This window comes from Mirounga leonina, unplaced genomic scaffold (genome assembly GCF_011800145.1).
Source record: "Mirounga leonina isolate KUSES-001 unplaced genomic scaffold, KU_Mleo_1.0 Mir_201, whole genome shotgun sequence".
NCBI classification, from domain to species: Eukaryota; Metazoa; Chordata; class Mammalia; order Carnivora; family Phocidae; genus Mirounga; species Mirounga leonina.
This window is the reverse complement of record NW_023270504.1, coordinates 26,702,165-26,774,253: the sequence shown is the minus strand read 5'-3', so window position 1 is coordinate 26,774,253 and position 72,089 is coordinate 26,702,165. Positions and strand designations below refer to the sequence as shown.

Sequence of the window (72,089 nt, the reverse complement as noted above, 5' to 3'; positions counted from 1 at the left end):
AGTTCTAGCAGTTTTGGGGTGGAGTCTTTTGGGTTTTCCACATAAAGTATCATATCACCTGCAAAGAGTGAGAGTTTGACTTCTTCTTTGCCGATTTGGATGCCTTTGATTTCTTTTTGTTGTCTGATTGCTGTGGCTAGGACTTCTAATACTATGTTGAATAGCAGTGGTGATAGTGGACATCCCTGCCGCGTTCCTGACCTTAGGGGGAAAGCTGTCAGTTTTTCCCCATTGAGAATGATATTCACTGTAGGTTTTTCATAGATGGCTTTTATGATATTGAGGTATGTACCCTCTATCAGCATGGGTCTCTTTGAGTTCATCTTTGTTGGAGTTTGTTGAACTTCTTGGATATTTATATTCATGACTTTCATCGAATTTGCAAAGCTTAAGCCTTTATTTCTTCAAATATCCTCTCTGCCTTTTCTCTTTCTCTTTTCCTACTGAGGTTCCCACAATGTGTTATGTTTGCCTAATGGTGTCCCACACGTCCCTTTGGCTCTGTTCACTTTTCTTCAATCTTTTTTCTTTCTGTTCCTTAGAAATAATCATTTTCATTGTCCTCTTCAAGTTTGCTGATTCCTTCTTCTGCCTGCTCATATATGCTTTCAAATTCCTTTAGTGAAATTTTCATTTCAGTTATTATACTTCTCATCTGCATAGTTTCTTCTAGGTTATCTCTAGGTTTTCTCTTTATTGATATTTGCATTTTGTTCATACATTGTTTTCTCGGCTTTCTCCACGTTTCATTTAGTTCTTTGAACATCTTTAAGACAGTTGTTTTTTGTCTGTTTGGTTTTTTAAGATTTTATTTTTATTTTCTTTATTTGAGAGGGAGAGGGAACATGAGAGAGAGCATGAGTGGGGGAGAGGAACAGAGGGAGAGGGAGAAGCAGGCTCCCTGTTGTGTGGGGAGCCTGACATGGGGCTTGATCCGAGGACTCTGGGACCATGACCTGAGCTGAAGGCTGATGCTTAACTGACTGAGCCACCCAGGTGCCCCAAGTTTTTATAGTCTTTGTCTAGTGGATCTGCCATCAGGTCTTTTTCAGACACAATTTCTGTTGATCTACATTTTTCCTTTGAGTTACACTTTCCTGTTTCTTTGTATGCCTTGTGATTGTTGTTGAAAACTGGACATTTGAATCCAATGGCTGAAAGTTTAGAATTGAGGCTATAAGCTATTAGTATTTGTCATTCATAAAAGCATTAAGTGTAAGCAGTAATATCTTCCTACTCCCACATGATACCAAATCAGATTATAAAGTCCCTTAAATTAAAGGATCTCTATTCTGATTGGAAAAAGTATTCTTTTTTTTTTTTTAAGATTTTATCACTTATTTGTCAGAGAGAGAGAGAGAGAGCACAAGCAGGGGGAGTGGCAGGCAGAAGGAGAAGCTGGCTCCCCACTGAGCAAGGAGCCTGATGCTGGACTTGATTCCAGAACCCCAGGATCATGACCTGAGCCGAAGGCAGAGGCTTAACCAACTGAACCACCCAGGTGTCCCTGGAGAATTCTTAAAGAACCTAACCCAGAAAGATTTTAGGAGCTTAAGTTCACATAAGTTAGGGTAATCTTTGGCAAACAAGATGAATTTAATAATTTTGATTTAATAAAAACAGCTATGTCTTTTATGATTTATCAGTATTACACATATAATGCAAGTATACATTTTTATTTTACTTTGATATGCTCTTCATAAACTTATACAAATCCAGCAAGCTAGTATTACTTCTACTTAATGTTTAACATCATAAAAAATATAAATTTGTGTTAATCAAATTGAATATTATTCTGACAAACCTTATTTTAACAGTTATTATATTTTATAGTATTGTTGGCTTGATGGTAAATTTCCAGCATGTTTATGTAACTTAAAACACAGGTATTGAGTTATTTAATGGATATTCATTGGATACTTTGATCATTTCTAAGTAAGATAGAATACTGAAATACTAATGGTTAAAAATAGTTTATATGCTTTTGCTTATTATTTTTTATTATGATAGAGAAGCTATATCTTTGGGTCTGTTAATAAATATGTCCATTTCTGCCACTTGGTTATAAAGGGATGTATATGGCTGTAGGAAGTTGTTTTATGTGTGTTCGTGCGTTCTGCTAGTATGCACCTTAGTTAGTGTATAACAGTTTACAGTTATATACTTCCCCTCCCCCACATATTTTTTATGAAATAGAAAAAATGGAAAGCACTTTGCCTAAAAGTTTTTATTAGTATAACTTAACTATATTTAGGAACAATGGTTTCAGGGAAATCCAGTGGTGTACATTCTTGTTTTTATAGGAACTAAAGGTGAAACCTGGTAGAAAAAATTTCTTATTCTTGACTTCCTACTCTCAGGATAGCAAGGAATGGAGGCCTTTAAAAGTTCAATTTGAGCTTCCTTATGAAGACTTCTGGTAAAGCAAACTTAAGGCCCATCTGATTGCTATATCTATATAAATAATCAACCAAATCTGATGAAATTAGCCTTATTTTGTGATCAAAATTACTTTATTTTGAGATTTATCAAAATGGAGGCAACTGTAGGGGGAAAATTGTGCTCCAACAGAAAACGATACATTGTCTATCGTCTACAGATTAAACATTGTTTACAGCCTTTCACATAATCTGATTCTGATTCTGTGGGGGCTATTTTACAATTGTAAACTGTAGATAATTGACAACAATGCAGAATAAGTCTACATGTCTGTAGACATGTAAATTCTGCCTACTGGAGGTTCAGCTGACTTCCCTTCTCCACTGTGGAAGAGGCCACTTTGGCCTCTCTTTGCGCATTCATTTCAATATTCCTGGTCTATAATCCATCTCTTTCTTTATTCTCCTTTGAACTGGTTGTAACACCTCACTAATTACCTCATTAATGAGTTAAATAAAATCTTTAACATGTGTTCCTTTTCATATCTGGTTGAGAGTCCGGATTTTACCCCCCCTTTTTTTTTTTGAAAATTATCCCTTATATTACCTACATATTTAAAGATAGGCTCATTCTCTGCAAATAGGCATGTTTCATAATTGGGCTGTAACCTGTACAAGAAAGTCTTATGATGCATATGTGGGGCTTTTTCTTTTATCTTTTTTCAATTCTTTTCACAGATAATTAAAAAAATATAGTGTAGAATGAAGGGGGGGAAATCAGAGGGGGAGATGAACCATGAGAGACTATGGACTCTGAAAAACAAACTGAGGGTTCTAGAGGGGAGGGGGGTGGGGGGATGGGTTAGCCTGGTGATGGGCATTAGAAGGGCACATTCTGCATGGAGCACTGGGTGTTATACGCAAACAATGAATCATGGAACACTACATCAAAAACTAATGATGTGATGTATGGTAATTAACATAACATAATAATAAAAAAATATATAGCATAGTATGCAGCTTTATGATGGAGTATAAAGAATTGTGTTAGCTTGCTGTGTTTATAGGTTTTATTGTCCATTTACATTTTTTAAACCTAAGAAGTGTGTACCCTAAGTCCATTATTCTACTTGATCCAGGAGAATTTTGCAAAAGTGGTTGATGAAGCCATAGTGACTGACTGAAAGACTAACCACCTGTGTTTTTCTATCAATGCAGTCTATAATCAAATATCCATCTCTTCCAAACCCCATTGCCCCTTTGCAATCTTTAACTCTTTCTCTCTTTATACGGTAGTATCATGAGCAGCTGGAGAAGGTGGATGCCAAATTACTTCTGAGTTTTTCTTATTTAAGGCCAGGGAAAATTTTCACATCCATGAAGGAGACTATAAAAAGGGTTAAGGGGTTTAATTTTCTCTCCTCAGCCATCTTCTGTTCCAGTACCTTAGTTTGAAGTCAACATATATACCTACCATCTTATTCTTCTTCACCTCTAGCTCTGTTAAATATACTTTATGAAATTTTCCCTGACCACTTCCCACTTTGATCTGTTCTTTAAACAGCTATAGCGATTATTGCTAGAAAATCCATTTGGCAAATTATCATGAACTTCTTATATTTAGGGTCTACTGGTTATTTAGAACTTTTTGATTATTTTTATATTTTCACATGTATATTTTTTATTTTCCCAAATTAATAGTAAGGTCTATGAGGGCAGAAATTTTTTTCTTTCTTTTTTTTAAGATTTTGTTTATTTATTTGAGAATGAGAGAACGAGCAGTGGGGAGGGCTAGAGGGAGAGCGAGCGAGAGAGAGAAGCAGACTCCCGCTGAGCCCCAACGTGGGGCTCGATCCCAGGACCCTGAGATCATGACCTGAGCCTAAGGCAGACGCTCAACCGACTGAGCCACCCAGGCGCCCCTCTTTCTTTTTTTTTTTTTGCCTCCCCCAGAGTCCTCCTCCCTTAATGAAAAATCATGACTTTTTCTGTTTATTTGATTTAGTATTGAAATCTATCTATCTTTTGTTTTTCTACATGAAAGAGCAGAGGTAAATAAAAGATCTGATAGAAGCAGTTTTGGTTGGCACTTACTCTATAGTAATTGGCTATTTATTATCTATATGTTTAATGTCTTAGATTTGTTAGTGTTTTCTCTCTCAGGCTACATAAGATAGACCAAATAGATTTTGAATAAACAGAAGATGGGTCATGTAACATTACATGCAAATAGGTGTTTGAGAAATATTAATACTAAGGATGAGAATTGCCATAGTGATTCCATTAGATTATGAGATCCTTAAAGAAAAAGAATTCTGTCTAATCTGTTTTTATATCTCTGACCCTAGGACTCAGCACAGAGTCTATGCCAGTGATCCATGTCTGTCCCTCAACTCCAAGTCTACCCTTCTTTGCCTTGTTCTGTGACACTGGAACTGGACCCCTCTAAACATTTCTTCTTTGGCAGCTGGCTTTGTTAGTAGAGGGCACTGGAAAGACGCTGCACTTCTGGCCCACTTGAACCCTCTGGGAAGTGTCTTCGGCCCCAGCAGGCTAGTGCTCCTGTGGCAGCCACACTCTCTCCAAAGAGATCTCAAGCCACCTTGGCTGAAGAAGAGGGAGCTTCTGTTAGTTCTTAGTCTTTTCCTGTTCACTCTCTTGCAGCCTAGGGGTAGTGGCTGCTCTCTACACTTGCTACTTCTGGAATTCTCAGAGTCTCCTTTTACAGCTTTTAGTAGTTAACTATCTTTCACTAAATTTTTTAATATCACATTATTTGCTATGGTTTCCATCTTCTGACTGGACCCTGACTTACAGTGCCTGATACTAAGTACTTAATAAATGTTTGTTGAATGATGACGGCAGAATGATAATGTTACTTAGATGAGACCTTATAGTTCTGAGAATTTTGAGGCATCCTACATTTCAGAAAATAGTTTCTATGAACTTTGTAGACATTTGTTTGAAATCCAATCCCCTTCTGTTTGAAAATTAAAGAAAATTTTACAGCTGTAATATATAGGTTTTGCATTAATTATACTATATTTCTTCTATGAAATTACCATATATGGGATTTTCCCCCCAAAGCAATAGGGATAAGAATTTTTTATTCTAGGGCGCCTGGGTGGCTCAGTTGGTTAAGCGACTGCCTCCGGCTCAGGTCATGATCTTGGAGTCCCGGGATCGAGTCCCGCATCAGGCTCCCTGCTTGGCAGGGAGTCTGCTTCTCCCTCTGACCCTCCTCCCTCTCATGCTCTCTGTCTCTCATTCTCTCTCTCTCTAATAAATAAATAAAAAAAAAATCTTAAAAAAAAAAAAAAAAAAAAAAGAATTTTTTATTCTAGAGGAGTTCATGTTGTTCCCCAAGAATTTCAAGTAAGTAGTGAGTAAGTAAGAGTAGTGAGTAAGAGAGGTGAGGAGTGGTCGTGGAGTTCATAAGTCTATTCTTAATGGTATTCCACATTATTCCTAAATTAGTATTTATAAAGAAGTCGACCCTTACCATTTTCCAGTCCTGGGGTTGGCTGTCTCCAGGTGAAAAGACACCAACTTTGCATACTCCATTTTGGCTTTGTAACCAGTCAACCCTATCCGACATCTGGAAGTAGAAAAAAAATGAGAAAGGGTCATCAAAGGACAAGTTACATGAAATTAATGAGAAATAAACAAATGGCTGAGGTGTGGAAAATAGGAGCAATGCTTTCAATAGAGACCTGTCCCAAGAGCTTCTTCAACCCACAGGACTCTAGATCTCTTCATTCTCAGTTCTCAGTTGCATTAAGATTTCTTAAATACATGTATCTCTAGTACTGAGACCAGTGTCTGCTATGTGCTAGAGGTGCTTAATATGGATTTGTTCGTGAATGAACCTATGTAACCATGTCCTGCTCTATGTGTCCTTGCTTGACAACCTTTCCACATCCTGGATTTTCACTAAACACTCAAAACTCAATGCGATCAAGATAGAATTAATTTCTCTTTTCTCTGCCTGTTCTTGTCCCACTAACTTATTATTTTTTGCCCCAACTTACTTTTAAGTAATATATGCTTCATTTTCATTAATTTCCAGAGCACTAACTTAACTTATATTAGCAGTAGTAAGTCTAGTAGCTCCTCCTTAAGACCAATCCCTCCCTCCAAATAGCCAAAGGTGGGGAAATTCTTAGTCTCCATGGTTCAGCCAAACTTCTGGATGCCAAGAGAAAGATGCCACGTACACCATCCAATGGACCTTTGCGTGGATGCCCTTGCTGATGTTGATTGTTCCATAACCCTCCCAATACTTTGCTCTACTCCCTAATCTCAGTAATGGCACTGCCATCTAGCCAGTTTTCCAAACCAGAAAACTGATAATCGTTTTAGCTGTCTTCTCCCATCCCAAGCCTCCCTCTAACTGCTACCACTCTCTTCTTTCATTTGTTGCCACTTTTCATGAAAGAATTGCTTATACTTGCTTTTTGCTAACCTCAAAATTTAGCATAACAGCCCCTATTCCTTTGGTCTTAGTCTTGTCCACTTTCCTTAGCATCGCATCTTATTGAAAACATGGCTAATTATCATATTTGTCCGCTGATAATCTACAAGTATGAGAGGCTTCTCTTTGACATCTTTTTCCATGCCAGACTTCCATTACCAGGCTTCCACACTGAAGTTCCCTTCTTTCATTATAAACTTTGCTTACATCTCTACTTCTCAACAAGGTGGAATAAGATGGTCAATTTTTTCCTCTCTAATGTAAATATCTTTAAGAAATATATATATATATTCATATTTGGTTAGAATAAAATAAAACATTTATTTAAAATTGTTAGAGGGGCACCTGAGTGGCTCAGTCAGTTAAGTGGTTAAGCTTCTGCCTTCAGCTCAGGTCATGATCCTGAGGTCCTGGGATCCAGCTCCTGCTCAGTGGGGAGTCTGCTTCTCCCTCTGCCCCTCCCCCTGGCTCCTGTGTGCGTGCGCTCTCTCTCTCTCTCTCTCTCTCAAATAAATAAAATCTTAAAAAAATAAAATTGTTATAAGTTGTTTTAAACTGTCACAATAAAGTCCAAAAGCTTATCCTATTTTTTTTACAGTGAAATTTAATTTTATAAAAAATTGCTTGAAATAAGCATTATTAAGAGTTGAATATCTGGTTAATTGGAAATGTTTATTTTAAAGGACTTTGGGCAGTGGTGGGGGTTGACATCTCCCTCAAAATAAAACCAACACAAATCAAATACAGATTACACATGATTTAAGCTTATTTATAAATGGATTTATTATTTTTCTTATATAGACTATTATAAGTAATTATTTAAAAAAATAGAAGACCTTTTGAGAGCTACTTGTCCTTTGCTCCCACAAGGATTTGTACCTGTTTTCACACCCTAATCACTAACTCAGATTAGGAACACTTTTTCTCTTACTCTTCCTGACACTGTAATACAATAGTTTCCTTCGGTACACAGTGGGTTTTCCTCCCTGATTAGATGTTAGAATCACCCAGAGAACTGTTTAAAGATACTGAATCTGAGATACTACCTCCCAAGGAATCCATTTCAGTGGTTTTGGGGTGGGGAAACTTAGGCATTCAATTTCTTAAAAGCATCCTGGGTGATTCTAAGGTACATCAACATAAGAATGAGAATCCCTGGAGATTCTGAGAAAAACTGGCCAGCTCCAGATTTATTTTTATTTATTCTTTTCTTTAAAAATTTTCTAAGATTTCCTAACATTCTTCAGTATCTTAATTTTTTTTTTTACAACCATAACAAGGGAGTTCTTAATGTCTATGAAGTTAAGCCTTGTATTGTCTCTCAGCAACTATTATATGCTAATATTCTTATGCTTGAGTAAGCATATTGCCATGAATAAAGGAATGGATGTTACTATTACTTGGACAGAGAATGAGAAGACTTGGAAACAGGTTGCTCTGAACTGTTGATAGACCAAGTGAGAGCCAGAAACTTACCTTTCAATCTCCAGTTGATATTTTATCTTAATGAATTACTTCTAATAGAAAATGACAAAATCAATAGGGGCTCCTGACTTATTTAAGCTATATATTGCAATTTAAAAGCAAGAATGAAAATCAAGTACAAAAGTAAGGAAATTATGTGATCACTTACTCTTACTGAGGACAGGTTCTGAGATATGAGGAAAGTTCGTGATTAATTTGTTGTTGTCTTCACTATCCCTAAATTTATCCAACCCTCCTGCCATGAAATATAAGGGATCTGCAATGGAAAGACACAAATAAAAATGACTAATTTTACCTATGAGCCCTATTGCTCTTATTACCAAATAATGATTTTGACTTACTCATTATTTTTCACATGTAGTACACAAGTCATGAGTACAAAAATGACATTCAGATTTATAGTCCAGATCTTAATCAGGGTGTAGTCTGATGTTCCCAGATGACCAAAAAAAAAAAAGGTTAAAAGGTTCCACCTTCTGGCCAACACTTTCTGAAATAACTATTGTTATTCTCCACTCTCAAATCAGTAATAATCATAAAGGCTTATTTAACAATGACAAAACTAAAAGTTTTTAGCTTAGTCTCAAACTTCTTGATTAGGAGGTCAGAAAGTAAGTAGCTAGAATGAAGAATAAGTGTCCTGAATTCATGGATCTCAAAGCACTTTGTAAATATTCTTTTGAGGACTTGGGAGAAATACACATCTTCATGTTGTAAAGGGAATTTATAGTTAATGTTAGATCTAGCTTCCAGATCAAAGATCTTCCTTGTACTTCCTCTTCTAAGACATTTAAATAGAAGACATTAGGGCATTGTACTCTCATATTGGAATATCCATGCACCTCCTCCTCCCCCCTGTGATGTCTTTCTAAATCCCACCCTTGCTTGATAGCTCAGGACAAGCTTACCACATCTGTGAAATATTTTCTAAGTACCTAACTGAATGTGATTGCTCCTCTATCAAAGTTTCCATCATATTTTGCTTCAACCTTTACATCCCATCTAGCACTTTAATTGCTCACATATATTTCATCTCTTTTATTAGCTGGCTTTCTGAGGACAGATGCATTTTCTTACTCATGCTGGTATCCCTCACAGTAACTAGTGTCTTAAGTTGGTGCTTAATAATCACCTGCTGAAAGAATGAATATAGGAATACTGCCTATTTCAAATTCCAGATAGTATAATCTTTTCTTTCTTTCTTAAATAGGAGAATCTGAGAACAACAAAAAAATGGTTTGCTCAAGTTTGCTATGGTGGTAAGCCATTTCTTGAAGCTTGATTCCTTTTGGGGATACATTCACCCTAGAGACATATCCAAGGTATATTTATCCAATGATTTATTAATCATTTATCCAATGATTTATTAAGCCACACATTCAGGCTTTCTTGAAGCTTGATTGCTTTTGGGGATACATTCACCCTAGAGATATATCCAAGGTATATTTATCCAATGATTTATTAACAGAACTTCCTATCCCAATAATACAAATAAATCAACAACCTTTTAGTCATATATATCCAGCAAACACTTAACACTTATATGTACTAATGTTTTTATTCTATTTTCTTTGTCTTCTGCATTTTTATCTGCATCCATGAAGCTTCTTTTAGACTTTAAACTCCCTAAATTGTCCTGGCTAATTGTATTTATATGAAGTACTTAAATATCTTTTGATGATAATGATATTCAGACTTCTAAATCTGTATACATTTCCCATAATGAAATGAAAAAGAGGGAAGGAAAATCTAGACTTTAGTGGAGCCAATAAACAGATTGATAAATATCTTAAGTTCAAAGCTGGTGAATAATATCCTGGAGTTAGGGTAGAAAATAAAAGAGAAAAAAGATGATTTGTATTACCTATTAAATTTGATGAGGAAAGAAAGCTAACTCTATACAATGTATAGATAAATGGATCCTAGAAACCATTTATTCTAACACCCTCATTTTACACATTAAGAAACTGAGGCCTAGAAAGGGAATGTTAAAAACACTGGATATATTCCTTTAAGTATTAGAGCTCTGCAGGTTAACATCCCAGAAGCTATGAAATTTTTCTATGCCAACAGAGGGATCCTGCGGCCCATAGAAGGATACCCCTTAAAAATGCCAATGTGGTTACTACCTCAGTAATAATTGAGGAGGAGTGCAAATCGTGAATGTCAGCCAGAGAGGGCATAGCACAGGGATTTGGTTATGGGTTATGGTTCCTGTACTTCAGACCGTAGCTCTATCTCAAGACATTTTTCTCCTACATCCATCATAAGCAAGAGGCTCCTGTTTATTCAAGGTTCTTAAAGTCACAGAAAAGCCCAAATTACAGGCAACATAAATGGAGATTTTGCAGGGTGATACATACCTGATCAGGTTTTAAAGTTTATTCAACCAAGTTTTATTACTAGTTTTAAAAAGGAAGAATATATTCATTTATATCCATTCTCTTTTTCTCTCTCATTCCCTTCTTCTAAGTGCCTGGCACATTGTACACAGTCAATAAATTTGGTTATTGCTGACATCAGTTACAATTGATTTTGTTTAAATAAGGATTAGAAGTGTGTGTGTGTCTTTTCCCTTGGTGATACCATTCACTATTAAACTTCTCTGTGGATCTCCTCCGTTTTCACTTTCCCTTAGCTTCTTCCTCTGGTGTACGATAAATACAGACACTTTCTCCACATGGCTATATATATATCCTGTCTTTTCCAATTCTCTGTTGTCTAGCCAAGACTTCAGAAATAAGAGTAAAGAGGATGAAAGTAAATGAGAATCAGGACTCAGAGCTACACCAGTCTGATTTTGCTACTCGAGCACTAGGAGAAAAACAACAACTTTTGGAATAGCTACACAATGAAAAGAAGTCAGCAGTTAGTTAAGCTTCCAGTCAAACTGGGAAGTGAGGAGTAAGACACCCTCATGATCCCAAAAGGATGGCTGAGGAGATCTGGTTAAATCTGCAACAAAATTAAAATTTCAGCAGCAAAGATGATAGGTTTAGCTGTAATGCTACTGAGGGAGAGGCTCATTTATTTCCAGAAAACTCTGATGTAAAATTAAAATTGACTGTGCAAAGAGGGAAGCTGGGTTGAACATTAAGTTAACCATCACTTGTCACTGAATTCTCCTTTTTAACTACAGAGGCTCAGAAAATGGGCTGTTTTATCAGTCCAGTGGAATTTCCTACCTCTGTAGCACTGGAATAGTGAACCACAGAAGACTCCAGACTATACTTTAAAAGTCAGTGAAGATGCTGGGATGTTCTTACTCAGCTCAAGATCTTGTTTCCTCCCCCAGACTTCCATGCACCTCCCCCTTGTTGGGACTGAAGAGTGACATCAGAATTGCAACTGGTGATATCACTGTCTCTATAGCAACAGTAGTGAGGCTATCAGAAACTGAGTTGTCAAAGGACAAGGGGGATAGGTTAAGATATACTCCATGTCTCTGACGCTTAGTTTGGAAGGACTGGGCTTGCTTTCCCCTAATTAATTTTCTTCTTGAAGTATCTAATTTAGGCAGGGAATGTGGGAGGGGAAAATTTTGCCAATGGATTGCACTTAAAACAACAGAGTATTTCGTATGTATGAACAAATTCAGAGGGTACAGAGAGGAAGAAATAAAAATTGAGCATCTACTAAGTTTTTTTTATGCAAAGCCCACAGAATCACTTCATTTTGTGGACCCAGCCTTGACTCTGCATTATAAGCATCTTAGCTTTTGTAAAAATAAATAAACAAACAAGTAAATTTGCAGATATTTTGCCCAGACTGACCATTTCTGGGTTATAATTTATCTTCAATGGTCGGATACAGTCGCACTAATCCATTCTCTACAGTGCCTCAATCTGAGGAAAGGTAGTGGGATAAATCAGACTTAGAGGCATTTGGTTGACAATTTCTATCCTTGAGGAGGACTTTATTCTTAGTACATCCTCTTTGGAAATATTACCCTATGTACTCTTAATTAATGATTGAGTATAGGACTAGTACATAGTTTCCATGAAACAAAAAGAATCTTGATCAAGGCCACAAGATAAAGGTTAAAATTGTTAACAGATTCAAAAGTGACTGATTGGTTTGTTACAGGCTTTCTTCAACAAGGTTATTTATCTATTGATGATCTTTTATACTGTCTCAGTTTCTTCATCTTTAAAATAAAGAAATTGGGCTTACTCATCTCTTAAGATCCCTTCCAGCTCTAACAGTCTAGAACTTTGATACTTCGGTGGTATTTAAATAGAACTTCACATACCTGCATATAGTACTTTGCAGTTGACAAAGCACCTTCACACCCATTATGTCATCTTATCCTCACAATAATCTTTTGAGGTAACAGGGCAGGTATTACTTTCCCTGTTTGATAGGTGTAGAAATCTGCCCAGATTACAACTATTAACTGGTAGAGCTGGGACTGGGATCTAGTATTCTGAGTTTTAAGTCAGTGCTCTTTCAACAATATGCAATCTTGAAATTAGTATTGAGAACATGAGTCAGTGTTTGACTTCAAGTGTAAAATAGCAGACTTGCCATGTTTCACAGGTGTTAGGAGGCTGCTGATGATAACAGGGTCTGACAGTTTATCAGAACCAATTAAGTATTTTATATTCATATTGACCTCAGAAGCAAATATTAGAGAATTTTAAGTGCTGGGTGAACACCGGATGAGGCCAAGAAATATGACTGTGTAGCATTATTAAACCTCTCTGATAAAATTTCTTCAAGAAATTTTCTTTTTTTTCAGGAGTTTCTTTTCTCTTCCAATTCAATTTGGTACAGGACACTTCAGGAAATAGTGGGGGCGGGGATGGAGTGGGAAACAACCAATCTTACAAGCCCAATAACAGGCAACCTCTACTCATTAGGGGACTTTTGTCCATCCAAGCAACTCACACTGCTTTCTTCCTGACAAAAACAAAGCACTGAAAGAATTACCAAATCTAGAAAGTTCCCCCAAACTAGTTTGTTTTCTGATAAGCCCAAGGCAGATGTCTCAGGACAGGTTGCTGGTTGCTGTCTCCCACTCAGAAATAGTGAGCGACCAGAATAAACTATTTAAAAATCCAAGTGTTTAATCTTTCTGCAATCTCCTCAGGCTCTAGAAACCTCTTTCTAGAACAGTGCAGATTCTCAAAGAGGTCCACTATTGTTCTAGAATCACCTTGAGTTTCTTTCTAGAAAAATGTGCAGTGGCATACATACCCACTAAATTTTACTTAACATTTCAGGAGGTTCACAGATTTCCTTGAGCCCACTCATGAATCACACCCCAGGTTAAGAATCCCTGGAGTCATATGTCAGGTGGTGGTAAGTGCTTTCATATTAAGTAAAAACAACATAGACGATGGAATGATGACCACCTTGGGTGTCAGAGAAGTTTTCTTTGAGCAGAAACTTGAGCTGGTGTAGGCATCTGAGCAAGCATGCCAGGTAAAGGGTACAGCAAGAGCTATGGCTCCGAGGAGAGAATGTGCTTGGTGAGTTCGAGGTGCACATCCTCATTTCTATTTCTCTTCCTTTATTTCGCTACGCCCCGCCTCACTCCTTTCTTGTCCAACCTCTCCTCTGGACCCTGGTTCTCTCCTTTGAGAACTTCCCGAGTGCTGGGGCCACGCCTCCATTTTCCCCTAGTCTCACCAGAGCTGCTGACATTTTCAGGGAATAACAAACTGAACTGAGTCAGGGAAGTTGGGCTCTCTGCAGCTCGGGTTCTGCCATTTTGCAAGTCCTTCAGTCAGTCACTGGTTGACTCTTAACTTCACGTTCCTTGGCAGTAAGATTATAGTCCACTCCAGATCTGAGATTCTAACCCCAGGATTCTTCTCTATTTCCTTTCTTTGCCCTCTCCTTCACGTTTCCTCCCTTGCGCCCCGCTCTCTTTCTCTAGCTCTCTTCTCTCCACACTCTACCCCAATCTCTGACCCACCCCGTCTCTTCCCGGTTAGCGCCTGCGCAGACAGGCGTGGACGATCACTTTGGCCCAGCTCAGTAGCCGTAGTGGGTTGGCGCGCCGGCCGTGGGGTATTGTGGGAGAAGATGGCGGCTGCCGTTCGCCCCCGGGTTGTCCGGGCCCTGCCAATGTCACGTAAGTGTCACCGGGAACAGCGGCCGCCGATCGGGATTCCGAAGTGTTGAGAGTGGCGCCATCCTGCAGCGGTCACGCCGACTCCCCGAGCACCTTGGTCTTTCTAGGTCCGGGACTGCCTGTAGTTTCTGCTTTCCTTTTCCCCTCCTTGGCTCACATTAAATTGTACACTTGGGAAGGGGTCTGTGCTGAGCGAACGTGAGCAACGGGAAGGGAAAAGGAGAAAGTGGGGAGCACGTAAAGGATCGAAAGAATCAGTTCTCCTAGGGTTGTAAGGGTTCGAGGTTAGGAAAAATTAGTGTGTGTGGCCGGCGGCGGGACGTTCGGGGGTTTGTGGGGAGGAATCTGAAAAGGATGGGGGAAAAAAAGGATAGTGAGAAAAGTTTCTTAACTTGTGCAAGCCCTTAGTCTATCTCAATTTCAGATTCTTCGTGTTACAGTGGGGATGATAATACCACAACGTCAGGGAGTTTCTGAAACGATTAAATAAAGTAATATTTATAAAGCACTTTCTAAGTCAAAAGCATCCCTGCATATGTAGAGTGTGTTAGGTCGAGGCACTGGGGGCTGGGGGAGCGAGGGATGCTGGAGAGAACAATGAGGAGCTTGGTGGAAAGGAAAGTGAAGAGGAAAGGATATCTTAAGGTTTGTCTAAGCGTTGTTCATTTTTCCTTCTATTCTGATTGGATTTGCTGTCATGTTCCTCAATTTGAAAATATAAATTTACCCTTACACTCACAAAACGAGTCAAGAAAAGCAAGGAAATTGGGAATACAGTTACACTTCATTATCATTCTTCCCCCTCCACCCTTTCACAAATTTGCCTCAATCGACCTCCAAAAGTTGTATATTTCCATAGTGTATTCAAGTCATTATTAAATATCATTTGCTCTCACAGTTAGTTTCATGTCAGAATCATTTTTAGTGCTTTAGAAAAAAATAGAAATGGGGACTCATTGCAGAGCTATTGAATCAGAATTTTTGAGGTTGGGTCCTTGCACCTTGGGTTTTAAAAAAGCTCCACAAGTCGTTCTGATGTTTAGGTTGAGGAGCAAGTCAGGAGTATTTGGAGGATACTTTTCTATTTTCCATCTTGGATAGAGCTCCTACATACCAGGTGTATTGGTTCACATCGATTTTGTGGATGGTTTTGTAGCCATGACTTCTTTGCAAAGACATTTGTTGGTTCTTTTTTTTTTTTTTAATTTTTTTTATTCTTATGTTAATCCCCATACATTACATCATTAGTTTTAGATGAAGTGTTCCATGATTCATTGTTTGTGCATAACACCCAGTGCTCCATGCAGAATGTGTCCTCCTCAATACCCACTACCAGGCTAACCCATCCTCCCACCCCCCTCCCCTCTAGAACATTTGTTGGTTCTTGTGAAAGTATTACGTTGGTGTGACATAATGTAGATCATGAATGATAATAACTACCATTTATTGTGTATTGGCTATTTGCTAACCACAGTCCTAAATAGTTTTGTAAATATTTTCACTTTAACTTCTTTTTAGTTGAAGCCATAGCTTGTGCTCTTAACCTCTATGCTTTATTGTCTCTGGTAAAGTAAGCTTTTGCATAAACTCTAGAGAGGCAAGTCTAGTGTGTAACATAATCAAAAAACTATAGAACAGAACCGTGTAAAACAATTATATATGGTGAGATATGGAGAGACTATTAAGTACCGTAGGAAATCAGAAAAGGGAAAGATTAGTATCATTTGAAGTAGTGAGGGAAGATTGGAAGACCAGTGGAGAATTTTAGTGCTTCCACTGATTTTTTTTTTTTTTTTTAGGGTTGTTTTGATTTGGAAAGTCAGAGAAACTACACCTTTTCGTGGCGTGGGCAAGGACAAGGTGGTGAGAATGGAATCACAAAGTACTTAGGAGGCAGTGAAATGACTACCTGTAGATATGGAATAGTAGGAAAGAAAGTTGACTATGTTAGATGAGATCAAAAATTGGAGGACTTTGAAAGTCAAGCAGTTTAGTTCAGTGGTCTTGAAAGTGGGTTTTGCAAGAGGAATCAGTGGGGTACAAAAATACAGTATTAGAACTGAAAAAACATTTTCAGTAATAAAACAGCAACAATAGCTAACACTTACGTAGTTTAAACTATATACCAGACACTATTCTAAGTGCTTTAATGTTTTTTAGTGTATATGACGTATTGGTACTACACAGTATGTATATGTGATTTATAAATGTTTAAAACTAATGCAGGGGCGCCTGGGTGGCTCAGTTGTTAAGCGTCTGCCTTCAGCTCAGGTCATGATCCCAGGGTCCTGGGATCGAGCCCCGCATCGGGCTCCCTGCTCGGCCAGGAGCCTGCTTCTCCCTCTCCCACTCCCCCTGCTTGTGTTCCCTCTCTAGCTGTCTCTCTCTCTCTCTGTGTCAAATAAATAAATAAATAAAATCTTTAAAATAAAATAAAAAATAAAACTAATGCAATATGCAAGCAAATATGTTTGGAGAAGATTGGTTTATATATTACAGTAAGAAGCCAATAGAGGTATTTGAGCAGAGGAATATAATGAGTAAAGAATATTACTCTCCTAATGGTTCATAACATATGGAAGAAAATAGAGAGGTTGGAGCCAAAGAAGGTAACAACTTTTATTTATTGAGTACCTACCTAGTGCAAGGCACTGTGACAGGTACCTACCCACATATTAATTTTCAAGTCAACCTTCTAAAATGTAAGCTCCCTGAGGCCAGGGACTTTGTCATTTTTATTGTGCTAGTCACAGTTTCTAGAATGGTGCCTGGCCTATAATTGTTGGGGGAAAATAAATAATCTCATGAGGTTAGTGTAACATCACCCAAGAGATTCTGAAGTAATAACAAATGAAAGCATCTGTTACTCATGGAGTGCTTAACATGCGTTAGATAATGTGCTAAATGCTTTATATACATTTATTGTAAATCTCCTAACAATCATTTGAGATATTAATTCCTTGACTCCAGTCATTCTTCCTGTTTTATTTACTGTCCTTTATCCAGTGTCCTCATTTCCTTCCTTAAAGATCATTCTAATCATTCCCCCATACATTCTTAACTCCCCAGCCCATCTGCCTGTGGCATTAAAAAACAAACAAACAAAAAAAACCCCACTAATTAAACCAAGCTTTCCACACATTTCCTGCAGTAGAGAACTGAGCTACAGAAAACTCAAAACTGACTGACCTTATTTTAAATTCATGAATACAGATATCAAGTAGATTTTCAGTATTATGTTTTTCAAGAAATTTGCTTTGCCTTTTCCATAATGATTATTTAACATTGTCAGTCTCCTAAAACTTTTAACATGTGCTTCTGTCTCATTCTCACCTTTACCTAGAAATCAGAGGAATCAGATGAGAACGATCTTTTTCCCACCATAAAAATCTAATAGCTGAGCTGTGATAATTCTCAGCTTTCCCTCCTGTGATAGTGGACGAGCTCCTCCTGCTTTGATCTAAAGCCACTTCCTTTGTTTTGCATTCCATCCCATCTTCAATTACCTGTGCATTCCCTCTCCTGAATCATTCATTTTTCCCCTCTACTGGGTCATTTCCATCAGTGTATAAATATGTTATAATAGCTAATATTAAAAAAAAAAATCCTTCCTTATCCTCATGTTCCTCTAGTCCTTTTACCCCCTTTCACATCATCTCTCCTCAGAAGAATCATTGATACTCCTTTTCCCACTTCTTTGCCTCACATTCTCTCTTGCCTGCTCGAGTCAGGCTGTCATTCCCACAGCAATAAAATTGTTCTTATTAAGGCCACTCAAAACCAACATCTTCTAGGTCTGTGGTCCTCTGTCCCCATCCTACTTCACTTTTCAGCAGCCTTTGATAGAGTTAACTGTTACCTCTGTCAGTCCCTTTCTTCATTTACCTTCTGAGTATCATTTCCTTTTGTTTTCCCCTTACCTTACTGGGCTGCTTTTCAGTCTCCTTTGCTGGCTTTTTGGGCAAGTCACTTAAACTCTCTGAGCCTGAGCTTCCACATCTGTAAAGTTACAGTAAGAATAGTATTAAATAAGATAATACCTACTGAGCACTTAGAACAATGCCTGGCATCTGTTAACAGTTTTGTAAGTTTAGCTGTTATTGTGGTAACAGTTTGTTGTTAAGTGTCTGATCTGCAGTGTTTGTTTTTAATCTTTGTGGTTTCAGTCATTGTTCAGTAAGCTAGGCTTTTTCTCTAATTTCATGCTTCTGATTAGGGAAAACCCATGGTTTCTGGGTAGAATGCCACTGGAGAATCATGTGCAGAGAAGAGACACAGACTTACTTAGTTACTTACTTACCATCCTTCCTTCCTTCCTTTTTTTTTTTCCAATACAGATTTTCTAAAGCAATTACTATTTGTTTCTTTCAGTTTTCCCCAAGTTTACAAAGCACCAGTGCTGATGGTAAACAGTTTGTTGATTGTAGCAAAAGTTTATTAGCCCTTTAAATGTCTTAGTTGGTTTTTACTTATTCTCTGAAAGTTAAGTAATTTGCTCTAAAACTTTGCCATAATATGTTTCAAGGGACTTGAAAATTGGGAGTGTGATTCCAAAGGAGTTTTACACCTCTGCCAAATGAAGAATAGTTGATGGAACTAGGAATGTGTAACCTGGAAAAGACTTAGTAGAGATATAATTGCTGAACTTAAATGCAGGAGAGGGGTTAAATTTGTTCTTTGTCATTCCAGAGGAACAAAGGGATCAAAGCTGCTGGGAAACAGTCATTGATCTCCCATGTGGTGGAACCCTTTGTTGGAATGGCTCTAATGAGAATGGTCTGCAATGGGAAGTCGTGTTTCCCCACCTTGCAGATGTCCAGGCTAAGGCCACATGGTCTCCTTGCGCATATAGTGTGGAGATGTAAATAGTGAGAGGTTTGACAAATTAACCTTTCTAAAGGTCAGAAAATTTTTTCTCAAACACTCCTTTTGTCGTTACTTTTGATGATTTTCAGTAGCTTTATATTGTCTGAACTGTACTCTTTTTTTAAAAAAATGTTCTCTACTAATAGTCCTCTGCCTCCAGCATGTATCATCAACTTTATTTTTTCATTCGTTATCAGTTTCAGAGTCTGTTCCAGGTAAATCTTCTGTTCCCTGCACTGGGCTTATTCATTCCCACGTCTACATTGTTATATGTTTTACATGTTTCACACGGAAATCTATTCTTTCTGTTGTTCCTCTTTACAGCCTTACTCAAACTAGTTTATTGCTCAATAGCAAAAACCCCACCAATAACCCAATTAAAAAATGGGCAAAGAGGATATGTGAAAGGCCAACCGGTACATGAGAAGGTGCTCAACATCACTTGTCATCAGGGAAATGCAAATTAAAACCTCAATGAGATATCACCTTACGCATTAGAATCGCCATCATGAAAAAGACAAGAGATAACAAATGTTAGCGAGGATGTGGAGAAAAGGGAACGGCCACTATGGAAAATAGCATGAAGGTTCCTCAAAAAATTAAAAATACAACTACTATGTGATCCAGCAATTCCACTTCTGCTAATATGTTCAAAGGAAATGAAAATACTAACTCAAAAGAGGTACCTGCACTCCCATGTTTATTGTAGCATTATTTACAATAGCCGGGACATGAAAACAACCTAAGTGTCCATCGAGGGTTGAACAGATAAAGAAGTTGTGGTATTTATATAAGATGGAATATTATCTGCCCATAAAGAAAACTAGGAAATCCGACCATTTGCTGCAACATGGATGGACCCTGAAGGCATTACGCTAAGTGAAATAAGTCAGAGAAAGACGAATACGTATGATCTCAACTTTGTATGATCTCCCTTATATGTGGGATTAAAAAGAGACCCAAACTCAGAGAAAAAGAGCTCAGACTTGTGGTTCCTAGAGGCAGAGGGTTGCAGAAGGGGGATTGGAGGAAGGTGGTCAAAAGTACAAACCTACAGTTATAAATAAGTATTCGAGATGTAATGTACAACATGGTGATTATAGCTAATGCTGCCGAATGATAATGATAAAACATTAGGGTAGTTAATGCTAAGAGTTCTCATCACTAGGAGAAAATTGTTTTTTTTCTTTTTTCTTTTTTATTATATCTCTATGAGATGATGGACATAAGCTGAACCTGTTGTAATCATTTTATAATATATGTAAATCAAACCATCGTGCTGTACACCTTAAACTTACACAGTGATATATGTTGATTATTTCTCAGTAAAACTGGAAGAAGCGCCCCCCCAAAATCCATTTTATCCAAGAATTCTTCCTCTTATATTGCTTTCTTCCTGTGCATTCTCTCAGTTCCTTTTATTGTGGAGGTTTATACTCTCTTAATATGTAACTTTAATTTTTTAAATGTGATTTATCTTCCTAGGTATATTGTATCCCATAGGGCAGGAAGTTTATAGTTGACTCTTGAACAATACAGTAGTTAGGGGCACTGACCCCCCCCATCCCTGCAGTCAAAAATTCATGTGTAATTTTTGGTTCCCCTAAAACTTAACTGTTGATAGCCTACTATTGACCAGAAGCCTTACTGGTAACATAAATAGTTGATTAACATATTCTGTATGTTTACCTGTATGTATTATATACTGTGTTCTTACAGTAAAGTGAGAGAAAAAATGTTATTAAAGAAAATCATAATGAAGAGAAAATATAGTATTGTGCTGTATTTATTGAAAAAATCTGCATAAAAGTGGATCCATGCAGTTCAAACCAGTGTTATTGAAAGATCAACTGTATTTTCTAATTTTTAATATTTCCTTATGACACATGGATTCTTTGTTGCGGTAGTTTATTATTGCTGTTGGCACTTAAATTACAACTTTTGATTTAAAAATTCATCTTAAGTATATGAAAGTACTGATAACAAAATAATGTTACCAGTTTCTAGGAAAAGATATATATTAACATTTACCATTTTTGTATACTCTGGGGTTTTGTTTAAGGTTCTTCTATTACTGCAAGAGCCACAGCTGTGTTTCATGGCCCACCCCAGCGCCAGCTTCATCATGCACTCATACCTCATGGCAAAGGTGGGCGTTCCTCAGTCAGTGGGATTGTGGCCACTGTGTTTGGAGCAACAGGATTCCTGGGCCGATATGTTGTCAACCATCTTGGTAAGTAGTTCTTTAAGTTCCGTATGCCCCAGTGCCATTTATTAGGGTTGCCTAATGAGAAGCCATGAACCATGTTTCTTTCAATTTAACAGTGTTACAGATTACTCTTATCTTGGGTTTATGTAATTCTGATCTGCTGTTCATCAGGAAGCATTATCATGCTTTCTGTATAGGTTGTAGAAACAGGAATGTGGTCTCTGAAAAGTTACGGCATCTCTCGCACAGCAAAATATGCTTTTTGTTAAACATGGTATCCATTCATTTATCATACTAGAAGTTAAATATTTACCAAATCATTCATTGTCCTATAAAGTAAATATCCATATTATGTTAATGTTGATCCTTGTTTCAATCCATTCTTTTTTAGGACGTATGGGGTCACAGGTGATCGTACCCTATCGGTGTGATCCATATGACACCATGCACCTTCGTCCCATGGGTGACCTGGGCCAGATTATCTTTCTGGTAAGAGCCTGTGTGACTGATTATTGGAGTTGACAGATGTAAATTACTGAGGACATTTTTAGGAGAGAGAGACAGTGTAATAAAGCAATAGTTTCATCCCAGAGTGAACCAAGGGCATCCTTCATTCATCCCCTTCTTTTAAACTCTTGCCCAGCAGTTGACACACATTTTCTGTAAAGGGCCAGATAGTAAATATTTTAGCTTTTGTGGGTCACAGGGTCTTTTCATGATTACTCATTTCTGCCCTTCTAGCCTGAAAGCAGCTATAGATAATGTATAAATGAATGGAAGTGGCTGTGTTCTAATAAAACTTTATTTACAGGGGCGCCTGGGTGGCTCAGATGGTTGGGCGTCTGCCTTTGGTTCAGGTCATGATCCGAGGGTCCTGGGATCGAGCCCCACATCGGGCTCCTGGCTCAGCGGAGAGCCTGCTTCTCCCTCTCCCTCTGCCTCTCCCCCTGCTCATGCTCTCTCTCTCTCTCTCTCTCTCTGTATCTCTGTGTCTTAAATGAATAAATAAAAAAATCCTTTAAAAAAATGTTAAAAAAAAGACTTTATTTACAAAGTTAGACTACAGGCTAGATTTGCCTTTGGGATATGGTTTGCTGACCCCTGCTGTAGGCCCGTGCCATCTAGTATGGTAGCCACCAGCCACGTGTGGTCATGGAACATTTGAAATGTGGCTAATCTTAATTAAGAGATGCTGTACATACAAAATACACACCAGATTTCAAAGACTTAGTACAAAGAAAGTGATATATATCATTAATAATTTTTTACACTTATTACATATTGAAATAATATTTTGGATATATTCGGTTAAATAAAATATATTATTAAAATGAATTTCACCTGTTTCTTTTTACTCTTTTAAATGTGACTGGTGGAAAATTTAGAATTGCCTGTGTGCCTCATGTTATATTTCTGTTGGACAGTTCTTCTGTAGATGGTGAAAATCACAAATAGGGTGTTTTATAACTTGGTTTCCTTGGCACAGACTGAATTTAGAACAGTGCTCGTTGTGCTTCCCTATTGCTATTCTATAATCTGCAGGTTTTTCCTTTGGCCAAGAGTTGCCAATGGGGTGAGGCAGTAGGGAACCAGGGTAGGGGGGGACCCTTCAAGGGGGTGATTAAAAACGTGTGGGCCTTTTTGGTTGCCACAATGATTGGAGACCATACTGGTTTATTAGCTAGGGACCAGGGATGCTAAATATCATACAGCTCCCAGAGCAGTCCGTTTCCACAGGGAGTTACATTGTCCCCAGTGCCTGCAGTTATCCTATTGAGAAACACTCTGGGCCTTGATGCTCAGTCTCCTGTTCTGGCTAAATTGTCCTGCTTTTATCATTCTGTATGAAGTTGAGCTCTTCCATGTACACACTTCCCCTTTTAAAAAATAATTTGGGGGGCGCCTGGGTGGCTCAGTCGTTAAGCGTCTGCCTTTGGCTTGGGTCATGATCCCAGGGTCCTGGTATCGAGCCCCGCATCAGGCTCCCTGCTCAGCGGGAAGCCTGCTTCTCCCTCTCCCACTCCCCCTGCTTGTGTTCCCTCTCTCACTGTGTCTCTCTCTGTCAAATAAATAAAATCTTTAAGAAAATAAATAAAAACAAAAAATAATTTGGTAAACATTCTGAAGATCTCTGATATATTCATGCAGATTATTTGTGATCTCTTTTAAATTTTTACTTTTTTTTTTTAAGATTTTATTTATTTATTTGAGAGAGAGAGAGAGCACAAGCAGGGGGAGTGTCAGGCAGAGAGAGAGGGAGAAGCAGGCTCCCCGCAGAGCAGGAGGAGCCCGATGTGGGACCTGATCCCAGGATCCCAGGATCATGACCTGAGCCGAAGGCAGTCACTTAACCAACTGAGCCACCCAGGCGCCCAAGTTTTTACTTATTTTTAATAACATTTTCATTTATTCCTTACTGAATGTTCACAAGCTAAGAATATGTTGGAAATTTCTTGTTTCTAAAGTGTTTTTCTTCTCTAAAATCTTTTTTTTTATTATTATGTTAATCCCCTACATTACATCATTAGTTTTAGATGTAGTGTTCCATGATTCATTGTTTGTGCATAACACCCAGTGCTCCATGCAGAATGTGCCCTCCTCAATACCCACCACCAGGCTAACCCATCCTCCCACCCCCTCCCCTCTAGAACCCTCAGTTTGTTTTTCAGAGTCCATCATCTCTCATGGTTCGTCTACGCTTCATTCTTCCCCTCCTGCTACCTTCTTCTTCTTCTTCTTCTTTTTTTTTTTCTTAACATATATTGCATTATTTGTTTCAGAGGTACAGATCTGAGATTCAACAGTCTTGCACAATTCACAGCGCTTACCAGAGCACATACCCTCCCCTAGTGTCTATCACCCAGTCACCCCATCCCTCCCACCCCACCCCCCACTCCAGCAACCCTCAGTTTGTTTCCTGAGATTAAGAATTCCTCATATCAGTGAGATCATATGATACATGTCTTTCTCTGTTTGACTTATTTTGCTCAACATAATACCCTCCAGTTCCATCCACGTCGTTGCAAATGGCAAGATCTCATTCCTTTTGATGGCTGCATAATATTCCATTGTATATATATACCACATCTTCTTTATCCATTCATCTGTTGATGGACATCTTGGCTTCTTCCACAGTTTGGCTAATGTGGACATTGCTGCTATAAACATTGGGTGCACGTACCCTTTCGGATCCCTACTTTTGTATCTTTGGGGTAAATACCCAGTACTGCAATTGCTGGATCGTATGGTAGCTCTATTTTCCACTTTTTGAGGAACCACCATACTGTTTTCCAGAGTGGCTGCACCAGCTTGCATTCCCACCAACAGTGTAGGAGGGTTCCTCTTTCTCCGCATCCCCGCTAACATCTGTCGTTTCCTGACTTGTTAATTTTAGCCATTCTGACTGGTGTGAGGTGGTATCTCATTGAGGTTTTGATTTGGATTTCCCTGATGCCATCTTCTCTAAAATCTTATTCTCAAATATCTTCTTGGTCTTACAGTTAGAGGAGCTTAGCTTTTTTCCTGTTTCTTTGTGACTTGAGATTATTGGTCACTTTGTCAATCCTCAAAATTAAAGTATTTCACGAATGATCGGTGAAAACTTTGGCTTGCAGATGTGGAGTCATTGGAATTGAGATATATGATACATATTCCATTCTTTCCACAGGTATTTATAGAGTGCCTGACATTGAGCTAAACTCTGAGCATGTTTTGATGAACAAGACCACAGGGAGCTCTCAGTGTTAATAGAGAATACAGAGACTAAACATATAACGTTTTTTTTTTGAGAGAGAGAGAGCGAGCATGAAGGCGGGGAGGGGCAGAGGGAGAGAGAATCTTAAGCAGGCTCTGTGCCCAGCATGGAGCCTAACGTGGGGCTTGATCCCACGACTTTGAGATCATGACCTGAGCCTAAATCAAGAGTCGGACGCTTAACCAACTGAGCCACCCAGGCGCCCCAAGTATATTACTTTGAATATAATAATGTTTACAAAAGGGGAAGTATGAGAAAGATAAAACGGAAAGACTTCACTATATTGTTGTTTATTTTTGACAAGGGTGAACCATACTAAGTGTGAGGTACTGATTTCCCTGCTTTAGTCTGTGGTGGAAACTACTGTCTGAACAACCACTTGGTTTGCAAACTTGATTGTACCCCCTGGGCCTTATCCCTGGGAATTTGGTTTCCTTTTAATTCTTTCTCTCCAGGCTTTTCTCTTGTGCCATTCCTGCAGATGTACCCCAAGCCACTCTGAGTTTTGGAATCCACTTCTTGGATTCTTTTTTTCCCACTCTTGCCATCTTAAAAAAAAAAAAAAGTCTTTTTAGCTTTTTATGTGTAGAACTGCTTTTTTTTTTTTTAAAAGTGACCTTCGGTCACCTGAGCCGAAGGCAGCCGCTTAACCGACTGAGCCACCCAGGTGCCCCAAGAACTGTTTTTTTTTATTAGCTGTGTCACTCATTGTGCTGCAGATTGTATGTCTCTTTTACTTTATCTTCATAGCAAACCCCTGAGATAGGTTGTATTTTCAAATTTTACATAGAGGTTGGAGAGATAACTTTGTACACCATTCACAAAAGGCAAATGGAGTTGTCTGACTCCCCAGCTGTCACTCTATATGTCTCTTGTACCCCCTCTCCTGCATCAGTTATAACTAGTTCCTCCTCTGAGGGCTTCATCTTTTGCTCTTGAGTCTGGTTTCTGGAGCCCTTTCTAAATTGCACAGGTATGTTAGTGGGCCCCGCCCAGTCACTCCCCCTGCCCCATTGTTCCTTTCTCACTCACTCTCCTTTCACTCATACATACCCCTTAGCATTTGACCCTAAGAACTTCTTACTACTTATTATTTTCCTTCGAAATGTTTAAAAAATCCAGTTTCATTTTAACATAGAAAATGCTGTATCTTTGAGGTAATTTAATCCCTGGTCTCCGTTTTGGAAAAGAATCGTCAACCTGACTGTAGGCTTGAATCACTCAGACATGTAGTTCTACACTGAAATCTGCCATTGGCTCACCCTGCACTTTTAGGCAGGTCACTCCTCCCTGTGTGTTGTTTTCAATGTCTGAAGTGACTAGATCTGAAGTGACTAGAAGAAATGACTACATCTAGGATTATAAAGAGGAAAGCATTAAGGAGAGATAAGAAAATAGTCATGAATGCTCCCAATTTAATGGTAGCCTTTAAGAGATACTCCTCCTACCTTCAATCTGTAGCTGGTTGCTGCAAAAAGGGCAAGTCAGTTTTCCTCCCAAATGATCCTTGACTCTTTGGCTCTATTTCAGGAAGGGAGATTTGGTAGCCAGATTCCCTTACAAGTTGCAAGGGGCAGTTGGGTGGCCAGAAATGGATGTGCCCCACTAAAAATGAATATTGTCTTTTCTAATTCTATCATTTCATTGCCTGAATAAAATAGACTGTGATCTTTTTGTCTCCAGGAGAGTCAGAGAATCAGGAGGGAATTTGAGACCTCATGACCATTTCTCTTGTAATAAATGGAGCCTGTATGAAATGGTACCATATTATGACTACAACAGATGGCCTATTTTGAAACTTGCCCTTATGTTTGCATCTGACTGGCTGTTGTTCTTATAGGAATGGGACGGGAGGAACAAAGATTCTATCCGAAGAGCAGTGAAGCACAGCAATGTGGTCATTAATCTTGTTGGGCGAGAATGGGAAACCAAGTAAGTCTTTGGCTCTTGTTTTTTCTTTGCATATGCTATCTTAAGGTTCAGTAGACATTCACTGGGTACCTTCTAATGTCAGGAATTGTAGTTGTCACATTTTTAGTTAGTCCATCATTAAGCATTGGACACCTGTTTACATACCCAAAAACCCCCTTTCAGGAGATTCAGTTGGCAGTAAGTCTGGTATAAGTGAGCAATGTGATGCGCTACCCATAAAAAGCCGGTAGGGATTATGTCAGTGTGGTTGGTGTCATCAGCTTGACGGAATGACCGTTTGGTTCATAATGGCTGATCCTGTTTTAGATTCATCCAGCTGGGATGGGTTAGGCAGGACGATTTTGCCCATCCTACTGTTCATCAAGCTGAACATTGGTTTTTCTTGCGTAAACAGTGTTCACATTGTTAATCAAAGATGACATGAGTACTGGTTTGAACAGTTCTTGTTAGCCTTTGTGTAGGTTGTTTATCAACAGATAGTGTTTTAATCTTATAGTTGCACATTTTGTTCATACCATTTTCTTAACATTTATTAAAGTTTGATAATCTATGTCTGCCTCATCACATATTTCTAAGTTCTTTGGTGACTTGGAGAGTCTCATTCAACTTTAAATCTCCTGTAGTGACTAATAACAGCGCCTTGTACAGTGTAAGCATTAATGTTATTGTGTAATGTTAATGTTACTGGAGTAAACTGGTGACTGATTTTTTTAGTTTTTTTTCCCCCTGGGGGAAACAAAGGCCCAGGGATAAGAAGTGGGTCCCTTTTCAGCTCCCAACACTTCCCCCCTTCCCAGCCACTGCAGCCAGATGTTCTCAAAGGGTCTCAGCCTTGGGATTCCTGGAGCACAGAGAATATTATGTGTGCTGATTTATGACTTACGGTAAGGTTTAAATTATGTACAGTAATGATGATGAGCAGTAAAACTTATATATATATATAATATACATATATATATTAATTTTGACTTTGGGTTAAATTGTTGCCATTTAAAAGTTTTAACTATTAAGAATTCCAGCAATAGTATGAAAACTAGCTTATCACAGAAAGCTTTGGAATCCTTAAACAGGTGTTCTTAACTGATCCCCCCCCCTTTTTTTTTTCCTTCTTCCAGAAACTTTGATTTTGAGGATATTTTTGTGAAGATTCCCCGTGCAATTGCTCAAGTGTCCAAGGAAGCTGGAGTTGAAAAGCTCATTCATGTTTCACATCTGAATGCTGATATTAAAAGCCCTTCTAGATATCTGAGAAATAAGGTAGGTGACAAGTTGACTTGGGAAGTGGTTCCCAGAGTTTCTTGGCCCCTTTGAAACATGAGTTAAGTGAGAAGGGTTTCTCACTGACATATCCAGAAATAAAAGGGGTTTCTAATTCTCCATATCCAGAATTAGATTGATGTGTGTGATGTGTGTGTTGTATTCTGACATTTTGGTTGAGTGCTTTCTGTTTGCAGGGAACTCTGGTAAGGGGCTTCAGAGATGGATACCTGTTCTCAAATGCTGAAAGTTGCTTGGGACATAATAGGATTATATAGTAAACCTCATAAAAGGTAGAGTATTATTTCTGTCAAAAGCGTCTTACCCGTATCACCTACAGGTTGAAAGACCATCTTTTTTTCTCAAACCTCGTGCCTAGTATGGTCGTATGCTACTCTTACAGGGGTAATGTAAAGGCTGAAGATGACAGGGATAAATATTTGCCAAGGAAATCTAGTATTTAGGCTTTTTATACTTCCAGAAACCACATTGTCATCCAGATTGTACCTAGGGATTGACCATTCTGATTTGGGGTCATTCTATAGCCTGAAATGTCTTTATTATCAGGGACTCAAAGGAATTGCAGTGTCTGGGGCTGTCTTTAGCATTTGTTTTCTGCTGTCATGAGCCTGCTTTGGGTCACATTGGTAAGGACCGCAGAGTTCTTTGCCAGGGACTCCAGCTTTTTGACCCACTGCATTCTTTTATTGAACAAATGATTTATTAAGTACCTACAGTGTGCTGTATATTGTATTAGATGGTGGGGATACAGTAGCAAATAAAACAGACACAGTCCTAGCCCCTATCTAGTTTCTAATCTATTGAGGAAAATATTCCACTTGTGCCTGGTGTTGCAAAGTAGGGAGCTGTGCTGTAGGAGCATATAATGGGGGTAGAGAGGGCATCTGTCTGTCAGTTCAGAGCATTTAATTGCTAGCATCTGAAAATTCAGTGTAAACTGGTTAAATATAAAGGGAGTTTATAGGCCCCTATAATCTGAAAAATCCAGCAATAAGGAAACTTAGCCACATTGGTGCCAAGGTTCATCAGAGTTTCAGCTTGGTTTCTCTGTGATTCTTTCAGCTCCTTCTTTTTGTGTAAGCTGTTTCTCATAGTCATGGAACTGGCTGGCAGCACATTCAAGCCTCAGCATTTTTATACTGCATGGATGAGGGAGAATGAGCTTATGCACTCTCTGCCTACCTGCATCTGGCATTCACAGAATCGTCTGAATCCATGCTTGTTTGGAAGGGCCAGGGTTGGGGCTGGAGTCAGTGGTGGGAGAAGACTCAGAGATGTCCAGCCCTGTGGTGTACACCACAAGGTAGATGGTAGTGCTGGTGAATAAGGGGAGAAACACTTGAGAAGGACAAGGCTTTCGGGCAGTGGTTCTTAGCCTTAGCTGCCCACTAGAAGCACTAGGAACTTTGAAAAATCCTGCACCCTGACCAATGAAAGTAGAATCTCTGGGGATAGAACTTGGGCATCGATATTTTTAACTATCCCTAGGTAATCCTAAAGCACAGCAAAGATAGAAAAATAGTATTTACAGAGAAGGAAGAGGATGATCCAGTTTTGGACTCAGGTTGCATTTCAGGTGTCTGTCAATCATCCAAGTAACAATGGTGAATGGGGTTTATGATCCTGGAGCTCAGAAGTGAGGTCTGGTTTGAAGATACAAAACCAGTTAATTAGGGGTGCCTGGGTGGCTCAGTCAGTTGGGCATCTGCCTTCGGCTTGGGTCATGATCCTAGGGTTCCTGCTCAGTGGGGAGCCTGCTTCTCCATCTGCCCCTCCCCCTGGCTCATGCTCTCTCTCTTTTTCTCTCTCTCCCCCAAATAAATAAATAAAATCTTAAAAAAAAAAAAATAAAACCGGTTAATTGAAGCAATGTTTGGGAATAAGATTGCCTAGTGAGGAAGCGTAGATTGAGAGAACTTTGGACAGGGCTCAGAGGAATACCAATGATTAGTGCTCTGGTAGACAAGGAGGCACCTGCAAAAACCCAAACAAACAAAGACTGAGAAGGAGTGGACATGGTGAGGTAGAAGGGAAACCAGGAGAGTATAAGGTCATGGAAGCCAAGGGAAGATAGTGTCGCAAGGGGGGAGTAGTTGCTTATGAATGCCAATGAGAAGCCGAGTGAGGTGAGAACTGGAAAGTCACCTTGGATCTACCAATATGGATGGAGGTCATTTTTGATCTGATTAAGAATGGTTTGGGTGCAAGTGTTGGGGCAGAATCTAGAGCACAGGTGAACAAAGAGTGAGCAGGAACTGAGGCAGTGGGGACAGTAAGAGCAGGTGGCATTTTTAAGTGGTTTGGTAAGAAGAGGGATGGGGCAAGAAGCTGAAGGGGCACGTGGAGTTGAGAATCGTTTTTCTTTTAAGGTGGAAGATCTTGACATTGTGTAAGTGCTGGTGAGAAGGTGCTGGTAAAGAGTGAGACTGAGGATAAAGGAGAGAGTCAGTTGGGCAGGCTCCTGAGAAAGTGAAAGGAAGTGAGTCCTGGAGCAGGGGAGATAAGAAAGGAGGAGAGTTGTGGATTTTCTGGTGGGAACTTGAGGTGGTTTTTGTCTGCTGCCATATCTTCTCTTTGAATGAGAAGGTGAAGTCATTTATTGGAAGAAAGAGCATAGTAAGGGAGGAATTTGAATAGAATAGAGAATGTTTGAAATTGTCATAGGAGAGAACAGCTAATTAGAAGAAAACAGTACTTGGGTTATGTTGAAGTCCCAGTTAAGATTTATGACATGAGTATATAAGTGGCAGCAATTTATGATTTTTTGAATTCAGGTGTAATGGACATACATTATATTAGTTTCAGGTGTATAATGTAATGATTTGACATATGTATATATTGTGAAGTGATCTCCACAATAAGTAAGTCTGGTTAACATCACCACACATAGTTACAGATTTTTTTTTTTGTGATGAGAACTTTTTATTTTTTTAAGATTTTATTTATTTATTTGAGAAAGAGAGAGAGAACATGAGCAGGAGGAGGAACAGAGGGAGAGAGACAAGCAGCCTCCCTGCTGAGCACAGAGCCCAACATGACCTGAGCTGAAATCAACAGTCCGACGCTTAACCGACTGGACCACCCAGGCGCCCCTTGTGATGAGAACTTTTATGATCTACTCTTTTATTAGCAACTTTCAAATTACCTGTAGTCGCCATGCTGTATGTTACATCCTGAGACTTATTTATTTTATAACTAGAAGTTTGTTCCTTTTGATCCCCTTTACCCCTGCCTCTGGCCATCTGTTCTCTGTATCTATGAGTTTGCTGGGGTTTTTGTTTGCTTTTTTTTTTTTTTTTTTTATTCCATTTATAAGTGAGATCTATGGTATTTGTCTTTCTCTGTCTGAATACTTTGCTTAGCATAATGCCTTCAGGGTCCATCCATGTTGTTGCAAATGGCAAGATTTCCTTCTTTTTTAATTGCATTGTGTGTGTGTGTGTGTGTGTGTGTATTTATGACATCTTTAACCCTTCATCTCCTGATGGACACTTAGATTGCTTCCATATCTTGATGATTGTAAATAGTGCTGCACTGAATATGGGGATGCAGATATCTTCTCAAGTTAGTGTTTTTATTTCCTTTGGACATGTTAGCAGAAGTGGAATTGCTGGATCATATGGTAGTTATATTTTTAAGTTTCTGGGGAACCCTCATACTGTTTTCCATAGTGGCCACACCAATTTACATTCCCACCAACAGTGCACAGGGGTTCCCTTTTCTCCACATCCTCACTAACATTTGTTATTTCTTGTCTTTTTGATAATTGCCATGCTAATAGGTGGGAGGTGATATCTCATTGTGGTTTTGATTTGCATTTCCCTGATGATTAGTGATTTGGGGCACCTTTTCATGTACCTGTTGGTCATCTGTGTGTCTTCTTTGGAAAAAATGTCTATTCAGATCTTCTGCCCATTTTTTGATCAAATTGGGACTTTTTTTTTTTGCTATTGAGTTGTCCAATTTATGATTTTTATGTATTTATTTTCCTCTAGCTCTGAAGACAGTGGGAGTGCATGGCTCAAAGAAGGAAGCTAATGGGGTTGTTTCAGAATTGGGATTTTGCCTGGTGGGTGGAGGAGTAAAGACAAAGGGATGAGATAGTTTACAGTATTGGTAAGAGACTGATTGACAAGTTGGGCCATGGAATCTAGTCTGAGGTAAGTTAGGAGGACTTGATGTGGAGGAAAGCAGCATCAGAGGACTAGCGCTCCTGAGAAGGTGATGACCAGACATCCCAGGAACAGGTGATGAAGAAGCAGCAGCTGGAAGTATGGGAGATTGCCATCTGAGAACAGGATGTCTTCATGTAGTATTTCAGAAGAAGGGTAATCGCAGTTGTTGATATGGTCCATGGCCTGAATGAGTTGAAGGGGGCAGAAGTGGAGAAAAGAAGAGATCACTGGAGTTGAGAAGCTGAAGAAACAGAGGTTCAAGTCCACCTGGACATATATGTCACTCGCAGTGGCTGTGCAGGTGGGGAGGAAGGCTGGATAAGGTGCTGATACTTGCACGGAAAGAGGCCTCGTCTAGGAGGTAGATGGAAACAAGCGAGGGTGTTGAGGTTAGAAAGGTTCCTGGCCTGTCCCCACTCTGGGTAGGTATGTGTGCTGCCACTGCCATATCGTGGCCTCCGACCACACTCTCCTTTGTCTGGCAGCCTGCTAGATTGGTGACACCATCTAGAGAACCTATGGTTAGAAAGAAAAATGGAGGCTGGAAAAATTCTACTCTGAGTTTTCTCCTTTCTTCTGCGTAAGCTTCCCCAGGATAAATATAGGAAGAAACCCAAAAAGAGCCATTAGAAGCAGGGCACTTTTGTGTGTTATTTAAAAAAAAATTCTATGTAACTGACTTTTATGAATCCTGCCTTAATCTGGAGAAACTGACCTTTGAAATATAAGTAACGTCCTGATAGTGGAAGGAACGCAAGCTCTGTTCACTCATCTCTGAGCTCTATTTTTTGTTTGGTTGGTTGTTTAGGCTGTTGGAGAGAAGGAAGTGAGAGATGCATTTCCGGAAGCCATCATCATAAAGCCATCGGACATCTTTGGAAGAGAGGATAGATTCCTCAATCATTTTGCAAGTATGTATTCTCTCTTGTATTCTTAGTAGTAGAAAAGAGGATACCGGTTAACCAGGTTGAAGTTAAGCGCAAGCTAACAGGGTTCTCTGACTCGACAGACTGAGGTATATTTTCTCTTCCCCAGTTGCCTTTTTCTCCCCAAAGGTTCAATGTGCCTAGTGTGGTCTTCATTACTGTCTAAGAAAAGAAGCACCTTAGATTCACGGGAAGAGTGCAGCCTTGGGAGACAGAGACTGACTAGCTCTGTGACTGTGGCAGGTGTACGAGGGGCAGCTTCCTTGTATATTGAAATGGAGATGAAAATGTCTGTCTCAAGAGTGGCATGTTACTGAAATGAAGTAGCCCGTAGTCAGTGCTTAAATATTGGCCTTACTTCTATTTTTCACATGAAGCCCCTCGTAACTGCTTTCTCACTTTCAGTCTGATTGCCAAGTCCCTTGGATGTTGATTTTGAAAGACAAAGAGGCAGCATCGTAGTTTGTCAGGTGCATGTAATCAGTCTTTCTTGTTTGTTTGTTTGTTTTTTAAAGATTTTATTTATTTATTTTAGAGAGAGAGAGTGCGCGAGCAGGGGGAGGGCAGAGGGAGAGAGAGAATCTCAAGCAGACTCCTCACTGAATGCAGAGCCTGACACGGGGCTCAACCTCATGATCCTAAGATCATGTCAGTCTTCCTTGTTAATAGCAATTTCTGTGGAATGGGATTAGGGACTAATAAATAGGAATTTGGCCTTTGTTAAACTGGTATGTAAACTGCTTTCATGGGCTGGGCATCGTGTTATGCTTGCTCTCAGGCTTTGTTTGCTTAATAATTAGACTTGTCTTGGCAGAAGAAATCAGTCTCCTTGACTAAGTGATGAGATTTTTAGATTTTACGGGTAAAAAAAGTGACTTCCCTGTACATTTGTGGGGGTGGGAAGGGAGAATACATTTTTAAAGTCTGTGATAAGAACCCAGCTTTAGTTTCCGATTCTATCAAATTACCAGTTACCTCTCAATTTATTCACTTATGTATTAGGAGAGGATTCTGACCCTCCTAGGAAGTCCTAGGATGGTTGGTGGGGTACAGTTTTATCAGTTGCTTCCTGTTTCTCCTTGTTAGCTATTCATATTTTTTCTTTCAGTTTTCTTTATACGTCCTTTGCCTATGTGTATTTGTTTTTTTGAGAGATGTTTTTCTTACTGATTTAGACTACATATTATAACATCTTTTGTTATATTTACTGTTATTTTTTGTTGCTGGCATATTTACTTAAATTGTTTTAAAATTAATAGACTTTATTTTTTTACAGTAGTTTTAGGTTTACAGAAAAGTTGAATGGAAAGCACAGAGTTCTCACATACCCTTTAAACCCTGGATCTCTGCCCACAACACTTTTGTCTATTATTTTTTTTTTTAAGATTTTATTTATTTATTTGACAGAGAGCACAAGCAGGGAGAGCAGCAGAGGGAGAAGGAGAAGCAGACTCCCCGCTGAGCATGGAGCCCAACGTGGGCTCGATCCCAGGATTCCAAGATCATGTCCTGAACCGAAGGCAGATGCTTAGCCGACTGAGCCACCCAGGCACCCACTTTTCTCTATTATTAACACCTGGCATTAGTGTGGTACATTTGTTAAATTGATGAGCCAATATTGATACATTATTATTAATTAAGTCCATAATTTGCATTAGGATTCATTCTTTATGTTGTACATTCTGTGGATTTCGACAAATGTATAATGACATCTACCTACCATTAGATTATCATAGAGAATAGTTCCATTGCCTTAAAAATCTCCTATGCCCGACCTTCTTATCCTTTCCTCTTTACCCTGCTACCCACACGCCTAATACCTGACAACCACTCATCTTTTTCTGTCTCCATAGTTTGTGTTTTCTAGAATATCATATAGTTGGAATCATATGCTATGTCACCTTTTCAGATTGGCTTCCTTCACTTAGCCTCTGCATTTAAGCTTCCTTCATGTCTTTCCATGGCTGATAGCTCATTTCTTTTTTATAACTGAATGATATTCCATTGTATGTATAGACCACAGTTCATTTATCCAATTTAGATATTTTTATCCTGTGTTTTTTCACTCTGATTGCTCATGTCTTTTCATATTCTGTATTAATTTCCAATTTAAAAAAAATTGTGGTAAAAAACATATAATATAAAATTTACTGAGGTGCCTGGGTGGCTCAGTCGGTTAAGCTTCTGACTCTTGATCTCAGCTCAGGTCTTGATCTCAGAGTTGTGAATTCAGGCCCCATGTTGGGCTCTGCACTGGGCATGGAGCCTACTAAATTAATTAACTAATTAATTAAAATAAAATAAAATTTATCATCTGATTTGGACTGAATTATGTCACTGTCTTCCCTCCCTTCCCCAAATTCATTTCTTATCTGTTTTTACTTGTGTTTCCTATGTTTTAGTATCATAGCCAAGAAATCATTGCTAAATCCAGTGTCATGAAACTTTCCCCCGTATTTTCTTATAAGGATTTTGTAGTTGTAGCTGTTATGTTTAAGTCTTTGATCCATTTTGAGTTAATTTTTGTATATGGTGTAAGGTAGAGGTCCAACTTTATTCTTTTATATGTGGATATTCAGTTCTCCCAGCATCATTGAAACTGATGTCATTGAAAACACTGTCATTTCCCCATTGAATGGTCTTGGCACTATGTCAAAAAAATCATTTAACCATACATACAAAAGTTATTTCTCTATTCTATTCCACTGGTTTATATGTCTATCTTTATGCCACAGTTTGGATCTTGATTACTGTAGCTTTGTAGTAAGTTTTGAAATCTCCCGTATGATCTAACTTTGTTTTTCTTTCTCAAAATAGTTTTGGCTATTTGGGGTCCCTGAAGATTCCATATGAATTTTAAGATGGAGCTTTCTATACTTCTGCAGAATATACCATTGGGATTTTGATAGGGATTGCATTACCTGTAGATTTCTTTGGGTGGTTTGACATATTAACAGTGTTGTCTTCCACCATGAACATGAGATGTATTTCTATTTATTTGTGGCTTATTAAATTTCTTTCAGTGGGGCGCCTGGGTGGCTCAGTTGGTTAAGCATCCAACTCTTGGTTTTGCCTCAGGTTATGATCTCAGGGTCATGTGATAAAGCCCATGTCAGGCTCTGCCCTCAGCTTGCAGTCTGCTTGACATTCTCTCTCCCCCTCTCTCTCTGCCTCTCTCCCCACTCTCTTTCTTACTCTCTCTCAAATAAATAAATCGTTAAAAAGTTTTATTTCTGCAGTGTTTTACAGTTTTCAATGTGCAAGTCTTTAGCCAATTTGGTTACATTTATTCCTGAGTGCTTTATTCTTTTTGATGCTCTTATAAATAATGTCTACTTTAAAAGTTTTTTTGTAAGGCTTTTTTTTTAACCTTTACATTCAGTCCACTTGGGATTTGCTTTGGTTTATGGTGAGATATGAGCCTTCTCTCCCTCCCTTCTTCTCTTTTTTTCTCATTTTAGTAAAATGATTGTCTCAGCACCATGTATTAAATAATCTTTTCATTTCCCACATATTTGTGGTAATGCATTCATCATATCCTAAATTTCCATTTTTTACCAGAGTGGTCTTTTCTGAGTTACCCATGTTGTGTTGCTGATCTACTGATTCCTATGTTCCTCCTTAGAATGGGGTGCAGTGATTTTCCCATCTTGGGAATGGCCATGCACCAAGTGGCCAAGCCATTTGACCATTTTCCCTTGCTCTCCACGTCCTTAAAAATTTGGCCTTTTTACTTTCCATGTTTGTTATCTGACAAACAAGTGGCTGCCCATTAGCTTCCTCAATGTCAGCTACATTTATTCCATTATTTCAGTTATGCAAAATGATTCTGCTAACCTGGAGCATATGGAGATTGGTGAGGCTTCTAGTAGTCGAGGCCTTCTAAAGCATACTTCTCTTTCTTCTGTCAGATACTCGCTGGTTTGGTGGTGTACCTCTTATTTCCTTGGGCAAGAAGACAGTGAAGCACCCAGTATACGTAAGTACCCCGGATGAAGGGGCTTTGGCGGATTCAGAGGCAGGTGATCAGTTTTCTGGTTTTATCCTAATCCTGTAACTCCATCATTTTTTCTTTTCAACTTGCTCCAACTGCTTGCCTCTCAGTTTATCTAAGAGGTACATGTATTCTCTGTGTGTTCACTTGTTTGCTCACTTAAGAAAAATAGATTGAATGTGCTAGGCACACTGTACACATCACTGGGAATATAGAGATATGAACTAGACACAGATTGCTCTCCTCACGTTGGCCTCAGTCAGAGGCAGGCTAGCAAAGCAGTTGTCATGCGGTGTGGTAAGTGCTGTGATAGGGAGAGGATTTATGTAATACAGCAGAGGGACACTGAATCCAGGCTTGAGGTTCAGGGATAGCCTCCCACAGGAAACAGCATTGAAGGTAAGACCTTAAAGGTGGCTAGCAGCAAGTCAGATGAAGGTGTTTGGGGAAGAGCATTCCAAGCAGAAGGGACAGTGTGTACAGGGGTCCAGAGGTAAGAGCATGTTAGGTTCCATATTATGTTGAAAACAGGGTTTCTCACCTGTGGCACTATTGACATTTTGGGCCGGATAATTCTTTGTTGGAGGGGCTGTTACAGTAGACTGTTCAGCAGCAGTCCTGGCCGCCGGCCACCAGATGGCAGTAGCACTACCTCCCCAGTTGTGACAACTACAAACCTCTCCAGGCATTTTGCCAAAAGGGCCTTCCAGGAGAAGCCAAAATCACCCCCGATTGAAAACCATGGGGTCTGAAATCATTTAAGATTATTATTTGGGAAAGTCAAAATGGTAGGATATTGGCAGTTCCATAGGATTCCGCCTACTAATTTGTGCGGCATGGTAACAGCATTAGGACAAATGATAAGGGGTGAGATTGCAGAGATAGTGAGCAGAGTCCAATCAGAAGGCCTCAGCAGCTGTCTGAGTGTGAACATGTTCTGACTAGAAAAAATATTTAGGTGAACCTTCCAATATGTAGACCATTTTTACTTGACTTATATGTAGACTCATTTGAGCCCTTGAGGAGTGGGTTCTTTAAGGAGCTTTCTCAAAAAGGACAATGCCAGGGAGCACCTGGGTGGCTCAGCCGGTTAAGCGACTGCCTTCGGCTCAGGTCATGATCCCAGGGTCCTGAGATCGAGCCTCGCATCGGGCTCCCTGCTCAGCGGGGAGCCTGCTTCTCCCTCTCCCTCTGCCTGCCTCTCTGCCTACTTGTTCTCTCTCTCTCTCTATGTCAAAATAAAATCTTAAAAAAAAAAAAAAGGACAATGCCATTATTTGAACTTATTTTTAAAATTTTTTTTATTTTTTGGTTGTGATTGATGTGGCCTGCTTTCCTTCCTCCCTCCCTCCCTCTCACCCTCCATCTCCCCATCCCTCTGTTTTTCTCTTTCAACAATTATTTAAACATGTGTTACGATTTCTTACAGGTTGTAGATGTATCAAAAGGAATTGTTAATGCAATTAAGGATCCAGATTCCAGAGGGAAATCTTTTGCCTTCGTTGGGTAGGTGACTAGAGTTTGACTTTAAAATTGTGCTACCTGTTAAAATGAACAAATTGTAATGATTTACAAGAACAATAACTTAAACATGTCACTACAGATTTATTTGTTGCATTTTTAGTGTTTTTCTTCAACTGTATTTATTCCAGAAATTTTATTCCCTTAGCCCTGAGGTCAGTGTGTCTCAAAGAGCTGTCCAAAGGCCGCTATTGTCAGAATCTCCTGAACGGTTCTATTAAATCAGAATTTTGAGTGAACTGGGAATCTGCTTTAATAAGTGATTTTTCTGTCACCAAAGTCTGAGAGAACCAGTTGCCCTAGACTATTACATATACTTAGTCCAGTGATCACCAAGGATGCTTTTGTACTACTCCAGTGATGTTTTAACATATAAAGCATGTTACTATAGATTCAGAAACACAACCAGAATACTTTTAGGGAATAAGTACAGTTGCAAAATTAAATTGCTTTTGATAGAGTATTGCAATGCCCCCAAAAGGTTGGAGATGGATGGTTTAGGGTACAGTTGCTTGTGCTGTACAAGACTGATCATTTATGATATGCTCTCTTTGCTCTTAGGACAGATGGGGCACAGTTAAGCTGTGTGACTTACCTGATTTTATTAAATCTTGTCACAGCTGGATTTAGGACCTTTTTTCTGACTTAACTAAAACAAAAAAATTAAGACTCAGTCCACCAGATTGATAGGTACCAAATCACCTAATAATTGGCCTGGAACCCTGTTATTCTATGAAGCAAAACTAATGACACCTGATGTTCCATGAAAGGTGAGAATCTGATTGAACAACTAAGTGATAGCTTAATTCCTAAGAAATATTTGCTTCCAGAGAAAAGACACTTTTCAAGCCAGGAAACATAGTATATATTCCCAGGATTATGAATTCATACATTGTTATGTTTTTCACTATTGTTATAGGCTTAGTTTAAGTAAAATTTTTGTCAGTGTAAAAAATCATACTGTGTTTCTGTATCTAGCGGCTGCAAGATATGTGCCCCTCTCTTGAGTTCCTAGTTCACTGTGTTAGCACAGAGTTATATACTCCAGGAGAATTAGTCACAAAAAGTGTGTTCAGCTCCGGGTCCATAAATCACTAGACTCAAAGACCTCTGACTCTAGTCAAACGGTAGTTACACTAGGATTCTGAAGAAAAGAAGAGTAGAAATGGCTTTACAGATTTTGCTTACTACTTGCTGGAAATAACTCTGGGAGGAGTTAGCCATTTCCCTCTTTACCTTTGCCCAGCCCCTTCCAGTCTCTTTGCTGAGCTGCAGTGCGCCATACTTGTTTGGCATGTTGGTGGGAAAGGAAGTGCTAGGCATGGCAGTGTACCCATTTTGTGTGTGCGAACTCTGGATAGGCACCTGCATTTCTCTTTTTGTCTCTTTAGCTCAGGGGAAAACTTTGCTTATTTCTCAGACACTTTGAGGTGAAGGCAAAAGCATAAGACCTTAATTTTGCTTCTAGTTTTTTCATAGTTATTAACTATAGGATGTTGGTCCGTTCTACCATTCATTCATTAAATATCTCTTGATAGACACACATGTACATAAAACTATGAGAACTAATAAAGTCAACAAGGTCACAGGTACAGGATCGGTATATAAAACTGTTTCCATATATTTGCAAATGAACAATCTGAAAATAAAATTAAGAAAATAATTTTATTCACAATAGCACCAAAAGAATACAGTACTTAGGTATAAATTTAACAAATACAAGACCTGTATCTAGAAACTTGCAGAACACTGCTGAGGGAAATTAAAGAAGAGTTAAGTAAACAGACATCTCCTGGTCATGGACTGAAAGAGCCAATATTGTTAAAATGGCAGTTTTCCACAAATTCATCTATTTATGCAACCCAATCCTATCTGTAGTCCAGCAGGTTTTTTGTTTTTTTTTGCAAAAATTGACAAATTAATTCTAAATTTATAGGGAAATGCAAAGATCCACAATAGCCAAAACCATTTTGACAAGACTAAAATTGGAGCACTTAAATTTCCTAATTCCAAAATGTACTCTAAAACCATAGTTATAAAGACTGTGATACTGGCATTAGAATAGAATATAGATGAATTAAACAGAATTGATAGTCTAGAAATCAACCTTTCTGTTTATGGATGATTGATTTTTGACAAAAGTGCTGTGACACTTCATGGGGAAAGAATAATCTTTTCCACAAACGGTCCTGGGAAATCCACATGCAAAAAATTGAACATACGCCCTTAACTTCACACAATACATGAAAATATTAACTCAAAACATATTAGAGACCTAAATGTAAGAGTTAACACTATAAAACTTTGGAAGAAAAATAATCTTCTAGACCTTGGGCTAAGAGATTTTTAATTTTTTTAAGATATTTATTTATTTATTTATTTATTTATTTATTTATTTATTTATTTTAGAGGGAGTGTGAGTGGGGGGAGGAGCAAGGGGGAGGGAGAGGGAGGGTGGAAGACTCTCAAGCAGACTTGGCATTGAGTGTGGAGTTGGACACGGGGCTTGATCTCACAACCGGAGACATGACCAGAACCAAAACCATGAGTTGGACGCTTACCCGTCTGAGCCACCAGGTGCCCCAGGCAGAGATTTTTTTAGATGTGATATCAACAGCATACTTCATAAAAGGGAAAACTGATAAATTAGACACTGCCAAAATGGAAAACTTCCGTACTTCACAAGGCACCATTAAGAAAATGATGACGAGTGGGGAGATCATCAGCTAAAAGGCAGGGTGGGGTGGGTCAGAGAGGTATATGGAAACCTTGAGGACCGAGGAGAAGATAGGAAGTATTCCCTGGGAGCACAGAAGAACACCTCTTGGGAGAGCATAGTAGGGTAGCAAAGCAGAACGGAGTCTTCCATTTGAAGTTAGTGATCAGAAATGTAGGCGAGGCCAGGTAGCCCAGTTGTATTTTCTCTCCAGCTCTGTCTTGCTGGGGTTCTGGCACAAAGAAGGCAGATACTTGCATGAGCCAGAGGAGGGACTTGGCTACGCTAGTATAGTGGAGAGGTGGCTGGGGGACAAGGTTTTGCTGAGGCTATTTGCAAAGGAATGACTACGATGCTGAACCATGAAATCTAAGCTAGGAAAGACACAGGCTTCAGTGTACCTTTCTCTGTGAGCAGAGGCACTTAAACCGGTCCTTGAGTCACAGTTAATGGAACACAAAGTGCTTCAGAGCAGCTGAAGAGCAAGTAAATTACATATAATTAGTTTACCCATGATACCAGTATTGCTTGTCATTGTGAAGATTACAAATTGTTCTTTGGCATAGCTTGTATGCCCTGCAGTGATCCTTACACATCCTTCTGGAACTTGAAGGAAGCTACTTGAGGCCTTTGTCTGGTAGTTCCCCTCGCTGACATTTTCATGTTTTTTGTTTTTGTTTGTTAAAATGTCAGAATGAGGAGTTTCTCACTGAATTATGTTCATTCAACTCTTGAGCTCTCACAGGCTTTCTGAGGCAAAGGGGACTAGGCAAACGGGAGAAGAGATATTAAAATGTATTATAAGCAATAATAATTACTAAAGCTAGGTTGTACCAGTACAAAATTATTCAGATCTGTGGGATAGAAAGTCCAGAAGCAGTCTCAAATATATGTAAGAATATATAGTATGTGACATTTCAATTTTAGTAGATGTGCTGCTGAAGTGAGCACAGTATGTGACATTTCAAAATATGGGGACAGGATAGATGATTCAGTAAATGGTCTTATACCTTTACCTTATATCAATACAAAAATACTTTGCAGAAGGAAAGTATGTTATGGATTAAACCCCAAAGCATTAGAAAAAATAAGTCAGGGTGCGCCTGGGTGGCTCAAGTTGGTTAAGCGTCTGCTTCGGCTCAGGTCATGATCCCGGAGTCCCAGATCGAGCCCCACATCAGGCTCCCCAACCAGCGGGGAGTCTGCTGCTCCCTCTGACCCTCCCCCTCTCGTGCTCTCTCTCAAATAAATAAATAAAATCCTTTAAAATAAAAAGAAAAAATATGTGGGAATTTATGTCACTGGTTACTGTAGAGGGATTTTCTAAATATAAAATCAAACCATAAAATAAATCCGAACTTTTGCTTAAGTAAAATGTTTAAACTTGTGTATGCCACAAAACAGTTAAACATTAAAAAGTGAAATACAAACAGTAAAAAATATTTCCAACTATATCATTAAAATATAAAGAATTCTGGGACACCTGGGTGCTCAGTCGGTTGAGCATCTTCTTTCAGCTCAAGTCGGTTGAGTGTCTGCCTTCGGTTGTGGTCCCGGGGTCCTGGGATTGAGCCCCACATCAGGCTCCCTGCTTGGTGGGGAGTCTGCCTCTCCCTCTCCTCCTCATGCGTGCGCGCTTTCTCTCTCACTCTCTTACTCTCTCTCTCTCTAAATACATACACACACACACACATACATATATATGTATATATAAAGAATTCTTACAAATCATTCTTTATAGACGGGACTTCAGGAGGAAAGAGAGAAAAGAAAAGTGTATGTAGGTAGTAGGTAAAACTGTAAAAAGAAAAATAAATAAATCTCTATCATTAAAGTAATGCAAATTAGAATGTTGGGGTACCTTTTTTACCTAACAGATTGGCACAGTTTTATGACTAAACTCATTTTTGGTGAGAGGGCTGCTAGCATTTTATGTGAATTGATAGGACCTTTTTGGAAGGCAGTATGGAAGTATTCAATAAAAGCCTTAACATTTCTAAGCATACTCTGAGCCAGTTCCACTTCTAGAATACATTATAAATACATAATTATGGATAAGTATAAATGTTTACTGTAAGAATGTTCATTAAAGCATTATCTTATAAAGGAAAAATATATTTTAATAGCTTCCATATCCCCCAAGTTGGGAATTTATCAAATAGTTATGATTACATGCAGTGCAATTTATGTGATCATTAAATATGCGCTAGAATATTGAGTGACATAGAAAGGTGATTGGGATTTAATGTTAAATGAAAGACATTACAGAATAGGATGACCTATGTAATCTTACATTTATAAAAGCAAAAAAATGTGTATATGTAAGGGGATGAGAAGGCTACATTAAATATATTAACTTTTTTTTTGATGGGATTATGGGTGAGTTTTCTTTGTGCCAGTCTGTATTTACTGCAGTGCATATGTGTTTCCTCTTTCATAAGGAAAATGTTATTTTGTTAAATTTGAAAAGAAAATCTGTAAGGAGCCAATAATTTGGAGAACTGTAAGTTTTCTTTTTGTAGGCCCAGTCAGTACGTCCTTTTTGACCTGGTGCAGTATGTCTTTGCTGTGGCTCACAGACCCTTCCTGCCGTACCCTTTGCCGCAGTTTGCCTATCGGTAAGTAAAGTGTTTCTTTTTATGCCTTCTAAACTAGAGCTAACTCCATACATTTGTTTGTAATGCTGTCATTTAGGGTTATACGGAGTATGTTCGTTATAGTAGAGCCTCTATCTCTTAACTAGGAGGTGCTCCTGATGTCTTGATGTTAGTCTAGGACAGAACCAGAGGTGTCTAAGAAAGGGAAATGTGGATTAGTGTGGATGAGAAAAACAACGTGTGTTGAGAGGTTAAATCTGCAGTTCTTCAGATTCTCTCATTAGAAACCACGGAATTTTAATTTGGAGAAGTGTCTTGCTCGGCAGGTTGTATGAAGGAGCAATCAGATTTCCCTAAATCACTCACCCAGACATGGGAAAGGATCCTTCTTTATTAAACCAGTCTGATCATATAATTGGGGAAAGGAGCTGGGTTGATTCAGACTTGACCTTGTGGTTGCCTTATCTTCTTCTTGTCCTGCCTCTTGATTCACTTCTTCCCTTTGCAGGTTTAGAATCTCAGAATGATCATGTCACATACTAGTGGTCTGGTCAGGGAGACCTTCACATCCAGTTTGCCAGGGATTGACTTATAAACCAACATGGCACTTCACTCCTGCATTCATTCAACAAATATTTCTTGAATGCCTACTATGTCTGAGGCAAGGCACTAGGGACCCAAGATATTATACGAAACCCTTAGAAAGCTTGTGATCTAACACACATGTCAGAAAAATAGGCAGAATGCAGTGTGATGATACTATTTATTGGGGGTGTTCTATTTTTCAAGCCGTCTACTTCATTCTCACTTACTCCGTGACTGACGTAGGTTAGGGAAGAGCATGAAGTATATGTGAAGGAGGAGGGTTGGGGGCCAAGCACGAGGAATACCTCCGTTTAAAGGACCTGCAGAGTCAGGGAAATTTATCAAGAAGAGCAAAGTGAGTCATCAGACATGTAAGTGAAAAAAGTGGAGCATTTGGAAGCCTAGATATCAAGGGGATAGGGGGTGTTTTAGGGAAGAAATGACTGTTTCAAGAAGGGAAGCGAGGCAGTTTGTTCACTTCTGTACCTCCTGCACCTGGGACGGTGCTTGGCACACAGTAGGTACTCTGTCAGTATTTGTGGAATAAAAGGCTACAGAAAAGTCAGATAAGGTGAAGGACTTAAAAGTATCCACTGGAGTCGGTAGTGAGGTCATTCTGATAGCGGCTTTGGTGCAGCCAGACCGCTGGGAGCTGCTTCCTTGGCTGTGCATGGAATTGAGAGTTACTGCATAGTGGAGTTGCCATATGCAAACGGAGTGGCCCACCGAGGGCACGGAAATGGGCAGTGGAGGTCCTCTGTTAACACACAGCCAGAGCACAGAGAGTTGGAGGTTTGTGGGGGGTGTTTTAATTACGCTATAATAGCCCAGTAAAGTGCCATCGGGATAGGTTGTCTGGAATCTGAGACTTTGTTCCCAGAGAAATTTTGACCCATCTTCAGCTTCCTTTTTCATTTTTTTATGCTAAGTTTTTAGAAAGCTGTGGAACCCCGCATTCAGTAACCCCTTGGAGACCTACTAGGTAAATCAGATAGAAGCAGAGCTGCTCTAGCTGTAGTGAGGGGCGATCCTCAGAGCACGTACTCCCAGCCTGTGCCCCCAGTGCTCTGTGGGGGCCCTGAGGAATTCCTAGGGTACCCTGGATGCAGGCTGAAACCCCCTGCCCCGAGGATACTTAACAGGAACTTGGTGGCAGATAAGGAAAACCCTGTTTTCAGTAAGAGTGGAGAGATGGCATTAATTGAAGCAGGCGACTCTCTTGTCCTGGGTTTTATGTTTGCTTCCTGATTTGAATCATCCGTCTTAGGCTTCTCCTTACTTTTGAATTTTTTTGGTTCCCTTGGGGCGCCTGCTTTTAAGGATTACAATTTGCATCTTAAATACTACTCAGCTCAGCCCACGTTCTTAACAGAAGCATATCTGAATGTCTGAGGTTTAAATTAGATTAGATGGCACTGACTTCTCTGAATGTCAGATATTTTTTGTTTGTTTTGTTGGTAGTAATGGCTTTATTTTAATTTTCAGTTGTTTGGATTTGTTGTGTCTTCCATGGAGAACAGGGCTGCTCTCAGTGAGGGCAGTCAGGCTGGGTTAGCTTGAGAGGAAAGGTAACCTCACAGGTAGTGGTGCCAGGATATTGGTTATTTTCTTAAAAACAAAACAATCAGTGAGCCCCTGCCTCTATGCAGCCTTTCTCCTGATGCTTCTTGCAGGCTAGCTTGAGTATTGGGTATGGAGACGCTTATCACATGCGCTATATTTATGCCTTTTTCCAGATGGCTAGCACGACTCTTTGAAATGAGTCCATTTGAGCCATGGACAACAAGGGATAAAGTGGAGCGGGTGAGTATGTGATGAACATCTGCCTGGCCAGGTACGGGGCAGAGAGCTAGAGATGGATAAGTTAGAATTGATTTTTGTTCGCTTGCTGGCTTGGGTTATTTGCATGCTCTTGTCCACTATCCTTCTGAGGCGAGCCCTGCGGCTTGGGCCCTGAAACTCACCCCGCCTCAGCCTGCTTCAGCTGTGGGGGTGCTGCCTTAGTTTCTCTCCAACGTGGTCTGTTTTCCTTTTCTGCTGGCACACAAACATGCCTTCAGGGCTCCGTTTTTTTAAAGGTGAAACCCTCCCTTCCCCTTTGTCCCTTCTAGCCACCATCCTGTTCCTAGGTCCTTTTGAGTCCAAACTCTTCAGAAGAGCTGTCTATTCCTGCTTTTAACCGTTGCTTACCTCAGTCTTTCTAACCCACTCCGTTCAGGCTCTTATTCCCATTTCTCCCCACAAGCTGCTCTTTTCCAGATTACCTGTGATCACCCCTTCTTTCCCTGAACCCTCACTTGCCAGTCTGTTTTCTGGCCATCTCTGTATTCCCTTGCTTTTCTTCCTCTCACTCGGCCATGCTTTTTGGTTTCCCTTCCTGGTTTGCCCTCTTCTCCCTGATCTGTAAATGTTGGGGGACTGACAAGCTCTGTCCTCAGCCCTTTTGTATCTTTGCTCATTCTCTGAACGACCCTCCCCTCGTCCCATGCCCCAGCTGCTGTCTGTGAGCTCACAGCTGCATTTTTATCTCCAGCCTTGAATCGCCCCCCACCTTCCCCAGCTGCAGACTCTTATATCTATTTGGGGCTAATACAGTTTCCTGAAACTTAACATCTCCACAAATAGAACTGCAAACCTGCTTCTCTCCTGGCCTCTCTCATCTTATGTTAATGAGATCACTGTTCTCTCTGTTGCTCAAGCCAAAAACCTAGGAATTCTCCCCTGATTACTAATACTAAACCAGTATTGTCCAGCATAACTTTCTGCAGTGACGGAAATGTTCTGTAATCTACAGTGTTCAAAATGTAGCGACTAATGATGTAATGTATGTGATTAACATAACATAATAAAAAATGATGTAATGTATGTGATTAACATAACATAATAAAAAAAAATGTAGCGACTAGCAACATAGGACTGTTGAACATTTGAAATATGGCTAGTGCAACAGCAAAAATAAGATTTTAAGTTTATTTAATTTTAATTAAACTTAAATGAAAATTACATTTGGCCAGTGGCTACTGTACTAGGCAGCACAGCCGTAGACCATCAACAGGTATTATTCAGGCAACCCTCAAAATATATGTCAGATCTTACTACTCCTGCCTCTCCAGGCCCTTTGTTTTGTTCTGTTTTTCAACTTTTTATTCTGAAGGTGTATGCAATAATATTGAGCATTTTTGGCTTAAAGAAAGGTGTCCACTCTGCCTACCCTAATCCAAGTAGGTCGATTATTCCTTTCTCATTCTCTTGACCAGTCTTGGGCTGCCTGCCTGTCTTGTCCCTCTACAGTGTGTTGGGTTCCAGAGCTCTGGCTCTTTCTGTCTTGCTGTCTCCCGTGCTGGTCTCCCACACTGCGGGTAAAAGTATTTCGAGGAAGAACACAAAATAAAATAAAAATTCTGTATTGTCTCTATCTTTGAAGACCTATTGACCTTTTCTCAGCAAGAATAGCCAAATGATCCTCTGAATGTTACCTAAAAGTTAAAACATAGAGAAGATGAGAAAGTCCTCGGGGAGCAGATGTGAATGGGGCAGGCCTGATCCTCCCCTCTGACTGGCTGTGTCTGGAAAGCTGAGACCGTTTTCAAGATATCCCTTCTACGTTCATGAAAAACCAGACAGGAGGACTGACTGTCTGAATACGTGCAAATGTGTCTCTTACACTGATAATGGAGTGGGTGTGGATACAGTAGGCCGAATGGGCTTTGGATTTGGAGGCTGCCTCACAGCACTCCGATCAAAATTGCAGACCTTGTCAGGTGGGGAGGATGAAGGAGCCAGTTGCTCTATATGCGTATTGATTCTCTTCGTGTGCTTGTGGATGGTCTGGGATTGTGGAAGTCTTCCAGCTCATTCTCCTCTACAAACAAGATGGGTTTGGTGTTTTAGATCTTGGTGAGCATCGATCAACCAGATGAAGTATAGTAGGAGCATAAAGGTTAATGGATTATCTCTTAATGAGCAAGGAACAAATGCCAGTTATCTCCTTAATTCAGCAGTGTGAATGGAAGCAGGAAGCCCGTGCACAAGGGAGAATTGGGGAATGGGCTGCTTCTGCATTAGCCCCTGTTTTATTTTCTTCCTGGACCTCCTGTGAAGCCACCTTGACAATGTGACTGGTGCTTCTCCATTGCAGATTGATTCTGGTTCAGTCTGGGGAATGGCTCATCTGGAGCCAGTGTTCTGTGTTCGTGGGTAGAACTATTTGCACTGATATTTGGTGACCTTGCCTTTTTCCTTCCCTTAAACTCTTTTTCTGTGGTCTACTTTTAGTGAGGTGCAGGAATCAAAAGCAGCCACGTGTCCTTTGGAGACAAGTCTCAGGGATGGGACTCAGGCCAACTTGAGTGTTTCAGGGTTCGGTGAGATGGCACTTTGTGTTCTTGGTCAGGTCTCAGAGCTCTCCATGGTTCTGTGTGTCCACAGCTTCACATCACGGACATGCTGTTGCCCCACCTGCCTGGCTTGGAAGACCTTGGAATTCAGGCCACACCCCTGGAGCTCAAGGCCATTGAGGTGCTGCGGCGCCATCGTACTTACCGCTGGCTGTTGTCCGAAATGGAAGACGTGAAGCCGGCCAAGACGGTCAACTTTTAGTGGCCCCTGCGCTGCCCCGGGGTTTCCGTGTTGGTCAGGTCGCCCGGCTGGGACCAGCCCACTGTCGTTAGAGAATCCTGTATATAGTGAATAAGATCCCTCTATTAAACCATCTGAGGTTAAATTCGGCTGCAGCTTTTTCTTTCCTCATTTAAATAATGAGAAATTCAGTCATTCAGAATTTGAACATAATTTCTTTACATATTTAATAATGACATATTTATCATTTATTCTCTGAAATATTGAAGGATTTGAATTTTCCTATGTCAGGCTATGTCTGGCATATGTTTTGGAAGACAAGGACCCCTTTTTAATGTCCAAATATTGTGATGACCCCGAGTGATATGGGATTGTCTTTTAATATCCATTAATTGAGAAAATACATAGTGTGCCATAACTAGCCTGAACTTATTCACACTTAAGATATTTAAAAAAAATTTATCTTAATGACATCTACAAAAAAACTAGTTTGTACATGTAGAATCATTGTCTGTAGACATGGGTTCTCCCAACGACTTGCAGTAATTCCACAGTCCTCTGCTTGGATCCGAACTCCCCGAGACCTTTGTCCCGCTGCTGTCCGGACAATATCTAGATGATTTCAGATCCGTGGTTGCGGGTGGATTCTCTCCTGTGCAGAGGCAGGGCCACGGCCTCTCTTCAGTAATACCGCTGCTTAGGAATCAGAAATTTTATATAAGCTGTTAACATCACAACGAAGATCCACATGAACAGTTGGTATGGTGTGGGCAAGTCCCTCAGTGCAGTATGATTAAAAACTCCCGTAGTTTGTGGCGAAGCCGACACACTGCCATTTGAGGTGACCCAAGGTTGGTCACTGCATTCCACTGCAATGCAGCCCCTTGATCCGGTAGGGTGGGAATGTCCAGGGAGAGCCTGTTCAGTTCTGGTAATGTCCATCTCGTCCTCACAGAGTAAGGAACATGAATATGGAGGGTGAGTTCTCTACCTGCGCTGTCTGCATGCTCCAGAATCTTTTGTCCCCGAATGGACAGAAGTGTGCTATTCAGGTATGGTCATGGACCAACAGCATCCATATCACCTTGGAGCTTGTTGGAAATGCAGAATGCCAGGGGCACCTGGGTGGCTCCGTCAGGCCTCCAACTCTTGATTTCAGCTCAGGTCATGATCTCAGGGTCCTAGGATTGAGCCCTGAGTTGGGCTCTGTGCTCAGCGGGGAGTCCATTTGTCCCTCTTTCTCTCCCCCTCCCCCTGCTCATGCTCTCTCTCTCAAATAAATCTTAAAAAAAAAAAAAAAAAAAAAAATGCAGAATGCCAGGCCCTACCTGTTGGATCAGGACCTGCATTTAGAAAAGGGCCCTGGAAGATGTGTATGCACATTAGTGGAAAAGCACCGATGTGCAGAAATGCTGTATCAGAGTGGGGCCATTCCCATTACTCAGGTGGCTGAGGCCCACCCAAGCCTACTAAATCAGAATCTCTAGAAAAAAGACTCAGCGATTTTATTTTTATTAAACATGGCAGTTTATTCTGCACAGTAAGATGTGAGAATCACGTTCTAGGGAAAGGAGCCCAATTCCAGCTTTACTTTTTGTCTTCAGCGAAGATAACTTATTTCGGGTGACACCCAGGTTGGTCACAAGCCAGCCGGTAGGCACACATGTGGGTGGGTGTGATCTGAAAAGAAATCATAATTCTATAATGTACAGCATCTTCTCTCAGAGAATTTGCATGTTCCGGCAGTGCTGTTTTTCATTTGTATCATAACTCATGGTGCCACATGCTTGCTTTCTCTAAAAACCATGATTCAATCACGGTAGTTTTTCTTTCCTGTCATGGCCAACACCTCCTTTTATATTTTATAATGCATCCTTTATTATCCTGATAAGAAAATCATAACTTCTATAACATGCAATCAAAATACAATGTTGTATTAATACAAACAAGAAACAAAGGTAGTACATAATAAAGCAACATGTACTCCTGTATACTGATGTGTGCACAGCCATATGGAAGGCATGAGGAAGTTGTTGCTTGCTCGCCTCCGCTGGGCGGTCACAATGGGCACAGGTGTAAACTGGCCTGACATCGCAGGGGAGGGGTTATGTTGGTCACTGAAATACTGTGAGCACCGCCACTGTTCATGATACCACCTTCTGTATTTAGTGAACAACTAACTTCTTGTAAAGTTCAGAACAAAACAAAACATAATCCTTCCTAGGTTTATAGTAATTGCATTCTTAGAAAATGCAGCATAGGGACGCCTGGGTGGCTCAGTCAGTTAAGTGTCTGCCTTTGGCTCAGGTCATGATCTCAGGGTCCTGGGATCAAGCCCCACGTCAGGCTCCCTGATCAGTGAGGAACCTGCTTCTCCCTCTCTCTCTGCCTCCCCTCTCCCAACCCCGTGCTCATGCTCACTTGCTCTCTAAAATCTTAAAAGGAAAACCCAAAATACAACATATTTTATTTTTTTATTTTAATTTTTTATTGTTATGTTAATCACCATACATTACATCATTGGTTTTTGATGTAGTGTTCCATGATTCATTGTTTGTGCATAACACCCAGTGCTCCATGCAGAATGTGCCCTCCTCAATACCCACCACCAGGCTAACCCATCCTCCCACCCCCCTCCCCTCTAGAACCCTCAATTTGTTTTTCAGAGTCCATTGTCTCTCATGGTTTGTCTCCCCCTCCAATTTCCCCCCTTCATTCTTCCCCTCCTGCTATCTTCTTTTTTTTTTTCTTAACATATATTAAAATGCAACATATTTTAAACCCATACCAGATGTCCCTTATATCTATAAAATAGAGTTAGATTCTAGTATGTTTCAACTCCTCATTGGTTGTGTTCTGACTCACTGTGGTAAGCCTACCACTCCTGGTTTGTGCCCACTAAATGCTCCTGGTGCCCCTCAGTCATCATGATAACCAAAGGTACCCACAGGTTTTCCAGATGCCTCTAGGGGGCTTTACCACTCCTGTTAAGAACTATTGCTGTGAAGACTGTTGAATCTCAGATCTGTACCTCTGAAACAAATAATGCAATATATGTTTAGAAAAAAAAAAGAAGAAGAAGATAGCAGGAGGGGAAGAATGAAGGGGGGGAAATCGGAGGGGGAGATGAACCATGAGAGACGATGGACTCTGAACAACAAACGGAGGGTTCTAGAGGGGAGGGGGGTGGGAGGATGGGTTGGCCTGGTGGTGGGTATTGAGGAGGGCACATTCTGCATGGAGCACTGGGTGTTATGCACAAACAACGAATCATGGAACACTACATCTAAAACTAATGATGTAATGTAGGGGATTAACATAAGAATAAAAAAAATAAAAAAAAATAAAAAAAAAAAGAACTATTGCTGTGATCCATGCACAGAAATTTTTGAAAGTATGTTGTAATCTTGGGGGTCAAGGGATGAGTTTAGGCAAGGTGACAGTGGTTGAACTGAAAAATCTGAAACACCATTGAGCAGAGTCCAGTTGTGCGACATAAGCACCTAACATTCTCTGTTGGCTCTTCTACCAGACGGGCCCAGGGCACACCATGTTTCAGCCTTCTGACTTGACCTCGGATTTTCTTCCACCGCAGTACACTCCTCAGTAGAGCGCACATTCGAAGTTGGGAATGCAAAAAAGCTGCCTTAGTACCTCTGGTACTAACTTTAGTTAGGTAAATTATTACTGTTCGTTTGCCCCGAATTAGCACAATAACCAAACTTCTATGGGTGATTTTGCTGGGTTTCACCTCCTGGTCTGCCAACCCCTCTGATAACTGTTCCTTTGCACTGTCCTCCTGGCTTGTCCTCCTGTGCTTTTTCCTTAGACCAGTGCCAGAAATTTTCTCTTTCATTTTCCTTGGCTCCTGAGGAATCCTGTTTAATCTGGGCTACCTGGCATCGTGCCTCAGCTTCAAATCAAAATGCCGCGACAGTCAACTGACCATGAAGGAAATGTCCCCTGGGCCTCCATTGAATAAATCATGAACCAGACAGTACTTTTCCTGATCCTTCTAAATGAAGTCAAAACTATTTTCTTCCTCTCCATTGCTTATCTCCTTCTCTCCAGACTTCATATTTTCTGTCTCTTAAGGGAAGACAGCCTTTTCACTTTTCTCAAATTGTTCCCAGGAAACCCACTTGGATCTCTCTATCTCTGTCCTGGTCACTTGTCCACGGGGGACAATTTATGTCCATGTCTCGCACATGCATATTGTCTCCTCAGCTCAAATAATACTGCCCAAGGTCCCAGCGTTAAAGATTTTCATCCATTCAACTAGTAACATAAAAGTTAAGGGAAGCTGCAGCCCTGGAAGTCAGCCTGGGTTCTGCCCGGGCTCCGACTCTTCCCAGCTGGGTGGCTGGGTTGTTGCTATTCCCTCCCTCCACTGTGAAAATAGGTTGCGGTGAAGGTTTCTTAAGAGCATATGGATAAATCACATATCACAGTCCTGGCAGATAGCAGATAATATCAGCTGGGGGTTGACTTACCCTTCGGGCCATTCTTGTGCTGGATTATGGGAGTACAAGGATGCTTTCCACTCAATGAATTCACAGTTCAGTGGCAGGAAACAGAGAAGTAGTAGTTACTGTACTTCAATGTCAATTTTTAGGTTTCCGGGAGGGCAATTTATCAGTATAGAGATTTTCAAATGATATAATTTGTTGAAATAACTAATTTTTAAACTTTTATATTCAATCCATAATTCTAATTATACATTTATTGAATTGAGCAATTGGCTTTGAGGGATTCTTATGATTTAGTTGCTTAAATTTCCTGAGATAGTTAAATTCATTTTTAAAAATAATAAATTATAAGTAAAAATTTAATAAATTATTTTTTCTGTTAAGTTTTGCAACTTAAGTTTTGCAATATACAAAACCTTCCCATGTACTTGAACAAATCTAGTAAAGCTAATAAATTAGTTATATAAATACTAACATTAAAGTCTGGTAATCATGACACTGTTTACAAACTTTGAAAAATTCCTCCTACCTTTCAACTTAAAAACCAAAGTAAATAAATAAAATACACATTTGAAACTGGAATCATAAGATGAATCTGTTAGACTCTAAAACGCTAAATTTTTAAATATTTCAAATACTTTTCAGTACCAAATAGGCAGAGGATATTCCCAAATTTGACATGAAATATTAATCAAGGTTTGAATTACTTCATTCTGTATATTTAGTTTTAAGTCTTTCAGAAGTGGAAGACCTTTACCAACTAAGGAACTAAGGAGGCAGTCGTCACATCCCAGGCTTTTTGGAATGCCCTTCTCAGGGCATGGAGATTGTGAGTGACCCAGGGTCAGTGCCCTGGGCACAAGATCTGGGACACTCATATCCAGGGTGGTTCTTTTCATGATGAGGAGGGTCGAGCTTAGTGTTCACTTATAGGGCCTTTTTTTTTTGGTTGAGACCTCAAATCATGCTCTCATGGGGGAGCACTTAGAGCCTGTGTTCTCTGGATTCAAGTTGCATGTGACCTGATCATCACAGATGATACCAACCTTCAAGACTATAAACCCACCCCATTTGTAATTACATTTGCATTTATAATTTACCTACATTTATCATTATACCTCTATAATCCAACAAATCTATTTACTTTCTGATCCTACTCTAAATTCCTTTCATGTTCTTCCTGGCCTTCCTGTATATCTCCCTCAGCTTTGCTTGGTCCTAAGGTCACCTCACATACTTTATCCTAATGACAAATATAAATTCTATAATGGAAGCGTATATGGAGATATATGTGAAGAGCTCTGGGAGTATTGAAGGAAAGGCTATTCTGAAAGGGTTGGGAAAATTCCACAGAAAATGAATTTTAAAGCTGTCTTGACGATAACCCAGAGAAACACATGAGTGTACATATGGGTTTGTTGTTTGTGTGTTTGGGTGAGGAGGAAGCAGTCACTTGGCATGAAGAGAACAGCATGAACAAATGCACTGGGGCATAGAGAGTAGGTGGTTATCTGTGGGAGGTAGAGTCCATGTGTTGGGAGATGGAGGAGTGGGGAGTGTGACCCTTACCTTGGAGGTTTAGCAGGTAAGCTCCATATGGACTTGGGTTCCAAGGTGAACTCCAACACTTCTCAGCTGGAAATTTGGACAGACCACCTAACCTCTCTTTCTCAGCCTCAATTTCCTTATCTGTAAAATGGACATGATGATGGTAATACCTACAGATACCTAAATCATAGGATTGTGGTGAGGAATTAAGTGAGATAATGCATGTAAAATGCTGAGTCTGGCACATAGTAAGCACTCAGTAAAAATTAGCTATAATCACTTAGTAGGGAATACCATGACTATCTGAGTCCATGCATTGGTTTCCTGACTTTATAAGTAATGTCTGCCTTTCCTGAGGGAGGGAGTAATCCCTGTTTTCCAAGTAGTGGAAACAGGGGCTTAGAGAAGGTGAATTGCCACATTAGTAAGTAGCTGAGCTGCTTTTCTAACCTGGATCTATCTGGTTACAAAATGGGAGCCTTGTTCCAGGAACGGTTTAAGGATGCTCAGGAGAAAGACACAGACAGATTTACATTCTAGAACGTTACAAAGTGAGTGGGAGCTGTAGGGAATGGAAGGCATATTTGAAGAAATCTCTCTGGTGAAGGAAAGACCTAAGAGAATGAGCAAGGGCAGGGCAGAAATTTCAAGGGTGTCAAATAAAAAGCAAATTCAGACTTAGGGAGAGGTTTTATTTGAAAAGATTATTGCAAGGGAGGAAAGAGACTATTGGAGTCAAAGAGAGAGACCAGAACTAAGTCTGAGCTCAACTCTGCTGAAGTAGAGCATGGGACGATTCTTAAAGGGCTGGGTGGGGGTGAGCTGGAGGAGAAGTCCTGGGGGACACTAGGCCATCTGGATTCCGTGAGGCCCAGGATGAAAGGAGGTCACAGGTCATCTGTGTTTGTTCACTGGCTTTATCCAAAGGGAAAATAAACCTTTCTTAATTGTATGACAGGAGGTGGTTTTTCAGATTGGAGTGAGGTACCCAAGTTATGCTCCTACCCCTCTACAGAGCCTGGGACATAGGGGGTGCTATGTCCCTGATGATTACATTTCAAAGGGATGGTCCTTGAGGAAAACATTCCTGCACTGTAAAATGGACAAAAGGCTTTAAAAAATATTTACATACAACTCAAAGGGGCAGAGAAAGACTTCACACGTTTTCTAAAGAAAATGCTCTAAGGGAGGTCGGGGGCCTAGAATCAGGAAAAAGCCTGTCCAAAGTTTAGTCAGGCTGAGGGAGTGGTAAGGCCCTCTTGATCAGGGGGTACATAGATGCAAGCACCTTGATGCACTGGGATGATGCCCGCGTAGTTTGGTTCTGGAGGAAGTGGACGGGATGGGAGTCAGAGCACAGATGGAGGATTAGCTTCAACACCAGGACAGTGTGGGTTGATAGTAATAGTAGTATGAAAGTGAATATTAAAAAAAAAAAACTTTTCCTAATGTATTCAAAGTGCAATGTCAGTTTCTGTCTCTCAACTTTTCTTTAAAATCTCAACACTAGAATGTAACCACATGAGACCAGGACTTTTTTTTTTTTTTGTCATATTCACTGTGATGTGCCCAACACCCAAAACAGTGCTAGAAATCTATTCGGCACTCAAAAAGTATTTGCTGAATGAATGGGGTAGGGAGATTCTCACCTTAATATTCTTAGGTGAAAACTCCATCTGACCCCAAATTGTTCTGGCCTTGGTCACATAATAACAATTTTAACTTTGTAATAAAATCTCAAGGCTCAATTTTGTCATGAGGATGCCCAGTCTCAGGTAATAATTAAAATCCTAGCTTGGTAGGCTCCTGGGTGGCTCAGTCAATTGGGCATCTGCCTTTCAGCTCAGGTCATGATCCCAGGGTCCTGGGATCGAGTCTGGTATTGGGCTCCCTGCTCAGTGGGGAGCCTGCTTCTCCCTCTCCTTCTGCCCCTCGCCCATGCTTGTGCTCTCTGTCTCATGCTCTTTTTCTCTCTCTCTCTCAAATAAATAAATAAAATATCAAAGAAAAAAAAAATCCTAGCTTGGTAACCTAAATCTCTTCTCTGCTCCTCAGCTGGGGTCCAGGAAGATGGTGTGGTTGGCCTTCACTCATCTTCATCCTCACTTAGCCAACAGAGGTTTTCTTTGCTCCAGGATTGGGCCAAGGGTGAGGGAATATGGGGGAAAAGGCACGGTCTTATGCGGCAAGCGTCTTCACTGGCAGATGTGTGGGCCTTCTTGGCAGCAGATGTTTAAAGCTGAATGTTGTGGGGTGCTTTCATGAAAGTGATGATGGTTTGCAATGGTAATTGAAGCTATGGAAACAGATGCTGTGGAAGATAAAGTATCACATAATTAAAACATCACCCATTAACATCTTAGCACAAATTGAAGTGGCTACAGCTCATTGATAAGGACCCGAATGGCTGAATAAGGATGAATAATTTACAGAGTGATATGTGTGTGGAGTGGGGTGTCAGATGGAAGCAGTACTAAGAAATGTGAATTCAGGAGTTGTAAGGGAATGTAGACATGATCAGGTCTAATCTCCACCTGTTGTAACTGAAGAAACCAAATAAAAACGAGAGATGACAGCTCTATAGGATCTGGGTGAGCAAACACTTCTGGGGCCAGGCAGTCAATAAATAGGATGACGGAAATTGAAATGTAGGGGAAAATGTGTACTTCCATGGAAGACAGTGCATCATCTGGAGTCTAGACTGTAAAGGAGAATTCACCCCACCCGGCTATCTGGTTCAGATTCTGTGGGGGCTATTTCACAACTCTGTAAGCTGAAAATAACTGCTAGCAATGCAAAAATAATTCTTGTCCACAGACACGTGAATTCTGTCCAGCAGGGGTTTGGCGGACCTTCTTCCCTAGTTTTACCTCCAAAGGCATTTTTATTTCAATATTCCTGATCTTTGGATTCTCCTTTGAACTGGTTGTAACATCTCACCACTTGACTCATTAATGAATTAAATACAGTTTTTAACATGTGTTCACTTTTATATCTGTATGAGAGTTGTGACTGGTACCTTTGTTTCAAAATTATCCTTTAACTCAAGGGACTGGACCAGCGAACTGGAGCAGTACCCCCTTGCTTTCTCCAGATGATTATTTCCAGATGGGGATGTTGGTCAGTGTTACCAGCTCTCCACAGAATTTCAAGGGAAGCTGAAAATCTAATTTTTGTACATGTGTGAAGCCTCTTGATTTTTAAATATTGATGACTGAATTTTTTAAAAAACAACAACAACAAAATTTGTGTGTGCCCCCCAAATCTCAGTGGCTCAATCCATTCCAATGGCCACCATGTTGGGTCAGGACAGCAGGGGAAACCTGGATCCAAGGAGTACCATATGCTGACCTGAAGTAGACCCTGGGCTCCCTCATGTATTTGCTCGCCCCCATGGCCAACCTGTGAAGTAGATACCACTCCATGTTACAGGGCAGCAGCCAGTCTAGACCTGGCTCTTCTGCCCAGTGTTGTTTTCCCTATGACCAGGAACAGTGGGTGTTGGAGGAGGAAAGGAAAGTTGTCATGCTTTATAATTTTGCTGGGGCCAGCATAAGCCTGAGCTGTGAGATCATCAGGTTCACAAGAAATGTCAGTTGGGAGATCCTTTAACGGTGGGTGGCGTGGGTTTTCAGGGAAGCTTTCATAACCCACCACCTTCTCCAAATGATTTGTTTTAGTGCCAAATGAAGAAGTATTCCTAGGTTCTTTAAACCTGATACCTAGATTCTTTCTCAAGGACAGTACTAATAGGGTGGTTGTAAATCAAAATGGAAACAACAGCATGGATGACTTTGTAGGAAAACTGACAGGATCATAGGATGGATAAAAAGCAAAGCTTCTTCACTTTTGAGTTTCCTTAATAAGTTTCATGACCAGAGTGCATAAAGCATTCATTCATTCATCTAAAAAATTACCCACGTCCTACTGGACATGTCTAGCACTGTACTAGAGTCTACTTGGCATATCACATACATATAAGACTTTCTGCCCCTTCTCATTTCACTTACCCCAATAAATGTGCCAGGCAAGACCCTGAGTTAGACTCACAACACAGATAAGGGGAAGCAAGGTAGATTCACCTAAAGATTCACAGCTGATATCATAAAACAAATGCAATGGTATCACAAGACATCAATGATTCTAAATCCAGAGTGCTAAAGTTGGATTATATAATTTCTGTGGGGCTCATAATCAGACACTTTGAAACAAAAACAAAAAAGCAGAATATGTGAAGAGCTGATTATTGATAAAAATAAAACAAACCTTTTGATGACCCTGGTTCAATTGCTTTCGTTGAGTATCACCAAGTTTTCTATTCAGTTCAATCTGGCAGAACTCTCATGATATTTCAGACGTGCGAGGTGCTGGGGAGTCCAAGATAAGAAACTGACACTACTCTAAAGGGGACCCTCTAGCTGGTGTTTTTTTTTTTTTTTTTTTTTTTTTTTTTTTTTTCCCCCCCCTCCTTTTTTTTTTTTTTTTTTTGCCACATGGCCTGAGAATAATTTTTTTTTAATTTTACTATGTTATGTTAATCACCATACATTATTACATCATTGGTTTTTGTTGTAGTGTTCCATGATTCATTGTTTGCGTATAATACCCAGTGCTCCACTCAGTACATGCCCTCTTTAATACCTATCACCAGGCTAATCCATCCCCCAACCCCCCTCCCCTCTAGAACCCTCAGTTTGTTTCTCAGAGTCCATAGTCTCTCATGGTTCTTCTCCCCCTCCTATTTCCCCCCCTTCATTTTTCCCTTCCTGCTATCTTCTTCTTCTTCTTCTTCTTCTTCTTCTTTTAACATATAATGTATTATTTGTTTCAGAGGTACAGGTCTGTGATTCAACAGTCTTGCACAATTCACAGTGCTCACCATAGCACATACCCTCCCCAATGTCTATCACCCAGCCACCCCATCCCTCCTGCCCCCCACCACTCCAGCAACCCTCAGTTTGTTTCCTGAGATTAAGAATTCCTCATATCAGTGAGATCATATGATACATGTCTTTCTCTGATTGACTTATTTTGCTCAGCATAATACCCTCCAGTTCCATCCATGTCATTGCAAATGGCAAGATTTCGTTCCTTTTGATGGCTGCATAATATTCCATTGTATATATATACCACTTCTTCTTTATCCATTCATCTGTCAATGGACATCTTGGCTCTTTCCATACTTTGACTATTGTGGACATTGCTGCTATAAACATTGGGGTGCATGTACCCCTTCGGATCCCTACATTTGTATCTTTGGGGTAAATACCCAGTAGGGCAATTGCTGGGTCATATGGTAGCTCTATTTTCCACTTTATGAGGAACCTCCATACTGTTTTCTAGAGTGGCTGCACCAGCTTGCATTCCCACCAGCAGTGTAGGAGGGTTCCCCTTTCTCCACATCCCCACCAACATCTGTCGTTTCCTGACTTGTTAATTTTAGCCATTTTTACTGACCACCCCTCCTCTTAAAAGAACTTTTCCTCTATTTGGTCTTTTCCCCTCTGTACTCATTCCAAATTTCACCATTGTCAGAGTTTTCATTTTAACATAGAAACTTGAATTTTTATTCCCTTGCTTAAAAAACTAAATGGTGGGGGAGTCAATCCTAGTTTGATAGGGATAATGCTGTTCTTTTTAGGTGTGTGGACTCTGAAATGATTGTGAAGAATCAGACAGGAGGGGGTTCAAAGTTCATTACTGGCATTTTGCCTAACATCAGGACAAGAAGGTATAGATTTGGGAACTGTCAGTACTGAAGGAAACCCAAGGAGGAGAGAAGAGCCCTTGAAACCAAGACAGAACCAGGAGACATGATGGGGATGCTGGAAGCCTAACCTAGAGAGAAATTTGCAGATCACTGGGGACTCGGCATGGCCATCTTGAGTCTTTTCAGCAGAAACCACTTGGTTCCTTTGCTCTTAGTGAAAATGACAAAGTTAATATTGAAACCAGGTCCCCCAGCATTAAAACTCCAGAAACCAAGTTGAGGTATAAGTTGTCCCATTTACAGGAAGACTGTTCCAGAAATGCAGGGAATTTACCATGATATGAATCTTCAAATCACATGTGCCCAGTTTGGAGATGAGAGTCCATTATGGTGTGACAAAAGGTGCTATCTCATAAATGGCCTCAACATTACAAGTAATTGTGCAAAGGACATTCTTAGACACATTGCCCACATTTCTGATGGTCTTGTCAGGAAATGGAATTACTGGGCTGAAGGAAGTGAACATCATGATAACATGATTAACTGGTATGTCCATGTTAGTTATTATCATACACCAAATTCTGTCACTATTAGTGTCTGTTTTGGAGCTCTACTGTTTCATCAGTATACCATATTTTGTGGCAAATTGGATTCTATTTTAATTATTGTAGTTTTATGGTATTCTTAATGTCTAATGAAGTACACCTGAAGTTCACCTTGTTACTTGATGGATCAAGACCTTGGATGAAATGAGGAATTGGGTTTAGAAAGGAATAACTCAGGTCTTCTGAAACCCTAGCCAAGGAGGGGCTGCTCCCAGGGCAATCTCAAATGCATGAGTTGTTCCTCAATAAGAATTGAGTATTTATGTTCAAAACTAAGTAGTTTTTTTTTTTTACTAAGAAAAGAAACATATATGGTTGGGCAGATATGCTATAGTTCTGGAAATAGAGTTTTCTTCACAAGACTTCTAGGAAGATTACCTTGAAACATTGGAAGATTATTGGTTTTGATTATTTTGTTTGATCAGCCTAACACTTTCTTCAGTTAAAAACTTTTTTTTCCTAACACATTTTATATGAAACAGATAAAAGCAAGATACTCTGGAAGCAGAAAGCAGTGAGGAGGACAGGTCTAGTGCTCTGCTGGCCTGCTGTCTACTTTCTGATCTTTATATCAGCCCCAGATGCATCTGATGGAGTCTCTAGACATCTCAGAGGATATTGGAAAAACTCTTGGCTTAGAACTATAGGGGTAAGAATCCAAGCTCCCTTGCAATGTAGAACTAATCTTAGCTGGCCAGGGGAATGCTCTGATGGCAAACTGCCCAGAAGAGGGGAGAACAGACCAGGGAGCCTTCATCTCCAACTGTGTGAAGTAGGAGAAAAAATGGAGGGGAGGAGAGCTGAACTCCTTCCCAAGATCTACCTCAGCCCTGAAGCACAGACAGAGCCTTTAGTAGGACCACTATACCATTTTGAAAGTCATGCCATTACTTGCTTGACTGAATCAGCTAGATTTAGAATCAAGCTGAGATATCACACACACACACACACACACACACACACACACACACACACACCCCTAAAACTTACACATAATAGGCTGTCTTCTACCTTGGTTCATACTGCCTTCCTGAACATGTATGAGAACATTTATATGTTGTAGCTCTGGAGGGAAGGAAGAAGAGTCTATTCCCAAAGAACTAGAATAATGACAAAATCCCTAATTAAGTTTTTGCAAACATTCTTCCGGCCATCCCCAAATAATCCCACTGTGGCAACATTAAAAATGGCTGAGAGAAGTCACAACAGTAGTAATAGCTGCCCCGGAAGCCTCCCACAGCCCAGTCTGCCTCCAACCCTTCATGGAAAAAGCAATCTCTACTCATCCTATCACACAGAAACACATGTACACCATCACCACCACCACACATGTGTAGAGTCCTTGCATTACTTGTGGATGTTTATCTCACCATCTCTGTTACCTTCATAATGTTGTGCACCATCCCAACTTTGGATAAAACAAGAGATTTTTCTGGCTACTGCTAGACCAAAGTCTATAGCCAAGGAAGGAGGAAAAGAAAGAATGCTAGAATATCATTTCAAATATTTATTTAGCGGCCTCTCTGACTCTCTCATATTTCTTCAGTGATTTCAGAAAAAAAATTGCTGGAGTTCCTAATTGCTTTTATTTTTATTATGAGGAGCCATATGTTTTATTTGTATTATTAAAACTTTCTATTTTGTTAATTATACAATATCATGAGTATTCACATAAAAGTCTTTTTTATGGACATAAGTTTTCATCTTTCTTGGGTTGGTACCTGGGAGTGGAAAAGTTGGATCATAGTGTAGGTCTATAATTAACTTTATAAGTGAGTGTTCTGTAAATGCCAGTTAGGCCATGTTGATATTGTTGTTCAGATCTTCCATATCATTAATGTGGTAGGAAGAGTTCTAAGATGGGCCTTATTGATGTAGTAAGAACATTAGGGTTCAAAGCTGACAGCCAAGAAAGAATTCTTGAGATGTCGTTGGTGCAAAAAGGTGACTTTATTAAAACATGGGGACAGGACCTGTGGGCAGAAAGAGCTGCACTGGGGTCATGAGGACTACCCCATTATATAATTTCAAGTTGGGAGGGGGTTAGGGATAGTGTAAGTCTCTAAGGAATTTTGGAAGCAAGGTTTCCAGGACCTTGGGGGGCCTAGCTATTGTTGGGGAAAGGTCATTTATTACTGTCTAATAAAACCTTAGTCATGAGACCCTTCAGATGTATATCGCTGGACCATATGCTTGGGGGATGATTGCCAACATTAGTATGTATCTTGGGAGTTAGAGATAAAGGAAATTTCCAAAGGAATTTTTATATGTTAAAGTAGATTTACAGGATCCTGGGGTGGGGGGAGGGGGTCCAGTCTAGAATTGCCTTTTGCCCTTAGCAAAGTATTAACATTGAGGCAGTTGAGTCCCTAGAGGAATGTCACCCTACCTGTTTCAAGCACTTGTCAGTGGGCTGTAGGTAGTAAGGAAAATTAATAATTTTTCTTCTGCTTTTGTTTTCCACATCACTATGATCTCCATTCCCTAATGTTACTTCCATGATTAAATTATACTATATGGCAAAAGAGGATTTTACAGATGCCATTGTAGGAGACCAGAATATGCCACTTCAAAATATGCCTTTTTGGCATAAGGCTTATTTTAAACTGATTATTTTGAGAAACAACAGTCACAGAAGAGCTCTGAAAATTGAGTAGAAGTTACCCTTTTGTAATGTAAATTTACATTTATAAAGGAAATCTCTATTTGTAATGGTTTCTCCTTTTCTGTACCTGGAAGAGAAGGATGACAAGAGACTCATCAATGGACGAGGCACCAATTTAAATCTGCATAACAAATCTTACTTTTATTTACCATACTTTTCCTGACCACTCCCCAAACTGGACTCCCTATAGCCTTCTTGTTTTGGTTTTAGCTGAAGATGATATTTAAACCTGAATTCTAAGGCACCATACTGAGTGTTATTCATTTCCCTCAAGTATCTCCCCAAGAGGTATACATGTTAAAAACTTCTGTTTAAAAGCAGTTTTCTCTGGCTGGTAGCAGAGAAGGAAGTCAGATTTTGAGCATGAGGACAATGTGATGCACCACTGCTGACTTTGAAGATGGAGGGAATGCAGGTAGCTTCTAGGAGTTGAGAGTGGCCCTGGCTAACAGCCAACAAAAAAAAAACAGGCTGCAGCTACAAGGAATTGAATTCCGCTAACAACCTAAAGGACCTTGGAAGTGAATTCTTCTATAAAGGCTACAGAGCCCAAATTAGCTGATACCCTGATTTTGGCCTTGTGAGGCACAGGCAAGAACCCATTTAAGTTCATCTTGGCTTCTAACCTACAAAACTGTGTTGTTTGAAGCCACTAATTTTGTGTCAATTTGTTATGCAGCAATAGGAAGCAAATACACTTACAAACTTTTTGTTCTAATTGTTTTATGACTTATTCTTTCCAGGATTGTAGATTTGCCTGTTTATCTTTAGTTCTGACACTTTTTACATTATGTATTTTGATTCTTTGTTATAAGTTTCATAAACATTTAAGATTGTTATGTCTGTCTGGTTGATTGACCATTTTATTATTTTAGAAATTTCTCCTTTATCTCTGCTAAAGCTCCTTGTTTGGAAGACTTTCTTGTCTGATATTAATATAGCCACACCAATTCTCTTATGCTTATTATTGCAGAGTATTTCTTTTTCTGATCTTTGACTTTCAACATATTTGTGCCTTGGTGCTTAAAATGTGTCTCTTGGAGACAAAATATAGCTGAGTCCTGCCTTTTAATATAGTCTACTTGTCCAGGGGTCAGCGAACTTTTTCTGTAAAGGGCTAGATAGTAAATATTTTAGGCTTTGTAAGTCATATGGTTTCTGTCAAAACTACTCAATGTAATGTAGCACAAAAGCAGCCATTGACAATCGATTTATGTATTCCACCAAAATCTTATTTCAAAAATAGGTGGGTTTCTGGTTTCCAGCCAAACTTGGAAGTTGTCATTTTGTCCTAAGAACAAATAAAAAGCTGAATAAAGTGAAAATCAACAACTCTTCTCAGATCCTTCAGAGAATTGAGATCACTGGGCAAACCACTGCCCTCAAAATTAAAGAGACAGGCAGATACAGAGAATCACAACTTACTGGAGCAGAAACCCAGGAGCAGAAACTTCCTCAGGAACCAGTACTGGGATATGAAAACCTAAACTGCAGTTGATGAGTTGCTGGAGACTCAGTGCAAACAATTCTGAGGTTAAAAAATCCTTGGGAGGTCCAGTCTTACAAGGGTGCCCACACTTTTATTTTACCTCTAGTAGCTTGACCAGATTTTCACAGTAAATATTGGAGAAAAATCTACTTGTGCTTCTACCAGTGGAAAGAGAAAATTAATCATTTTGAAATATGCTAGAGCATTCTTTTTTTTTTTTTTAACAAGACCTGCCTTCAAGAAAAACTATTTTACCAGAGCCTAACCTGATAGGGCTTTATCAGAGGGAAGAGGGAAATACCTAACTATAGCCCCCTTGAGTCATCTTATTCCACCTAAGTGTGTGTGGGAGAACTGAGAAGCATTTATAAAGTTCACAGTCGTAGGCACAGGCTCATTAAAAGACTGAGACCTAATCATAAGGTTATATAAAATTTCCCTTCCCCCCACACCACCTTTCCACCACATCACTACCATGGTTCTTTTTACCCAGTACAATATGTGCAGCTTTTAGCAAAAAATTACAAGGCATACTAAAAGGCAAAAAGCACAATTTGAAGAGATAGAGCAAGCACCATAGCTAGCCTCAGAAATATCAGGAGTGTTGGTGTTATCAGACCAGGAATTTAAAATAACTATGATTAATACGGTAGGTTCACTAGTGGACAAAGTAAGACAAAAAACAAACAAACAAAAAACAACAACAACAAAAAACCAACAAGAACAGATGGGTAATGTAAGCAGAGAGATGGAAATCCTAAGAAAGAATAAAAAAGAACTGCAGAGATCAAAACCAGTGTAATAAAATTGAAAGATGCATTGTTAAGTCCATTGGTAGATTGGACCCAGCTGAGGAGGTATCTCTGAGTTCTGGAGGGTATGTCAATAGAAACTTTAAAAACTAAAAGAGAAAAAATACTGACAAAAATGGAGTAGGATATTCAAGAATGGTGGGACAATATAGAGGTATAACATATACCTAATGAGAATACCAGATGGAGAAAACAGAGAGAAAGGAACAGAACAATTGAAAAATTTCCCAAATTAGTGGCACACATCAAACCACATATTCAAGAAGCTCAAAGAACACAAAAAAGGATAAATGCCAAACTTCTCAAAAGCAACAACAAAACTCCCAAAAAACTACACCTCGACATCTCATATTCAAACTTCAGAAAATTAAAGATGAAAAAAAATACTGAAAGAAGCAAGTGGTGGTTGGGGGAAGTGCTTACCTTTGGGGAAGATAAGAATTACATCTGAATTCCCCTCAGAAATTATGCAAGCAAAAAAAGGGCAGTGAAGTATTTAGAGTATGAGAGAAAAACTCCACCAATCTAGAATTCTGTATCTTACAAAACTATTCTTTAAAAGTGAAGTAGAAATAAAGACATTCTCAGACAAATAAGAATTGAGGAATTTGTTACCCATAGACTGCCTTGCAAGAAATTTATAAGTTTTTCAGTGAGAAGGAAATAACATATGTCAGAAACCAGGATCTACATAAAGAAAAGTATTAGAGAAGGCATAAATAAAGGTAAAATAAAAACTTATTTTTCTTATTCTTTTTTATATTCCTTTTTTTAAAATTTTATTTTATTATGTTATATTAGTCACAATACAATACATCATTAGTTTTTGATGTAGTGATCCACGATTCATTGTTTTCATATAACACCCAGAGCTCCATGCAGTACATGCCCTCTTTAATACCCATCACCGGGCTAACCCATCCCCTCACCCTCCTCCTCTCTAAAACCCTCAGTTTGTTTCTCAGAGTCCATAGTCTTTAATGGTTCACTCTCCCTCTGATTTCTCCCCCTTCATTTTTCCCTTCCTTCTCCTAATGTCCTCCATGCTATTCCTTATGTTCCACAAATAAATGAAACCATTATGATAATTGACTTTATGAAAAAGTCAATTATCATATTTTTCTTATTCTTAATTGATTTAACAGGTAAGAGTTGTTAAAAAGTAACAACAATGTATTTGATAAATATATCTTATGAACAAGTGAAATGAATGAAAACAATGATACAAGGGGAAGGAAGGAGGAATTAGGAATATTTTATTATTATAATGTGCTTGTGTACCTGTGAAGCATTACACTGTTATTTGAAAGTGGATTGGATTAGTTGTAAATGTATATTGCAAACTCTAGAAAAACTAAAATAAAATTTTAAAAAGTGGCATAATTGATATGCTAAGAAAGGCAAGAAAATGGATTCATATAAAATGCTCAGTTAAAACACAAAAGGCATAGAAAGAGGGGAAGACAAAAATGGGAACAAATAACAAGGCCAATAAGTGGAAAACATTAGCAAATATGGGAGATATTAATCCAAATGTATCAATAGTTATCTTAAACATCAGTGGTCTAAATATAACAGTGAAAAACAGATTGTCAGAAGTAGATAAAAAACTAGACCTTATGTTGTCTACAAGAAATCCACTCTAAATGTAAAAATACACATAGATTAAAAGTATAAGGATTCAGAAAAATGCATCATTCTAACACTAATCAAAAGAAAGCTAGAGTAGCTATAAGATAGAGCAGACTTCAGAATAAGAAAAATCACCAAAGGCAAGGGAAACAAGGGCAAAAATGAACTATTGGGACTTCATCAAGATTAAAAGCTTTTGCACAGCAAAGGGAACAGTTAACAATACCAAAAGACAACCGACAGAATGGGAGAAGATATTTGCAAATGACATATCAGATAAAAGACTAGTATCCAAAATCTATAAAGAACTTATCAAACTTAACACCCAAAGAACAAATAATCCAATCAAGAAATGGGCAGAAGACATGAACAGACATTTTTGCAAAGAAGACATCCAAATGGCCAACAGACACATGAAAAAGTGCTCAACATCACTCGGCATCAGAGAAATACAAATCAAAACCTCAATGAGATACCACCTCACACCAGTCAGAATGGCTAAAAATAGCAAGTCAGGAAACGACAGATGTTGGCGAGGATGTGAAGAAAGGGGAACCCTCCTACGCTGTTGGTGGGACTGCAAGCTGGTGCAGCCACTCTGGAAGACAGTATGGATGTTCCTCAAAACGTTGAAAATAGAGCTACCGTATGACCCAGTAATTGCACTACTGGGTATTTACCCCAAAGATACAAAAGTAGTGATCCAAAGGGATACGTGCCCCCCAATGTTTATAGCACAATGTCCACAATAGCCAAACTATGGAAAGAGCCAAGATGTCCATCGACAGATGAATGGATAAAGAAGATGTGGTATATATATACAATGGAATATTATGCAGCCATCAAAAAATGAAATCTTGCCATTTGCAATGATGTGGATGGAACTAGAGGGTATTATGCTAAGTGAAATAAGTCAATCAGAGAAAGACAATTATCATATGATCTCACTGATATGTGGAATTTGAGAAACAAGACAGAGTATCATAGGGGAAGGGAGGGAAAAATGAAACAAGATGAAACCAGAGCAGGAGACAAAACTTAAGAGACTCTTAATCTCAGGAAACAAACTGAGGATTGCTGGAGTGGTGGGGGTGGGAGGGATGGGGTGGCAGGGTGATGGACATTGGGGATGGTATGTGCTATGGTGAGCACTGTGAATTGTGTAAGACTGATGAATCACAGACCTGTCCCCCTGAAACAAATAATACATTATATGTTAATAAAAAACTTAAAAAAAGAAAAATTGTTGGAAATAATGAGGGGCATTACATAATGATAAAAGAGTCAATTCTTTAAGAAGATATAACAATGCTAATTGTGTATGCACCTAACAGCAAGGTAAAAACTGATAGAACTGCAAGGAGAAATAGATGAATCCACTATTATACTTAGAGACTTCAGTGCCCCTCTGTATATACTAAACAGATCTAGCAGGCAGGCAATCAGTCAGGACATAGTTGAGCTCAATACCATCAATCAACTGGATGTGACTGACATTTATAGAATACTTCATTCAAAACAAGTAGAATACTCACTCTTTTCAAGCTCACATGGAACATTTACCAAGGTAGACCACGTTCTGGGCCATAAAACTAATCTTCACACATTTAAAAGAATAGAAACTATACAATACATGCTCTTAGACCACAATGGAGTTAAAATACAAAGATAGCTGGAAAATTCCTAAATGCATGGAGATTAAACAACACTTCTAAATAACACATGGGTCAAAAAAGAAATCTCAAGTGCATTTATGAACTAAATTAAAATGAAAATACAATTTATCAAAGTTGTGAAATGCAATGAAAGCAGTGCTTAGAGGGAAATGTACACCACTGAATGCATATATTAGAAAAAAAGAAAGACCTAAAATCAATAATATAAGTTTACATTTTAGAATGCTAGAAAAAGAAGAGCAAATTAGATCCAAAAGAAGTAGAAGGAAAGAAATAATCAAAATTAGAACAGAAATCAGTAAAATTGAGAACAGGGAATCAATAGAAAAAAATCAATAAGATCAAAAGCTAATGTTTAGCTCTAGATTAGCAAAATTGTTAAGCCTCTATCCAGGCTAACTAAGAAAAAAGAGAAGAAAGAGACTAATAATATAAAAAATGAAGGTGGGGACATCCCAACAGTTCCCATAAATATTAAAAGGATAATAAAGGGATGCTATGAATAACTTTATGTCCACAAATTTAATAAACTAGCTGAATGGACCGATTCTTTGAAAGACATGATCAGCCAAAACTCACACAAGAAGTACACAATCAAAATGGGCCTATATCTATTAAAGAAATTGAATCAATAGTTATTAACCCTTCAAAATAGAAAGCACAAAGTCTAGATGGGTTCACTTGTGAATCCTACCAAATATTTGAGAAAAAAGCATACCAATTTTCTACAATCTCTTCTAGAAGATAGAGGCAGAAGAAATACTTCCTAACTTATTCTTTGAGGTTAATATTACACTAATACCCAAACCAGACAAAGAAATTACAAGAAAAGAAAACTGAAGACCAATGAACGTTGATGTAAAAATCCTCAATAAAATATTAACAAATTGAATCCAGCAATGTATAAAAAGAATTATACACCGTGACCAAGTTGGATTTACCTCAGGTATGTAAGCCTGGTTCAACATTCAAAAATTATTTAATGAAATCCTTCACATGAACAGGCTAAAGAAGAAAAATCACATGATTATATCAATAGATGCAGATAATACATTTGACTAAATCCAATATCTATACATAATTAAACTAGGAACAGAGAGGATTTTCCTCCATTTGATGAAGAACATTTACAAAAACTTTGAAGCTAACATCATACTTAATGGTGAAAATCTAGAAGCTTTCCTGCTAAGATCAGGAACAAGACAAGAATGTTCCCTCTCAGTACTTCTTTTTTAACATAATACTGGAAGGGCACCTAAGGCATAAGACAAGAAAAGGAAAAGAAGCACAGTTTTGGAAGGAAGAAATAAAACTATTTGTCCACAAATGATGTGATTGTCTATGTAGAAAAATCCCCCAAATCAACCAAAAAAACTTCCAGGAACTAAGAAGTTCTAACAGGGTTGCAATATACAAGGTTAATATATATAAAAGTCAATGGCTTTCCTATATACCAGCAATGAATAATTGGAATTTTAAATAAAAAACACAATACCATTTACATTAGAACCCACCAAAATTAAATACTTCAGTATAAATCTAACAAAATATGGACACAATCTATATGAGGAAACCTACAGAACTCTGATGTACAAAATCAAAGAACTAAATAAATGGAGAGATATATCATGTTCATGTATTGAAGACTTAATATTGTCAAGATGTCAGTTCTTCTCAACCTTATGTATAGATTCAGTGCACTCTCAATCAAAATACCAAGTTATTTTGTGGATATCAACAAACTGATTCTGAAGTTTGGAGAGGCAAAACACTCAAATACAATAAGAATAAAGTTGGAGGATTGATATTATCTGACTTGAAGATTTACTATAAAGCTACTGTAATCAAGACAATGTGTTACTGGCAAAAGAACAGATAAATTGATTGATGGAACATAACTAAGAGCTCAGAAATAAACCCACATGAATACTGT

The 72,089-nt window shown here is 39.4% G+C and overlaps 1 protein-coding gene across 1 annotated transcript; it reads left to right on the top strand.

Moving 5' to 3' along the window:
* The first annotated feature begins 14,321 nt into the window (after positions 1–14,321).
* On the top strand, positions 14,322–49,695 carry NDUFA9 (NADH:ubiquinone oxidoreductase subunit A9). Its single transcript, XM_035028425.1, has 11 exons — positions 14,322–14,419; positions 21,348–21,518; positions 21,886–21,983; positions 27,089–27,180; positions 28,296–28,437; positions 33,442–33,544; positions 37,471–37,538; positions 38,983–39,059; positions 44,313–44,408; positions 46,709–46,775; positions 49,401–49,695. Exons 1-11 carry the CDS (start codon positions 14,371–14,373, stop codon positions 49,569–49,571), a joined length of 1,134 nt encoding a protein of 377 aa, XP_034884316.1. The 5' UTR covers positions 14,322–14,370; the 3' UTR covers positions 49,572–49,695.
* Positions 49,696–72,089: the final 22,394 nt, after the last annotated feature.

What these genes read in the sequence shown, in the direction of transcription:
- NDUFA9 (XM_035028425.1), top strand. Translation starts at nt 14,371, where the DNA reads ATGGCGGCTGCCGTTCGCCCCCGGGTTGTCCGGGCCCTGCCAATGTCA. An exon ending in CCGGGCCCTGCCAATGTCAC is followed by an intron (nt 14,420 to 21,347) that starts GTAAGTGTCACC and finishes GTTTTGTTTAAG; the next exon opens with GTTCTTCTATTACTGCAAGA. An exon ending in CTAGATATCTGAGAAATAAG is followed by an intron (nt 28,438 to 33,441) that starts GTAGGTGACAAG and finishes TTGGTTGTTTAG; the next exon opens with GCTGTTGGAGAGAAGGAAGT.